Below are 72,089 nucleotides of genomic sequence, written 5' to 3' on the forward strand. Positions count from 1 at the left end.
TAGACAATCCAACACTTAAATGTTATATGGAAAAGACGGCACATAATAGTTTTAAGTTGGGTATTCTTAGCTTTTTATTATGTCTGTCAGTTTCCTCTCACTGCAGTTTTAGCATTCTTGGGATCGCCCATCACAATCCCCATCCCCAGTCTCGATTATCCTTAAACTGTTAATCATTAGATCGTTTTGTTTCACCACATATGCCTGTGCCTGTCTCAGAGGCTTAGGGCAGTATCCTCCTCCTGTGTCTTCATCCTTCTGGTCAGTTGTTCCTCGGACTTCCTTTTCTCCTCATTATTTATCACACTCAGATAGAGACCCCAATTCTCAGTGTCCCCACAGAGCTTCCTTGTCAAAGGCATAGTGGTGTAATCATTAGCCTTCAGGCCGTCTTTTGTCTGCATTCAATAGTTAGCTCCTGAAGGCTGGATTTCAGATCACTTTTGAGTTGGGGAAATTGTCCTGAACTAAACAGCTGCTATGAAGGGGAAGGCACCTTGAAAGCCAGACCTGGGTTAAAGTTATTTACTAACCATTCAGGCTTGTGAAAGTTGTTTAACCTCTGAGCCTTGATTTCTTCATCTGTGAGATGAGATGAAGGATGTAAAGATGTGTAAATATTTCTGCACAGTGTTTAGCTAATGGTCTATGCTGCCAAATGCTTATCCCTACATTCTCCCTAGGCTCTCTATCCACCTCTAATTTTAGATTCCTCTATTTCAACATTACATGATTTGGGGCCTGGTAATTAATTCCCATCTCTGGCATCTAAGTTGTGAATTAAGTGATGTTTAACACCAGCACTGGTCTCTACTTATTATAGGTCAGACATCCTTTCTAACGGTTGTGACAACCACAGTTATTTCTATTTAAACATTCCCTGAGGGATAAAGTAATCTTGAATAGGAACCACTATTCAAGCTATTCAAATTTCAACTTCTCTAATTCATTCTTCAAATTTAGCCTACTTCTGAATTCTCAATCAATCCTGACCAAAACAGAGAGTTTAACTTTTTTAATAGCAGTATCTTATCCATTCCTGGTCTATTCCATTATTGATAGTTGTTGTCAGGTCCCCCCAAATTTGCATAGTATCCTGATATATTTGCAAGGGTCTCCCCTCCCATTTCAACCCCGCTCTATACCTTGTCTATTTGTTTGCATTTATTTTGGGTGTTGGAAATTTGTACAAGGACTTTAAGTATGCTAGGCACATAGTGTACCACTTGGTAACATACCCAGAGAGTTACATATTACAATTTAATAATTTTTCAATATTTGATAAACAAATGGGTTAATATATCTATTTATCTATCTATCATCTATGTATCATCCATCTAAACTTCAATGACAATGTCTGTGTGTAAGAAATGGGTGACTATAGGGTCTGGTTTTGGTTAAGAATGTATTCTACTTTTGAGGACTTAGGTTAGATTTCTGACACCCACATGCCAGTTAACAACCACCCAAAACTCCAGCTTCAGGGGATCTAATGCCCACTTCTGCTCTCCATGGGAACCAGGCCCACACATAGTGCGTAGGTATATTTATATATGAACACCATCACTGGAAGACGCAATGTAAGCTTCCAAGATAGGGAAGCAACCAATAATGCCCAGTTTTGATATCTATAAATGGTAGCACCAACCAATATGGCACAATAGTGCTTAGGATTCAGTAGTTGATGCAGATGGCAGTAACCAGCAATTCCCTAATTGGACTTAAGAGTCACTCAACGAGAGGGATGGAGACCAGAAAATGAAAACGAACCAAAATGCAGAGTTGCGGAGTACAGTCTCAATAGAAACATTTCCAAAATAATTCCCGCACCTAAGGTTTAGGCATTATTGTGGAAGAGGAGGCAGAAAAAAATATTTTAAGAACCAGAAGAACAGGAAGTTTTATATGAAATCACGTGTCTTAGGAACATCAGAAACTAAATTCATCAAGCCTCACCAACATGATCCCCTAAATATGAGCTAAACAAGAACAACAACAATAGACATATTGAAGACAACATGGGAAATTGCAAGACATCCCAACCCCACACAAAATTACAAAAATTAAGGAATCCTGAGAGCAAGAGCAATAGTCTTTCCAAGGGAAGAATACAGGAATTGATTATCCAATATCAAATAGACACACCGAAAAACATATATACAAGTAGCATTATTCAGACTGCAATGGTTATATTTATGTATTTATATTCATGTATATGTATGCAATGAGAATTAGCAAAAAATAGGCTGTGTATTTGAAGAATAAGGGAGTGGTATATAGGAGAGTTTGATGAAAGGCAATGGAAGTGTTAAGTGATGTAATTATATCATAATATCAAAAATAAATATGTAAATGAACAAATAATTTTATATTAGAATATAGCATAGGCTCTGAGTTTGGAGATTCCTAACAAGGGAGACACAGAGTATTTATGACTGGTAAAGTATCTGTATTAATTTTCTGAGGATGCCACAACAAAATACCACAAACTTAGTGGCAATAAACAACATCAATTTATCCCCTCACAGTTCTCGGGGCTAGAGGTCTGAAACTTAGGTGTTTATGTGATTGAGTTCCCTCTGAAGTTTCTAGTGGAGGAAGGATCCCTCTGCTTCTTCCTGCTCTTGGTATCCCAGATGACTTCAGTTGCTGTGTAAGCATTGTTGCAATATTTTCCTCTACTCTTCCATGCTCATCTTCCCTTAAGAGCATATGTGTCTTCTCTTTTCTTAAAAGGGCATCAATCATTACATATTAATGGTCTACTCTACTCTATCACAACTTCATCTTAATTAGTTACATCTGCAAAGACAGCATTTCCAAACATTCTGGTCACATCCTTGGTCAGACTGATTGGAAGGTGGAGAGGGAGGGCCACCTGTATCTGTTGTGTACCACTCAGCAAAGCCGCTTCCCTTTAGTCGTAAGATTCCTCTCAGAAGCAGAAATGAACATATGAATCATTACTTTTTTTAAAAAATAGATTCTTCTCTTATGCATTACACCCCAGCCATAGTTTCCCCTCCCTCCACTTCTCCCAGATCCCCCTATCTCCTCCTCCCCCAGGCTCACTCTTCCTCTGTTTCCCTTCAGAAAAGATCAAGGCCTCCAAGAGATAGAAAAGCAAAAACATCAAAAGCAGATACAATAACACAGACGAAAGCCCTCACTCAAGACTAAAAAAGCTTACCTAAGAGGAGGAAAAGAGTCCCAAGATCAGGCAAAAGAGCTAAAGACACACCTGCTCCCACAGCTAGGAATCCCACAAAAAAACCACCAAGCTAATAGCCACATCATATATGTGGAGGACATAATGCACACCTCTGCATTCCCCGCGATTGCTGCTTTAGTCTTTGTGAGCTCATCTGCATCTTTCTTAGTTGATTCAGTGAGACACATTCTCATAGTATCCTCTGTTTGCTCTGATTCCTACAATTGTTTCTCCCCCTCTGCCACAGGGCTCCCCAAAGCTCCAAGGGAAGGGACCCAATAGAGGCCTTCAATTTAGATTCTCTCTCTGAATAATGTCTGACTGTAGGTCCCTGCACACACTTTCATCTGCTGCTGAAGGAAACCTGTCTGATGACACCTGGACAAGGCATTGATCTGTGGATATAACAGAATCATTTAATTGATGTTTTGTCATTCATTCTTGGTTCTATCCTGGGTCTCTGCACTGCCCATTCTCTGGTTCCTAGCCATCCAGCAGTGCTGGGTATGGATTTTCACTCATGGAATGGGCATCAGGTTAAATTAGACATTGGTTGGACATTCTCACACATTCTGCGATATTATTGCCCCAGCACATCTTGCAAGTAGGACAGCTTGTAGGTCAAAGGTCGTGTGGTTGAGTTGGAGTCCCTGTTTCTCTTTCAGTAGCCTGCATGGCACCCTCTCTAGATGACGAGAACATAGGGACAGGGAGATGGGACGGAAGAAGAGTGTAGGGAGAGGTGGCTGGTATTGGGAGGCATTTGGCGGTGAGGAGGAAGAATAGTGCAGTGGAAACTTCTGGAGTCTACGAGGGTAATTCTAATGAGGACTGCTAGAAACAGAATCTGAACTGGGCTATCTTTTGTAGCCAGGCAAAGCTCACAGTGGTGGGAGTGGGTGGTATTCCAATGAGTTGTTTACTGAAAGGGTCCTCAAATAAGTCAAACAGCTGCTAGAACAAAGGGCAGCACTCTGCTAACTGTCAGTGAGGCCCTATCTCTCAATCAGTGGAGCTAAGGACAACAAGCACACAGTTCAGAGCTTATGCCTTTGTAGTCCATTCTTTCCACTTATGGATTTACTTCCTCTAACCTTGATAAAGCATGTGAGGTTCCGGCACTTCATTGTAGCCCTCCTTTTTTTAAATATATTAAAGTCTGAATTTTAGTGAACCCTTTTATTAGGCAGAGTTCTCTAGCAAAAGAGAGCCAATAAAATAAATATATGTTAAAAATGATTTATTAGATTGGCTTATAAGTTCCAGGAAATTTAGGATACATCACACTGGAGAAGCTTAGAATCTGGTAGCTGCTCCATACATGAGGCTGGATACCCCAGCAGTTCCAATGAGGCCTGGAGAATTCCTAGATCTGTTGATCTTCTGTCAATGAGGGAAGCCTGAAGAAGTAGGCTTCTGACATCAGAGAAGGAATGTAGCAGTAGAAGCAATGCATTAGACCAACTTGTCAGTGAGAAGAAAGGCAAAAGAAGAACTTCCCTCTTCCAGCTCTTATGTGGGCTGCCACTGGAAAATGCTGCTTCAGCTTACGCTAGGTCTTGCCAGTTCAAATAACCCCATCACGAACAACCCTAACATGTCTACCCAGATGCCCGTCCTTTACTTCTTCCAGATCCAGTCATATTGACAAACAATATTTACTGTTGCAAACCCAATTTTGTGTTGAAGACAATGAGAGAACATTAGAAGTTGGAGGCCTTGGGAAGTGATTGTCACGATGACTGTTCTCATCTTACAGAAATGGGAGGACTGAACCTACAGAACAGGCTGGCCAGAGCTTGCTCACCACTTCCACTATATGCGCTAAAAGACTCCACCTGAGACATGGAGAAATGTGCCTTACAGAAACCTACTTCTCACATATATTGATGGTCAACTTCCCAGACGCCAGATTGGTGAACAATATTTCTGTAATGAGCTTTTCTACTTAAGTCATTTTGTCCCAAAGAGTAGTCCTTTGAAATTATACAATTGTGCGTAACTCTTCAAGTTTTTTAAAAGCAAGAGCTAAATGAATTAGACAGAAGTTAGTTTTGAGTGCCGTACTTGGTGGCACATGCCTTTAATCCCAAAAATCAGGAGGCAAAGGCAGGTGAACCTCTGTGAGTTTGGGGCTAGCCTGGTTTACAGAGTGAGTGCCAGGATGACCAGGGCTATACAAAGAAATCCTATTTTAAAAAATGAAAAAACAAAAAGCTAATTTTTAATCTTTATATTCTGAATATTGCACCTCATTGGTGCTAACAATAATGTAATAATTCAAAGAATTCATTCTATGGCTAAAATCAAAAACACCAATGATAGCCTTTGCTGGAGAGCTTGTGGAGGAAGGGGCACACTCATCCATTGCTGGTGGGAATGCAAACGTGTGCAACCACTTTGGAAATCAGTGTGGCAATTTCTCAGGAAATTTGGGATCAACCTACTCCAAGATCCAGTAATACCACTCTTGGGAATATACCCAAGAGATGCCCTATCATATGATAAAAGCATTTGTTCAACTATGTTCATAGCAGCTTGTTTGTAATAGCCAGAACCTGGAAACAACCTAGATGCCCTTTAATGGAAGAATGGATGAAGAAAGTGTGGAATATATACATATTAGAGTACTACTCCAGTAAAAAAACAATGACATCGTGAATTTTACATGCAAATGGATAGAAATAGAAAACACTATCCTGAGTGAGGTATCCCAGACCCAAAAAGATGAACATGGGATGTACTCACTCATAATTGGTTTCTAGCCATAAATATAGGACATTGAGCATATAATTTGTGATCCTAGAGAAGCTAAATAAGAAGGTTATCCCAAAGAAAAACGTATAGTCATCTGCCTAGATAGGGGAAGTAGACAAGATTGCCAGGCAAAAACTGGGAACTTGCAGGTGAAGTGGCATGGGGCTAAGGGGAAATGGGGTGAGAAACCTAAGAAGGGGAGGATTGGGGGAGCTTGGGGGAATAGGATGGTTGGGATATAGGAAGGGTGGATATGGGAGCAGAGAAATATATATCCTAATTAAGGGAGCCAGCTTAGGGTTGGCAAGAGACTTGACTATAGAGGGACTCACAGGTGTCCAGGGAGATGTCCCCAGCTAGTACCTTGGGCAACTGAGGAGAGGGAACCTGAAATGACCCTATCCTATAGCCATACTAATGAATATCTTACATATCACCTTAGAACCTTCATCTGGCGATGGATCGAGATAGAGACAGAGACCCAATTTGGAGCAACAGACTGAGCTCTTAAGGTCCAAATGAGGAGCAGAAGGAGGGAGAACATGAGCAAGGAAGTCAGGACCACAATGGGTGCACCCACCCACTGTGACAGTGGAACTGATCTATTGGGAGCTCATCAAGGCCAGCTGGACTGGTACTGAATAAGCATGGGATGAAACCTGACTCTCTGATCATGGCGGACAATGAAGGCTAATGAGAAGCCAAGGACAATGGCACTAGATTTCGATCCTAATACATGAACTGGCTTTGTGGGAGCCTAGCCTGTTTGGATGCTCACCTTCCTGGACCTAGATAGAAGTGGGAGGGCCTTGGACTTCCTGCAGGGCAGGGAATTTGGACTGCTCTTCAGTACCTAGAGGGAGGAGGAATGGAGTGAGGGGAGGGAGAGAAGAGTGGGGAGAGGGGGTAGAGAGTGGGGGGAGGGGGCGATGTGTGGGAGGAGGGGGAGGGAAATGGGAAACGGGAAGGAAGAGGAAATTTTTATTAAAAAAGAATAAAATAAAGAAAAAAGAATTCATTCTAAACTTCAGTTTTGTAATTGGCTCAGTGTAAATTTTTCTACAGGCCCTGTAATTTAGGGTCTTTTGTGCTATCATTATTTCATTATAATACATTTTAATTAGTATAGACCAATGTTAGGGATTTTTTGTTAGATCTGCCTGGCTCTTCTGTAGTTGCTCATTTAGTTAGAAATAAATTAGAGGGACAAATCTCTACTTCTCTTTTCATTTGCTATCTAGCACACTAAACACTCTGTGGCAACACCCAGTACCTGCGGGTAGATGGGTAACTGGTGAGTTACAGCTATTTCACAAACAAATCAGAATGACTGACCCTCACACTTGTGCATAGCACAAGGAATTCATAAACAGAACCAGACATCACGATCACCTGTATATTCTTGCATTTCTTCTTGCACAGTCTGTTCTTGCATAGTTTCTAATGAGCAAACAAATATATGGGAACAGCATGTGAGGTTAGAATGGACTGACATGGAGAAAAGATATTCTTACACTGGTGCTGTCTTTTCCATGTATTCTTCTTGGGGAAGCAGACTCTGCTGTCTTCTAGAGTATGCCTCGATGATCATGATCATTGCTGAAAAGACAGGGGATGGTGAGGCTGACCCCTGGCCTCTTTAGGGGCTCATTAGACAATAGAACCATCTATTTCTTTAGATTCTTTCTGCTTGGAACTTAGAATTAAAATTCAGAATTGATCATGGTGGCACATAACTGTAACCAGTGGGAAGCTGAGGTAGTTGAAGGTTTGTTTGTAGTCAGTCTGGGCTCATAAGCAAACTGTGGGCTTGAGATGTTGTTCAGTTGTGCAGTGTTTGCAGAGGCCTTGGGTTTAGTTATTAGCACTGGAACAATAACAACACACACACACACACACATGCTTCCCCCAACACACATATGTAGGCATACCTTTCTATCCTGTCACCCAGCTCCCAAACAACCACACAGAGGCTTATAATTATAAATATTTGGCTGATAGCTTAGGTTTGTTTCTGACTATCTCTTATAAGTTAATTTAACCCATTTCTATTAATTTGTTTGTTTCCACGTGATTCATGACTTGTTACCTCATCTTGTAATTGTCCTGCTTTTTCTGCATCTGGCTGGTGACTGCCCTTCTACATCCCAGAGTGATCTTTCCCTGTCTACAAGTCCTGCCTAACCTCGTCCTGCCTAACCTCGTCCTGCCTAACCTCGTCCTGCCTACCTGTTGACCATTTAGCTCTTTATTAAACCCAAAAGAGCAACATATTTTTATAGTGCACAAAAAGATTGTTCCACAACACCACACACACACCACTCACACCACCTCCATCACCACTAAAACAAAAATAACAAAAACACCTAAAAAATAAAGTCAGAGTAAGTAAAGGTATGCTACGTGGGCTGTGAATATACAACAGTCAGGCAAACTGATGAGAGAAAGAGGCAACTCAGATGTGATGAGAGAAACAGTACACGATGAGATGCTCATCTGTCACATGAGCCTTGAGTCTAGCCTAGTACCTAGCACATAGCAGAAGTTCAAATGGCTGCAATTTAACTTTGGTGAGATGGAGAGAAACATTGGGCTATCTCCTCTACACACCTTTTTTCCGTATAGCGCATACTAGTTTTGTTTATTTCCCCATATAAGTGGATCTCTATTTCTTACTCCTAGGTGGTTCAATGCTAAGAAACAAGGCAGCATGAGCACTTAACCTCAGCCCCACCTCCTCTTAACTGGCCCCAAGCTCAGACCTTTAAATGAATAGAGTCAGGTTATATTGAATTCAATGGGCATTCCCTACCATTTGTGGATATGATCCATGTCCTCCAGTTCATATGACCTTTAGAGTTCATAGATGTCTTTAACCCGATCAAATAGAAAGGCAGTCTTCCTTTAGAAGCTTTTTTCAGTTCTGCTTTACCATTCTAGGCTACTCCCTGCTGCCCAGCTAAAAAGCACCCTGAGCCACACTTACATGGCTTCTGATTCTTTCCCCATAAGTCTCAGATCCTTTTCTTTCACAAGACACATTTTATCAATGTTTACATACTTATTGACCAAAGTTGGGTGAGCAATAGTCTATATGATGTGAAAATTAGGTGAGCAAAACAAATGAATTCCTTATGTCTTGGTAATCTATTTACTTCAAGCCTCATATCCACTCTTCACCTTCTCTGCCCTGCTCTGTGCCTGGGAGACAGACAACACCTGCACTATTTTGCTCAATGCATTTCAATTAGTCTTGGCCAATGAGAGACAGTGGAGGAGAAAAGAGAGTGGAGTGGAGAGAGGGTGAAATACTTAGGCTTCTCCATGCTCAAGATTATAACTACAGAAACTCCCTGACAAGTTCTTACCTTGACCTTGCAATCCTTTTGTCTCAGTGTCCTATGTGCTAGGACTCTAGACCTGTACTATTATCCACAGGAGTCAACCGTTTCTCCCAGGAGCAGAGTTGCTGCAAGCCAGCCCCTCCCCTAAGCTCGAGAATTCACTGATGCCAGGGCCTGTATTTCCTTCTTCTCCGTCTAAGCGTGAGCCTAGGTGCAGTGAACTTCTGGGATTTCATCATTTCTAGATATCTCAGCATTTCTCATTGCTTTCTTTACTGAATAATGAAAATAGCATGCAGTCAACTGAGTCCATTTAGTGTTGTTCATATGCACATGTGTTTAGGCCTGACCACTTGGGATTGACTATTCTGTCAGAGAGATCATCTCCTTAGACAGTGGATGCTTCCTGTCTCAAAAGCTATTCATTGCATGTAGCTCTTCCTCCAATGACGGGATCTTATGAAATTTCTATCATCCATGTTTGCATGTCAACTGAGTTTTCATTATGCAGATCTTGTTTAGGGAACCATGTTGTTCAGATTTCATATGTGAAGTTTCCCTGTCGTGGTTAGAAGACGTATGAGCAAGCATCCCCAAGCCCTAAGTGTACTATGTTCACTGTTATTCTACTTACAATAGCTAGGAAATAAAAAGCTTAAATAGCCTTCAATTAGTGGTTGATGATGGAAAAATGATGCATATACACAATGGAATTCTATTTAGCTATAGAAAAATTAAACTGAAAATTTCAGGTAGATGAATGGAACAGGAAAGTATCACCATTTTTCTTAAACCAATCTGGATACTTCTATATATTGTTTTTTAAAAAAAAGGACCAAAAAAAGAGAGACACACATATATATCCATATATATGCATATACACATATATTCCTAAATGTATACATCTTTATCAGTTCATATAAAGTTACTTTTATGTATCTGATTTCAGAACTGACCACTTGGTATTGAGTAACACAATCGGGAAGGGCCGCTGTTCCAATGGGAACTCTCTTTCCTCCACTGCCAGCATTCCTTAGTTATTTGTAGTTTTTTGTCTAAAGTTGAGACCTCTTGATCTTTTCCTATTATGTCTATTGGTGTCATTCTTGTTCAGGTCTTGTGTAGGCAGGCATGTTGAGATTTCCCAGGTTTAACTTCTCTGACATATCTAGGAGACATAATCTCTCAACAAATTTCTTATTCTTCTGGCTCTCACAGTCTTTCTGGCCCCTCTGCTGAGCCTTAGGTGTGGGTGTTGTCCTTGAGATGTGTCCACTGGGACGGGCACTGCATAATCTCCTGTGCTCTGAATTTTGATCAGCTGTGGCTTTCAGTAACAGTCTCCCTCTCCTTCTTTAATGAGGGGTGACAACAAGTGAAATTCATATGGTACCACCTACCTTAAGCTTGCATTTCAGAAGAGATAACTAACAACCGAATACCAACTCTGTTGTTACATAATCATGAATGATACGCAGAAAGACAATGATACAGGGTCACTACAATGACAGAAACCACTGTAGTGTATGTGATCAGGTAAGGTCATCTTGGCAGACATCTGACCCTGAGAGAAGGAACGAGCTGCTGAGACAGATAAACCGAGTCAGGTTCTAATGCAGAACGTTAGGAGTCGGGATGCTCATAAAGGCCAATGGAACAAATAAGGGCTCTGGTAAATGACAGGGAATGAGACTAATTGTTCTTTATACTGCTTGTCTGCTGAACACCACACTGGATCCCTGACTGTAAGGAGGGGGAAGACATGTGATGGTAAGAGGGCAGATTTTGTCAGGTTGCTTACAAATTGAGGTGAAAAATGAATATAAAAGATGCTTAGATAAAATTTGTAAATTCACAGAACTGTGTCTGGGGCAGAGTGGACTGTGTCCCTGTCCCTCGCACTATCATATGGCCTTCCTCGTAGTGCTGAATTAGACCTCAACATGCTGGCCATGGAGACTTAGCAATGCTCCCCATGAAGGCTTTCACGGAGCCCATTATTCATTTATTCATTCACTCAGCAAGGACCATGATAAATTTTATCAAAATCTACATAATACCATCTGGAGGATCTTAAGATGTATTCCCCACATCAGGCTGTAATCTCCACAAGAACCATGCCTCTCGGCATTTTCTTCTTCTTTGTGTATCCAGACTCTAACACGGAGTCTGGTGTTTTGTTCTTCTATGATATCCAGGCTTTCGCATGGAGTCTGGCCTATTATAAGCATTTCAGAGAGTGACTAGGAAACACTGGAAGACTGTCTAATATATCTTCAATAGGATTTAGTCTCATGGAGACTTTCTCTTGGGAAATTCAAATGTCATTTTTAAATATTAGATAGTCAGAATAAACTATATGTAAAACTTCTCATTAAAAAGAAGAAAACCCTGTGAAGGCATGGCTTACTTTGTTATTTTCATCTCTGGCCTTCTAGTGCTTAATATAGTACTTGGTTTAGCGATTAATGTTTGTAAATATTTTCTGAGTGAAAGATAATCTCATAACTGATTTACAACCTAGTGCACATCTGGATGTGTGTTGGAGATAGGGAAGTTATAAAATAGAAATAGAATAATCTTAAACATTTTGTAAAACCACAGCAAGACTTTTAGCTGAAACATGCTTTTTCTTCATCAACCCCCAGGAAGGACACTGGAATGAGGCCTTTGAAGATTCCCTAAGAGAAGAACCATTAGGAAGGAACAACACTGTGACGACTCCATTTTCCTCTTTTACATATGGAAACATTGATGGATGGATGTGAAAGAGACAAAGATGAAGTGATCTGTCTGCCCTAGTTTGACCTTGAAGCCGGTGAGACCCTGGAATGGGATGAAGGTGGGGGGAGGAGGAGGCTGTCATCTTTCCACCTGGTACTGGTTGCCCAGAGAAAACACATTTCCAAGCCAGACAGCAACGGACACCCTGCTGAGAACAAAGCTACATTGGCTGGGGACACCTGGTACTGGTTATCGGGAGAGTGTTTTGCAGAGGCTAAAATGCCTTCTCTTTTTTGGCCCCTATTTCAGAAGGGCTCCTGTCCAGATGGTAGACCCACCTGAACAGCACATGCACAGATGCAGGGGTCCTATGTTCTGTGGGATGCACCTTTCTTTTAACACAAGGGCCAGGTGCTTCAAAGTCAAGGTTCTCTGAGAGCTTATGAAACACTGTGTGTATGTGTTGTTCATTGAAATGTTGTCTTATCAGAATTCCTGGTCAAAGGACCCACACTTTCTAACCTATGAAATAATGCCAGTGTCCTAGACACGTCCACAATTCTAGAGACTCAGCAGATGCAGCTGTCCATTCTGTTGTATCTGTACACCTACACATTATTGTTTCTGAGTAAAGCCCAATTTGGACATTAAAGAAACACATGAAATATCAATTTTTTATTGTTTATCTGGATTCTTACTTGTGCATTTAATATTTTTATTTGTCATATTAGGCACTCCTACCAGATGTCTAGGACGTGCAACTAATATTTGACCAATTGGATATTCCTACCTGGACTGTACATTTAAGTCAGGTGATCTGAGGAAGAAGCAGCAACTTAGATTTTATTCAGTCAGCAGCCTTGTGGCTGTGGCCTTCACGTTGGTTCATGGTAAGGTGGTTTGGGCAGGAGTGGGATGCCGTGGTAGAAGCAGTAGCATCCAGTTTCTATTTTTATCAAGATTTTCAGAAATCCCACAAGTAATCTGTGATGTTCTGCTTTGGATTAGGCCAAACAGAGTTGATTTCTATTCATTATTTGGGATTTATTTGTTTGTGTTCTTGCTAACTATGGATCCTGAATCTTAGGCTGGAGGACTATGGTGACTGTGGACAGGAATGGCTGCAGTCTCTTGCTGTGAGGAGCACAGAGTCCATGACTGTAGCTACAGCCCCTCTGTTTCCCCATTGTAGTGACTCTCAGTGGCTTTCTCTCGCTCTAGAAGAAGTTCCTGGATACCTCGGGTGGAAAGCCCCTACCTGAATATTTGGATAATAGATCTAGAGGAATGTTCTTGGATCTGTGCTGCTGTATTAGGCACTTTCTACCCCCTTATTGCCTTCTTTTTGTCCTTTACAGATGTCAAACCTAACATTATATGAAGGCCCTCTGTACCACGTCCCAATAGCTCCTCCAAATGTTACTCTTTCACATTTAATTTACATTTAATAATCTGCTTCTTGGATGACATCAACTACCATTAGATGATGGAAAATTTCCCTGAAACATCACACATGTACGTAACTTTGGTTCACACAGACTTTCAAATAATTGTATAAGAGAAATGGACATACTGAAACAACCCATACTTTTAGATTGACCCATTTCTTCAACTGTCCTGATGTCCGGGAAGGTGATGTGCAGATATTTTAGGATTGTGTGGCTAGCTTAGTAATGTGTCTGAGGGAATCATCTCCTCCCTTTCCTTTGGTTCTCTGACTCAGGAAACTGCTATGATTTGAGGTGTAATATTATACTCTAAAAGTTTTCTTTATTTTAAAAATAGAATCAATTTCTCATAACTGTCCTGAAGTTGAAATTCAATTTCTGGTCACATTGCCTCCACCCAGGTCATATCTGCTGCCAAAATCTTCACAATATCTGCCATCATGGGAACCTGTTCTTCACTTTATTGAACCTGTGTTAAGTAGAAAATTAAACTGTGCTTTTATATTCTACAATTCTGCATAATGGGAAGCTACAGCTATGACCAAAGGCTTTACAAAGCAGAATTTGCCTTAAGGAGATTATCTGTAGACAGTAGTTACAACTGTAGCCAGCTATGTACTCTAGAATCTTGTACTAATAAACTGAAATATCAAATCCTAGCTGTGGCTGAGCTGAAGACAAAACAATATGAAAATGTGAAAAGCAGAGATGAAAGCAGAGTCCTAGATATTCAATCTCAATTTGTTTATCTCTCTTTCTCCTGCCTCTTGCCTCTCTCTCATATATATATATACATATTTTTTCTTTCCCTTCTCCCTACTCCAGTATGAGCTAAAAGGAGTTACTGAACTGTCTGGAAATTAGTTCAATCAGATATCAAGGACAGAAATACTGATAGTCATACTTTATACATTTTATAGCCACTACTCTTGGATGTCCTAGTAATTCATTCTTCTTAGGAAATCTTCCCAGTGGTCAATACTTGGGAAACTATACTTGGTCTTCCTAGTAATATTACATGGTGGCCTCAAACCAGAACCCCTTAATAGCTATGACTCTTTTTCTCACAGTGTGAATGCCTCTAGCAAGCTTGCCCCTAAATTCCAATACCGTAAGAGCTAGTTTTTGTTTTGATACAGATCCCACCCCTGCTGGACTAGACTATAACACTTGTATTTATTGCAGTAACTCAGTAGCAAGCCAAAAAATAAAAAAATAAGAAGGATCAGGTTAGGCATGTAACTAGAAATGGGGTTTTAGGATCTTCCCCTGAATTACTAACACAGAGTAGTTAGCTGGATTTCCAGTACCAGGTATGGTTTCCGTCTTGTTGGGTAAACCTTAAGTCCAATTACAGAGTTGTTGTTCATTGCCAAATGGTCAGTCCTGAAAACATAGGTACAAGTAACATACAACTAAACAGGTTATATTTACATGTATATGTTTATACATGTATGCATGTAATGACATTTAGTGAAAGGCCATGCATTTGAAGAAGAGCAGGGAGTGGTATAAGGGAGAAAAGGTTAGGTAGTAATGTTGTGGTTGTGTTATAATATCAAAAGTTTAAAAAAAAGCCATGAAGATGCAGCATGAAAACACAGGCAAGGAAATTCCTGTTTTTTTAAAATTGAGACAGAGTCTTACACCTTAGCTCAGGCTGGATCCCAACTCACTGTATCTTCCAGCCAGATTATAACTCAGCAATGTTCCTGCCTTACCTTCTAGAATATTGGGATTACAGATGTGATCCACATTACTTGCATTGGGTAGGGACTCTGGAGTGTTCTGAGAAAACACTGATGCTGAAATGTCTTTTTTCCCCACCTTTGTTCTTCAGAGTTTCTGAGAAGTTAGATGGAGTAAGGAGCATGCCTAGATAACACTTCTTAAAAACGTGCAGAACAAACAGAATAAAGCCTATGCTTTTAAGGCCACATTCTCCCCTCCCCATGACATCATTTATAGAGAGCGAATGAGACAATGTAGGAATGGAAAGTCGAGATATTCTCTTGAATTTCTGAGATCTTCTTGTGAGTTCTGAGGTCTTTTGCTCACTGCTAAATGGGGTGCTTCACTCTTTGACTGTAGTTTTCAGAACCTATGTGTGAGCCACTTCACTAAAGTGCAATGAAGATACTTGCAACATTACTATATATTTTTATTTTGAAAGGTTAGAAGTAGTCTTAAATATTTATAGCAACTTATGGGAAAGAGACAATTATTTCTAATGGCAAGGAGTGAGCACAATTTTCCAAGAATTAAGAACCTCTGACGTTTTCCAGTCAAGGACATCTGACCATCTTCTTAGCGTTAAGATTCATAGCACTCATGCAGTGTTTAGTAGTTTTCAAAGTTTGTTTTTCTCCAATATATGATCCCATTGGTATACATTTGCTTTAACAACTGAAAGAATTAGATCTTGAACTGCACATACACTGTGGTGTCTGGCTGGGTCTACTTCATACTAGAAATGTAAAGAGAGAGAGGACATCTGCAGGTGAGTCTGTCTTCCTGCATTGAAATTGGAGGCAGAATGCTTTCTTCTCTACTTTTCCCCCTGGTGAGGGGACCATGAATCTTGATTAACTAAACTTAAAAAGGTCAACCTGTCTTTTAGACATTGGGTGTCTGGGAAATGGCACAGCTGTGAGCATTTGCAATGGAGAGGTATCTCAGTCTGGAATCACATTTGTAAACATGATGTCAGCCTCAACCAGTTGTCCGATGATGAACATAGTGCCTACCTAGACCTGGTGCTGCTCCTGGAGACCCTTGCCTCCTAGTTGAAGACAGAAAACGTAATGAAAATAACAAAGGAGGGTGAAGATACTTTCATCTACTTATGTGAATGATGGCTCTTTGGTCCTTTTAGGGCAGAATACACTTATTCAAGTCATAGCAACTGTAGCTACAACTCTTTGTTGAACTCACAGGTCATATGTAAAGAATATCCATCCAGCTCAAACCCTTCACTCACACCTTTCTACCAAGGGATATGAAATGGAGGGCAAGGAACTCGGTCTTGTTGACAACTCAGTGGTGACCCTTCTAGGTACTCTCCAAATCACTGGTAAATTCCATCCTTCAGAGTTGAAGAAAAACAATCTTATTCATGATGCTTGGGCATAAAATATACTCTATAACCACTTCTCCTTTGAATCTGATGTCCCATAGTACTGTTTGTGTGCATGTATACATACATACAAATACATACAGCAGTCCATGATTTAGACTAACTTGTGACGCGTATATTAATTAAAAATGAATGAATAAGAATATTTAGTGATTAATGGTCAGTAAGAGACCAGTACTAAATAAGGATTAGTAACAGAACTCTTGCAAATTCTTGACACTGCAAGAGAACTGTCACAAATTCTTGACACTGCATTTTAATATTTCTCACTATGGTAAGCCCTATGAAAGCAGACAAAAGTTGGACTATCTTTTTGATTATTTTAAATATTATGCTTAGATATAGAAATGTATTGCACTCTAAGTAACAGAAAGCATTGCTAATGATTATCTAAATAGATAAGCAATTTTTTACCCCCCCAAAATAAAAAGAAACTTGAGTACAGCCTGCTACAGTGACCGTGGAACTTCTCCTCTCTCTCCTTCCTCACTTCTCTTTTCTCTGTCAGCATTTTCTTTCACTGCTCTTTTTTTATCTTGTTTATAAGGTGGCCAGAATATATCCAGAAGTCACAATCCTAATGGAAGTCATGAAGTAAGAAAAACACAATGGTGACAGCTTTTATTCACCATCTTTGTATGCGGGAGAGAAGACGTTATTCCCGAAAACCTCTTCAGTACTTCACCTAATGGTACCACATGGCTACACTCACAAGGGAGATTGAGCAAATGTATGATTAACATTTCCAGCTTCCTGCAGACATAGAAAGAATATTTATTTTATAAAATGGGTAACCTAAGTATGTACCATAAATCTTATCTTTTACTGTATGGTATGAGACTTGAAACTACAGCGTAAATAACTATGCAAAGAGGGTGACTTAATTCTTCAATAACCATTGGCCCCATAAACTCATAGTCATTAAATCAGGAAGTTACTTTAAGACCACAACAGCCCCAAAGATCTAGGTTCTTAAATCCCATATTCCAGATAGCTTTCTAAATGACTTTCAGGTTGTTTGGGTCCCCAAATAATGTGTTCTGCTAAGTCAAGAGCCAGCAGTGATTCTCTTGTTGGATACATCAGACTTTTTAATTATTATTGCTTTATGCTTTGATATTTTATGACTTATTTTTAGCATATTTTTTCTTTTAAAAATTTTCTGTTTTATAATATTGTTTATATTGTACAACATATTGATTTTAAATATATTTCCTTTTTCTTTTATTTTTAATACAATGTTTTATTAACTTTTGAGAGTTTCATTTACTCTCCACTAGTCCTTCTAACCCCTCTAAAGTCTGTGTCTCATCCCCTACACCCACTCTCAGATTTCTCTCTAACTATAGAGCAGAGTCCAGTCCATATACTCATGGCTGTGGGACTATACACTGCAAGAGGACCAGTTTTCAGAAATTTTGCTCTATAAAATTGAAAATGTACTGTTTGGATTTTCTCCCCAAGACCATGGGATTCTGATACTCTGATTAGCATATCTAAGTTTCATTCCTGCTGATGGTAGATATGTTTCCTTAGGATCCTTTAGACCTAAGCTTTCTACTGCCTTTGCCAGGCACGTGTATTTTCATCAGTTGGAATCTCATGATGTCATAGTTTTCCCTAAGTGAAAACTGTGCGTGCCTACCATACTCATAATGGTTTCTTATCTGTGTTTGGATTTCTTATAAAAATCACTTGTGTGTTTACAGATAATAATGATTTTTTACTTCCAACTTTTATCTCTCTTACATACATTTTCTTTTCCTTCTGATTTACCCAATATATAGCTAACTTTTATAAATTTTGGTATTTGAAAAGTTATATTTATAAATTATTGGGTATATAGCTAAATGTTATATGTAAACTGTTTACATTTTATAGTATTACATTAGACTTAGGAATTTTATAATTTTAGGATATATTGCTACATATAAATTATGTTCATTTTATAGTGTTGTTACATTAGACTTAAGGTTTTATAAAAATTTTTACCTGAATTAATATCTTCTCAGCTTAATAATTAAAATAACTAACACATTTGGATCTATTTTTTTATGTCTCAGAAAGTTCAGGAACAATGTCATAAAATAAGCTTTGTAGCATTAAATAACCAGAAACTACATTAAAAAATACATCTGATAGTATTTCTTTACCATTCCATAACCTTTCATAGAGCTTACGCATCTGACTAAAGAGAACAAAAGGAAGAAAAAGAAAAGGAGAGGAAAGCAACCACCACCACCAAAAGACAGCCAACAGACTGTAGACTAAGACTATATATAGCTCAGAGATCAAGTGTTTACCTAGCATGTATGAAGCTCTGAGTTTGATCTCCAGCACGGAGAGAAAATTAAACACAAACCAAAACAGTTCTACATTGCCTACCACTCTTACAATGTGGTTTTTGTCATATTTTAGCATGTCACATATGTCCTAACTCAAATGTATTATTCAGATGCAAATCTGACAAGCATTTGCTGAGATCCTAGTTTTTCAATCTTACATGTATAATTCATTCTAAATGCCGACTGGTCACTTTAGCCTCTACTATTTGTTAGCAACATGCTGGATGTTGAGAGCATGAATACTGATCTGCCCCAGCTGCCTATAAGCATAGAGTTTCATGTAACAAGCAATGGATAAATGCAGTTGCCCTGAGATCACACAAACTTGTGAGTCCCCACTACTCTGTTGCTTGTTTTCTCTTCTGCAAATTCTGTGGCTGCTTTATTGGTCCTCGCACAGTTGAGTGGCAGTGTTCCCTGGCTAGAACGTTCTTCCCAAGATAATCATGTGACTTATTGCTTTACTTTACCTAGATCTCTCTTAGAACAGAGTGGTGCCTCCCACAACCACTCTAAAGTAACATTTTAACCTGTTCTTCTGTCTTCTACATATTATATGACTTTACATGAACACATATGCAAGTGTATATACATGCTCTATCTTTTCTCTTAATTTGTCTATAATATAAAAATAAATAAGGAAAGAGATACATAGAATATATTTATGTCTGGTAAACATATTCATACATAATTTTCGTTAAATCTAAAATGACGTATGAAATATATATTATTTATTTATTGGCAATAAGATCTGTAAGATATAAAAATGTTGGTGTGATTTTATTCAGGGTGACAGTGAGATAAATTGGTGGATAATGAAGACTCTATCTTCTGAGGCCACTGTCAGTATTTGTTCCAGCGAGCACTAATCCACCCATTACTATCCCAGGTGTCCATGGGGATGTCCCCAGCTAGGTCCTTGGGCAGCAGAGGAGAGGGTGCCTTGTCCCACTATCACACTGATGATTATCTTGAATATCACCATAGACTCTTCATCCCGCGACGGATGGAGATAGAGACAGAGACTTTCATCAGAGCAACGGACTGAGCTCCCAAGGTCCAGTTGAAGAGCAGAAGGAGGGAGAAGACGAGCAAGGAAGTCAAGAACGTGAGGGGTTGGTCCACCCACTGAGACAGTGTGCCTGTTCTAATGGGAGCTCACCAAATCCAGCTGGACCGGGACTGAACGAGCATGTGATCAAACCAGACTCTCTGAATGTGGCTGACAATGGGGGCTGACTGAGAAGCCATTGATAAAGGCACAGGGACTTGTTTCTACTGCATGTACTGGCTTTTTGGGACCCTAGTCTATTTGGATGCAAAGCTTCCTAGGCCTGGATGTAGTGGGGGGAGGACCTTGGACTTCCCACAGTGCAGGGTTCCCTGCCCTGTCTTAAGGAGGAAGTGGGAGGGAAGAGGGTGAGTGGTGGAGCGGGAGGGAAATGGGAGGAGGGGAGGAAGTATAAATTTTTGAATGGAAAAAAAAGAGAAAAAAGAGTTATAAGGTAACCCTAAAAAATTCTTAATTACTATAGATTTTTCCAAATATAGGTCACTCAACCTTTTTTGGGGTGGTACCTTTCTGCTGACTTGCCACAAACCAGCAATGATCCATACCATTCTCTCTGAATAGGATGGTAGAATCTAAATTGTAGAAAAGTACTGTAGAAAACCACAGGGTCCATACAAATCTTGTGTAGCTCTTTCTCACAGGAATTAAACTTAGTAATTTATTGACTTAAAAATAGAAAGAGAAGGTTGCTTTTTATGGACAGCAAAATTCAAGCTTCTGTAGAATCTTCCAAGGGCCCTCCTCTTGCTTTCTCTCTCACTCACTCCTTCCCTTGCTCCCTCTTTCTTTCCCTATCCTTCCCTTTCTCCCCCCCCCCCACCACATCCTCAAGAGACCCATGTCACTTCAAAGTTATTGAGATTTGCAGCACCTCAACAACCTTCTAGTGTGGCTGGTATCCTATCTGGAAAGCTCTGATTGGTCTTGCTTGGGAAGGGACTACCATCACAGGCAAAACTTGGCCCACATGGTTATACCTGGGGCCAGCGTGGGTGAGAATTAGTTTGGTCATATGGAAAAAATTGGAGTGAGAAAAGTCATTGCAGCATTCGAGAGCAGAGCTTCTCTGTAGGAAGGAATGTGTCACAGACCAATGCTTCAAACTCCTCACTGACCTCCTACGCATATGACACCTATTCTTTCAGCAAGCCAACACTTAAGAATGTGTCCTCTGCGCAAAACTCTGGGCTATGACCTGTGTATCATCTTTTTTAATAAATATTTCTGAGTCTTGAAGATACAGATAAAAAAAGAAATAGCAAGATGTAACCATAAATGCAACCACAAATCAAAGTACAGATTGTTCTGGGAACTTGACAGAACTGAAAAATGATGGATGTGGAAGTGACCCCTCCTCCTCACCCTCATTCCTTCACCATTCCTAGTAGCTTTAGAAAGATAAACCCTGTGTAACTCTAGTACATACTAATTACATTCCTTCATACATTTTCATTTATTTCTAAGACTAGCAGCTTTTTAAGTCCTCTCAAACATCTCTGCGAGTTCCCTTCTAGAGTCATGGTTTTGCAGTGTTTTCAGATCTTACTGTAGTCTTCCCTTTCCTTCATGCAATTCCTTCAATGACTTCTACCCTTAGACACTGGGAGCTGTCAGGAGTGGAAAAAGACGAAAAGGAAACTGGAGAGTTAACCATACTAGAGAGTGAAGAAGGGGTTACTTTCAAATTAGATATATTTATTAGCATGATGACTCATAGGATAATAATGCCACTTTGCCAGTGGCCAGGATAGAAAACAAGGCTATAAAGGAAGAGCTGGCTGATCCTTAGAAGCATCCAAGTTGTTATATCTTTAGGAGGTTAAAAAAGTACCTTAGTGTCTGCTTACTCATCCTGGGCCGGATGTTCTAAGCTGGAGAAAAAAAATGAAAAAAAAAAGAACTTTTTTAATCTTCTCAATCTGACTGTCAAGGACACAGGCTCAACCTTTTGCACTAATTAGATTTGTGACCTTGAGAAGTCACTTAACATACATTAATTTTTACTTTCTTATTAAGAAAATGAAGACTAAATTACTACATTTACTTGCATATCTCATACCATACCCAATAAATGTTTCATATGTGTGTGTGTCTGTGTCTGTCTGTCTGTGTGTATGTGTGTATGTGCAGTTTATGATTTATTTGTAAAAGAGAAGGGTAGAAAGAAGAAAGGAAAGGAGAGAGAGAGAAATAAAAGAAAGCCCTAAGGTTCTATTCAGCAATAAAATTCATCAATTCATTTTTGTTTTATTGTTGCCTTCTGCTTCACTTGATCCCAGTCAATCTTTACACAAGGCTGGAAGACTGAGGTGAATGAAACAATTGATAACTAGATACCTTTTTTCCTCTGATATTCATGTGTGTGTGTGTGTGTGTGTGTGTGTGTGTGTGACCATTTCTTTTTATGGTTTCTTACTATGACAAAAATTGTATATTTTCCCAGTTGTTATTTTCTGCTAACAACCGGCTCTTGGGTCAGCAGTTCCCTTATGCCCAGTGTTCTCATCATGCACATGTTTTCTCTACCTTAAATACACATAGAGCACAGCTGGTACTCAGTTCACCTTTGGGCTCTCCCATGTGAACAAGACAGGAGGGAGCCAGGGTCCTTTGGGAAGACAAACGCAGCTGAGCCTCCGGGCAGGCATGGCTCTCGCCATGATCTCCTTGGAGATCAACCCTGGGTCACTTTCCATGTACACATTCACTGCAGTCTTTGCGCTCTTCATCTTTGCTCTCTTGCAGAGGAGGTGATTCAGAGGATGTTGAAACAGAGCATTTCTTCAGAGGAATCCATCCCATCCCATCAGAACATCAACACTGAAATCAGCTCGTGTTTCCTGCCAACTTCTATAGGCAAAGCTTATGTATCATTTTCTAAGGATTTGTAAGAGACTGTTATGGCCAGTAGATTCAGAATCAACACAAAATGTCCTCAGCAATTTTTATCTGCCCCAGCCCCCACCCATTTCTGAAAGATGGTGAGTATTATAATCATTAAGACTTGGTGGCTTGTTGAGAGTCTCACATGAGTTTGTGACGGAGAGAAACAAAGAAACAGCCCCATCTGTCTGCTGATTAATATCTATGTGATTTTTAAACCTAGTGAATGTCTTCCCAATATTTTAATTTGCCATATTAGATGTATTATAGTTATTTATCTGCATTTCAAAGTATAGTAAAGCTCTTTTGAGCTTAGAAAAAAATAAATAACTCTTTCTAGGATCATATATTCAGGAATTAGAAGACAGATAGCCAGACATTTTTGCATTTTTGTGTATACATACTTCATAATTGATGCCAAATTTCATTTCTTATATCAAATTATAATTAAACCAAAAGGCAAACTTTTATGAAAATTGTGGCATGACAAATTAAATACAATAAAGAAATGTGAAATTCATGGCTTTAGACTTATAGTAGATACTGTATTTGATTTATGAAGAACTAGACATGACTTTTAGAAGTAAGTATATCTCAATAAACATATGAACACTTGTTGATGGATTCAGTAGAAGAAAATTTAATATGAATTTTAGTTGATATAATCAGTATCTTTTAAAAAGAATGGCCAAGATAAAAAACACTGACGACAATTTCCGCTGGAGAGGTTGTGAGGTAAAGGGAACACTCCTGCATTGCTGATGGGAGTGCAAGCTGCTACAGCCCCTTTGGCTGTCAGTGTGGTGATTTCTCAAAAAATTAGGAAACAACCTTCCTCAAGACCCAGCAATACCACTTTTGAGTATATATCCAAAGGATGCTCAATTGTGCCACAAGGATATGTGCTCAACTATGTTCATAGCAGATTTGTTTGTCATAGCCAGAACTTGGAAACAACCTAAATGCCCCTCGACCAAAGAATGGATAAGGAAAATATGATACATTTACACAATAGAGTACTACACAGCAGAAAAAAATAATGATATCTTGAATTTTTCAGGAAAATAGATGGATCTAGAAAACGTTTTTTTCTTTATTTATTTATTAAAGATTTCTGCCTTCTCCCCCCCACCGCCTCCCATTTCTTTCCCCCTCCCTTGTCATCCCTAAGAGCAATCAGGGTTCCTGCCCTGTGGGAAGTCCAAGGACTACCCACCTCCATCCAGGTCTAGTAAGGTGAGCATCCAAACTGCCTAGGCTCCCACAAAGCCAGTACGTGCAGTAGGATCAAAAACCCATTGCCATTGTTCTTGAGTTCTCAGTAGTCCTCACTGTCCATTATGTTCAGCGAGTCCGGTTTTATCCCATGCTTTTTCAGACCCAGTCCAGCTGGCCTTGGTGGGTTCCCGATAGAACATCCCCATTGTCTCAGTGTGTGGGTGCACCCCTCTCAGTTCTAAGTTCCTTGCTTGTGCTCTCTCTCCTTCTGCTCCTGATTTGGACCTTGAGATTTCAGTTCGGTGCTCCAATGTGGGTCTCTGTCTCTGTCTCCTTTCATCGCCTGATGAAGGTTAATATTGAGGAGGATGCCTATATGTTTTTCTTTGGGATCACCTTCTTATTTAGCTTCTCTAGGATCACGAATTAAAGGCTCAATGTCCTTTATTTATGGCTAGAAAACAAATATGAGTGAGTACATCCCCTGTTCCTCTTTTTGGGTCTGGCTCACCTCACTCAGGATAGTGTTTTCTATTTCCGTCCATTTGCCTGCAAAACTCAGGAAGTCATTGTTTTTTACTGCTGAGTAGTACTCTAATATGTATATATTCCATACTTTCTTCATCCATTCTTCCATTGAAGGGCATCTAGGTTGTTTCCAGGTTCTGGCTATTACAAACAATGCTGCTATGAACATAGTTGAGCATATACTTTTGTTGTATGATAGGGCATTTCTTGGGTATATTCCCAAGCGTGGTATTGCTGGGTCCAGGGGTAGGTTGATCCTGAAATTCCTGAGAAACCGCCACACTGTTTTCCAAAGTGGTTGCACAAGTTTGCATTCCCACCAGCAATGGATGAGTGTACCCCTTTTTCCACAACCTCTCCAGCAAAGGCTATCATTGGTGTTTTTGATTTTAGCCATTCTGACAGGTGTAAGATGGTATCTTAAAGTTGTCTTGATTTGCATTTCCCTAATTGCTAAGGAAGTTGAGCATGACCTTAAATGTCTTTTGGCCATTTGAACTTCTTCTGTTGAGAATTCTCTGTTCAGCTCAGTGCCCCATTTTTTTAACTGGGTTGATCAGCCCTTTACGGTCTAGTTTCTTGAGTTCTTTATATATTTTGGAGATCAGACCTTTGTCAGTTGTGGGGTTGGTGAAGATCTCCCATTCAGTGGGTTGCCTTTTTGTCTTAGTGACAGTGTCCTTTGCTTTACAGAAGCTTCTCAGTCTCAGGAGGTCCCATTTATTCAATGATGCCTTTAATGTCTGTGCTGCTGGGGTTATACGTAGGAAGTGTTCACCTGTGCTAAAAAATGCTAGACAACTTAGATCAAGGAAAATCTGAACTGAGCTTGCCAAAGTTTCCAACAGAAAAGATTAGGAAAAGAGGATATCATTGTAAAGTGATTTATTATTTTATTTAAATTTTTAGTGAGGATGTGTGAAGGACATACAGAAGAGTGTTAGAATACTTAGTGTGTATAAGGTTGCTGGCTTGATACCAAGTATAACTATCTCAAAAACCCTTTAAATGAAGAGAGACAATTTATACATAAGGGCTTCATGACACATGCCTTTAGTCCTAGCAACTGAGAGGCAGAAGAATGCAGATCTCTGTGAGTTCAAGTCCAGCCTGGCCTTCATAGAGAGTTCTGGGATAGCCAGGGTTAAACAGATGGACCTTATCTCAAAAAATGAAATAATGATGATATAATATCATCTATTTAAATTTCTTTGTAGTGAAAGGTAACAGACCCTTCAAATCCCATGGTCCCCAAGCTGTCTTTGGGGTCACATATCAGATATCATGCATATCAAATGTTTACATTATGATTCCTATCAGTAGCAAAATTACACTTAGCAACAAAACAATTTTACAGTTGGGGGTCACTACAACATGAGGAACTGTATTAAAGAGTCATAGCATTAGGAAGGTTGAGAACACCTTTCTAATTAAACTCAACTTCTTTAGCTCCAAAACTCACTAAGATGGGTGAGGTGGTTCATTCTTACATTTCTAAGGCTGGCTAGTTAAAGTGGGATAATGGACATCTACCATATGCAGAAATTACTGAACTATAAGGTGAGATACTGTCTCAAAAAATAAAATAAAAAATAAAACAAAAACAAAATTCTGTTTCACTTCTTGTGTTCCTATTTTTTTTTTTTTTTGGTTTGCTACATTAATTACAAACCCAAGAGTTATCTTGAATTTTCCTCTTTCTCAATTCTTTTTCAAAACAAATATTTGTTATTAGTAGTCATCTGTGTGTGTGTGTGTGTGTGTTTGTGTGCATGCGTGTGCGTATGTGTGTGTGTGTACACTGCAGTAGAAGTACTGAGATTAGAGTACAACTTTGAGGAGACAGTTCTATCCTTTGACCTTTAGACAGATACTAAAGATCAAACTCAGATTGCCTACCTCCCACCTTTCAGGTTGCCCACCTCTCACCTTGCACAGCAAACCTTTTTACCTACCTGAAGAGCCATTTAATACTTCAGATATATTTTCCAAATCTCCAAAATTACTAAAAAAAATACATTGTCTCCTTTCTAACTCTTATCTTACCCAATTCTTATCTTGTTTCATAAAGTAATGTTCCAGAAGCCTCCTCCTTGACCCTTAAAGCTTCTAGCCCATTCCATTCTAAGTCATTGTCCCTGCTGGTTTTTGTGGAGTTATTCCTTAAAGCAACTGAAAGCCAGATATGATGCCGCATATCTATCATGTCATAACTTGGGAGGCTGTGACAGAAGGGTTGTCTAGAGTAAGCAGCCAGCCTGTGCTACAGAGTGAGAGCCTATCTTTAAATAAATAAATAACCAACATCTGAGCAGATCATTCTTTCCTTTCACCGTATCGTATCAGTAACTCCTAAGGCCAACCCATTCCAATTCCAGAGGGAGAATTTTAGTAGTAGCTATGGGATATTAGACTCAAGAAAGATATGTCCATAGTAGTCCTCCAGTGAATCATTCTTCATGATTTCTCCTTTTTAAGATAATAATAACTGCCGGGCAGTAGTGGCGCACGCCTTTAATCCCAGCACTCGGGAGGCAGAGGCAGGCGGATCTCTGTAAGTTCGAGGCCAGCCTGGTCTACAAAGGGAGTTCCAGGAAAGGCTCCAAAGCTACAGAGAAACCCTGTCTCGAAAAACAAAAAAAAAACAAACAAAACAAAACAAAACAAAAAGATAATAATAACTGAAATTACAGGTTGGAAATATACTGACTACATAATCATTTTTGCAGGTGATTCATTAAAATAAATACATGAATGATAATTTTACAAAATCATGGGGCTAGAGAGATTGCACTGTGGCTAAGAGCACTGGCTACTGATCAAGAGGAGTTAGATTCCAAGTACCTGCAAGGTGGTTTATAACCATTTGTAACTCCAGTTTTAGGGATTTGATACCAGAGGTGGCTTCCATGGACACCAGACATACATAAAGTGCATAGACATACATTCTGGTAGAACACCTAAATACAGAAAATAAAATAAAATCATCTTAGAAGGAGAGTTTGACAATCATGAAGCACTGCATTCTGGACTCCTGCTTAGGTCTTTGGATAATATTAATATCCAATAGAATTTTGTCTTTTATTTATATATTTTTCCATGGGTCTTATATTTTTTTACTGTAATTCTATATATTTACATATTTTAACAATTAGCATAGGTCCTGGTACAAAGTAGAGATTTTATAAATGGCCGGGCGGTGGTGGTGCACACCTTTAATCCCAGCACTTGGGAGGCAGAGGCAGGCGGATCTCTGTGAGTTTGAGACCAGCCTGGTCTACAAGCGCTAGTTCCAGGACAGGCTCAAAAGCCACAGAGAAACCCTGTCTCGAAAAACAAAAAAAAAAAAAGATTTTATAAATGTTCTTTGGCTAAATGAATAAAAGAAATCTGTTTTTCTTACTAGATACTAAGCTTCCTTAAGTCAGAGATTAATGGGTTAGTCATTTTTCTCTTTTTCTCTAGAATGCTGTATACATAATAAATGTTTGTTGAACTGAAGTGTTAGCCAGTGGGTTGATAAAATGCACCATTGGAAATAGAGAAAAATGGGTTCATTAGCATTTTAAAGTCTAGTTTCTTGAGTTCTTTATATATTTTGGTGATCAGACCTTTGTCTGTTGCAGGGTTGGTGAAGATCTTCTCCCAGTCAGTGGGTTGCCTTTTTGTCTTAGTGACAGTGTCCTTTGCTTTACAGAAGCTACTCAGTTTCAGGAGGTCCCATTTATTCAATGTTGTCCTTAATGTCTGTGCTGCTGGGGATAAACGTAGGAAGTGATCTCCTGTACCCATATGTTGTAGAGTACTTCCCACTTTGTCTTCTATCAGGTTCAGTGTGTTCAGACTAATATGAGGTCTTTAATCCATTTGGACTTGAGTTTTGTGCATGGTGATAGATATGGATCTATTTTCATTCTTCTACACGTTGACAAACAGATCTGCCAGCACCATTTGTTGAAGATGCTCTCTTTTTTCCATTGAATACTTTTAGCTCCTTTATCAAAAATTAGGTGTTCATAAGTTTGTGGGTTAAAATCAGGGTCTTCTACTCGGTTCCATTGATCGACTTCTCTGTTTTTATGCCAATACCAAGCTGTTTTCAATACTGAGGCTCTGTAATAGAGTTTGAGGTCAGGGATGGTAATGCCTCCAGATGATCCTTTGTTATATAAGATTGTTTTGGCTATCCTGGGTTTTTTGTTTCTCCATATAAAGTTGATTATTGTCCTCTCAAGATCTGTGAAGAATTTTGATGGGATTTTAATGGGGATTGCATTGAATCTATAAATTGCCCTTGGTAGAATTGCCATTTTTACTATGTTGATCCTCCCAATCCAAGAGCAAGGGAGATCCTTCCATTTTCTGGTATCCTCCTCAATTTCTTTCTTCATTGACTTAAAATTCTTGGCACTGATCTGAACAGAGAATTCTCAACAGAAGAAATTCAAATGGCCAAAAGACACTTAAGGTCACGCTCAACCTCCTTAGCGATAAGGGAAATGCAAATTAAAACAACTTTGAGATACCATCTTACACCTGTCAGAATGGCTAAAATCAAAAACACCAATGATAGCCTTTGCTGGCGAGGTTGTGGAGAAAGAGGCACACTCATTCATTGCTGGTGGGAATGCAAACTTGTGCAACCACTTTGGAAATCAGTGTGGCGATTTCTCAGGAAATTTGGGATCAACCTACCCCAAGATCCAGTAATACCACTATTGGGAATATACCCAAGAGATACCCCATCAAATGACAAAAGTATCTGTTCAACTATGTTCATAGCAGCATTGTTTGTAATAGCCAAAACCTGGAAACAACCTAGATGCCCTTCAATGGAGGAATGGATGAAGAAAGTGTGGAATATATACATATTAGAGTACTACTCAGCAGTAAAAAACAATGACTTCTCGAATTTTGCGTGCAAATGGATGGAAATAGAAAACACTATCCTGAGTGAGGTATCCCAGACCCAAAAAGAGGAACATGGGATGTACTCACTCATAATCGGTTTCTAGCCATAAATAAAAGACATTAAGCATATAATTTGTGATCCTAGAGAAGTTAAATAAGAAAGTGAACCCAAAGAAAATCATATAGTCATCCGCATGGAGAGGGGAAGTAGACAAGATTGCAGGGCATAAACTGGGAACTTGCGGGTGAGGTGGCATGGGGCAAAGGGGAAATGGGATGAGAAACATGAGAAGGGGAGGATGGCAGGAGCTCGGGGGATTGGGATGGTTGGGATATAGGAAGGGAGGATACGGGAGCAGCGAAGTATATATCCTATCTAAGGGAGCCATCTTAGGGTTGGCAAGAGACTTGACTCTTGAGGGGTTCGCAGGTGTCCAGGAATATGTCCCCAGCTGGTACCTTGGGCAACTAAGGAGAGGAAACCTGAAATGACCCTATCCTATACTGATGAATATCTTGCATATCACCTTAGAACCTTCATCTGGCGATGGATCGAGGTAGAGACAGAGTCTCAATTTGGAGCAACGGTCTGAGCTCTTAAGGTCCAAATGAGGAGCAGAAGGAGGGAGAACATGAGCAAAAAATCAGGACCACGAGGGATGCACCCACCCACTGTGACAGTGGAACTGATTTATTGGGAGCCCACCAAGGCCAGCTGGTCTGGGACTGAATAAGCATGGGTTGATTCTGGACTCTCTGAGCATGGCGGACAATGAAGGCAGATGAGAAGCCAAGGACAATGGCACTAGGTTTCGATCCTAATACATGAACTGGCTTTGTGGGAGCTTAGCCTGTTTAGACGCTCACCTTCCTGGACATAGATAGAAGACCTTCGTCTTCCCGCAGGGCAGAGAATTTGGACTGCTCTTCAGTATCGAGAGGGAGGGGGAATGGTGTGGGGTGAGGAGAAGAGGAGTGGGGATAGGGGGAGGGGAGTGGGGGGAGGGGGAAATATTTGGGAGGAGGAGAGGGAAATGGGAAACGGGGAGCAGGTGGAAATTTTAATTAAAAAAGAATAAAAAAAAAAGGAAATAGAGAAAAATGACCAATCAGTAGAGGCCAATGTAGTAAAGGAAAGTGATACATTAGGCAGGTGTTGAACTCAGGGTGAAGAGAGAAGAAATGGGTAACGTTAGGTAATGAATAAATACAGCTCAAGATAGACTAGGTCTTGGTAGACATAGCCGAAAAGTGATATGAGACTTTATGACTAACTTTTTATCTAGTAATGAATTTTTCTCTGCTCACAATGTGATTTCTTGGTTTTTGGAAGATAATTTCTATGAAGTGGGAGTGCTGTGCTTGGTGGGGTCTATGTGCAACAATGAATAGTCTAATAATCTTACTTGGAGTGTAATCAGATACCATTAAAGGATACTAGGTCTTTGTTTTGCATTACACAGTATCAATCTACCTCCAAGGGAGCAAGAGGCTGAGATTGGCCATGGATGCATTTTTTCCCACTTATACAGTACAATAATTGAATACTAGATACTGAGGTCCAGGTACTGACTAAACTAGTTGATGACACTGTGGGTATTGCCACATCATTTCTGGAATAATAACAGCAACAACAACAGTAATACCTCAAGGCTACAGGGAGATGGCAATATCAAGTTTCATAGTTGAAATCATTCTGGGTTCTTTCCTATGTGCCCGCCACCTTGCTGATTTACACTGTATTCCTGACCTGAAGAAAATGGTTACTCTGACTATAACTTCTTCCAGAATGTTCTGTGCAATGTTCTAGATTTTTATCCTGGGGTTTGTTCTTGAGAACCCTCAACCACAGTTATGGTCAGAATGAAGCAAATCTTTTAGAGCATCTTTCAGAAAATTCTGTCGTTAGCTGACTTTTCTACTTTTAAGCTCATTTTAGATACAACTCATTTTTAAAAGAAACATTTTGCAGAATACCAATATATTGAACAAATGTAAAAGGACTTTTAATAGCATTAAAGCCACAGACACAAGACATCCTATGACTGTTTTGTTTTACTAGCCCAATACTCATTAAGCCCTTTTACAAAAAATCCAAGACTCTACAGAAAACCCTTCATGAGATTATATGCCGTGTTGAAGGGAGGAAAATGAAATAACAATTTAGAATACCCGCTCTATGTGGCATGGAGCTATTTTATTTCATCCCACAATCATTATTCTAAGTAGGTATTTGCCCCTTTTACTGTGTAGAAAATAGGTTTAGAATAATTAAGAGTTAGCCCCAGGTCATGCTGTGGGTGTAAGGAGAAACTGGGATTAGAAAGTCAATAGAAGTTCAACTTGATCCTTCAACAATAGGGAGATAACTCGGGGGCTCGCAGGGCACAGATTCCATAAAGGAAGCTGTGTAGGAAGGCGGGGTCAAGGTGGAACAAACTGAAGAGTGGAGATGCGGAGCTGTTAATGGAGAAGAGAGCTCTGGGCGGCTGGACTCCCGCTTGTCTGCCAGATACACGGTGTGGATACAATTTAACTTCAGAGAGCCCTGGCCTTTTAGGTCAGCATAGAAGAAAAGAACCTCCTGGAGCATCGCACTGTGCCACACCTCTAAGTGTCAAGAAAAAGAAACATCCTTCTGTGTTTAAATGGGAAAGAAATTATTTTAAGTCACTCCTGATCTCAGAATTTCAGTTGTCAAAGGACACAGACTTTTTAGACCTGGGGAGGAAAACCAGTAAAGCTTAGACAAGACCAATTTAGAGATCTAACGGATGAAAGCGTTTCTGTAGTATTCACGGGAAGAGAGAAGATGGGCGGGGAGAGAATGCATCCTGGTGACCTCCATCAAACTGGAGTCAGACAGGGTACAATTTACTTTCATGGATTAAATTTCTTGATTTGAAATACTTTACACAAAAAGTGGTGACTGGAATGTCATGTAGGGAACGGGGAGGCTGAGTTGGTATTGTAATATGAGTGTGAAATACTCTGTGTGTTCATTTACACAATAATCCCATTAGGTCCATTTGGGAGGCAAGTGTGCTAAACACCAGATAGCTAGTATAGCCTAATTGTAATAAATCATTCACCTGTAATTTACCATTGGTATTTATCTTCTCTGGAATATAAGTTCGATGCCATTTCATGTCTGTCCTGCTGTATTCATCACTGAATTCTCTAAGCTTCCAAGATCTTGTATTTATTTGGTGCTTGCTAACTATTCTGAGAGTTAGCATTTAATGTATATTTTTCACTCTAACATTTAAACATAAGTTGTCTTGCTCTCATGCTTTAGACAAGCCACTGTCGCCTTGGGGTGTGCATCCAGATGTATACAGATTGGCTTCTTGATAAACCTCCCTGTTCATGGTATTTTTACTTACTTGCTATCAGAGTTTTGAGTCTATGTAGAGAACTACTTGGGATTAATGACTCCTAAGGTTCCATGAATATTTGCAAGATGAGCATTTTACAAAACAACAAAAAAAATTTCAGTAGTTGACATTTAGGTGAATTCATCTGTGAAGGAAGTAAGGATAAGGATAAGAATATTGGGCATATTAACAGATGTTGCTTATATGAGATGCCAGTCAGACAGGCTGGTTCCTGTGGTGAGAGTGATTGTTACACAAGACTATGACCAGTTCAAGGCTTCAATACCAGAACCTATAGTGAAAGGACAGAATAAACTCTCAAGTTTGTGCTTAAACTGCCACACATATACTGTGGCACTATGATGGAGGAATTACTTTCATTTAATAAAGAAACTGCCTTGGCCCATTTATAGGCCAGCCCTTAGGTGGGTGGAGTAAACAGACAGAATGCTGGGAGAAAGAAGCCGAGTCAGGAGTCGCCATAATTCTCCCACTCCAGAGAGACGCAGGTTAAGATCTTTCCTGGTAAGCCAACTCGTGGTACTACACAGAATATTAGAAATGGGTTAGATCAATATGTAAGAGCTAGCCAATAAGAGGCCGGAACTAATGGGCCAGGCAGTGATTAAAAGAATACAGTTTCTGTATAATTATTTCGGGGAATAAGCTAGCCATGTGGGCGGCCGGGTGCCAGAGACGCAGCCCCGCCGCTCATATTACAACAGCACTAATGCTCACATACATACACATGCAAGTACATGTCACACAAACACACATGCATACTAATAAAAATGGTTAGAAAAATGCTGCTTCTTGTGTTATAAGGCCTTTCTTTCTTCCTGGACAAGTAGAACCCCCACAAAATCTTATAAAATTAACAAATTGTTCCCACTGATGAGATTTACTGGAAATAACCTGGCTTGATGTTGAGGTTCTGCGATTACATAATAATTTTGGATGTCATTAGTGTTCAAGTTCTCCATCTGTCAACTATGATAAGTAATAAAGTCTAAGAGTTACGAGGTAGCAGATGCTGTGTGGCCACTTTTTTTAAAAATTGACTATTTTCTTAAGCATTTCTATAAACCAGCCTTTTGTGTCCTCAAATAATTATGTAAATAGAAATTTCTACATAATGAGACCCAAACTTATATCATAGGAGCGCTGGGCAATGGAACTGAAATAGATATCTCTGCTTGAAACACAAGAGCTTTAGTCATTATATTTATACCCTTTGAGGTAAGCAACATTTTTTTTGAAGTGATTACATCTCTCAAAAACCTCATGAAAGTTCTCGAGTTGTTTCCCAAGAAAAACGATGTAGGATTATGTCATATGGCATTTTGTAGTAAGTGTCTGAAATTATAGTGGCCCCAGAATTAAAGGAGTTGACTAGATTATCTCAATTAGACAGCTCTCAATCCCTTAAGTTAGATTCAAAAAGAAACTTCAAGAATGGATTTTCAGAGACCTATGAATAAAAACTCTTAAAACATAAAGAATCTTGTCTCTCACCAAAAATCTTTGGATTCAACTTAGCAACTGAGGGTCAAATACTTTCTTTGTCCATAAGCTGGCATCTTTCACCTAAGCTGCTGGTGGCCACCATTGTCATGAGTTTCCACATCTCCAGGTTCTTAGAATTCTGTCTCTTAAGTTTAACTTGTCCAGGACACTGCAGGAAGAGAATCGTGGGGGCATGATTAAAAGCATATGGCATATGAGATGGAGGGGAGCAGTGAGCACAGCAGGAGGGAGGAGGATTGCTAAATTGAGTCTTTCTAATAAAGGAGAGTGGGAGAGTATTTTCTGCTTTGACTAAGGCTAAATTATACTGTGTAATCCTCCTTTATCCTCCTTCTAGCCTGGAGTATAACACAGAAAAAAGAGAAAGTAAAAGAACAATTGTGTCCAGTTGCTAAGTGCCTGACTGTCATACCTTGTTGGCATTAGGTAATATGTAAATTCACTCTAGAGTGCACATTACCCTGTATACATAAATATGTGTATACATATATTTATGAATATATATGGGGGTTGCTCTTCAACACACAGAAGGCCAACGGTAACATTGGAACTCCCTTGGAAATGTTTTTCAAACAGAAATGGGCTTACTCCACATTTATTACATTAGACTGTCTAGTGGAGTTACTATTTGCTTCTGAATATATCAATCCTCTCTTTGCTGTTGACTACACCCAGGATACATAGTTATTCCTTTATAACATAATACAATCTAAGTGGTCTGTCCCAATGTTGATATCCAATCAAGTAGAATTCTGTGGATTTTTACTGTCAAACTCTGTTCCTTCTAAAGCAGTAGCCATGCTTCATTATGGAGAGGGTTTTCTTCTCCAGAACATTCAGATGCAACAGAAATTGTAGTGAGCTCTTCTTCCTTCTGATAATCAGGGAGAGCAAGAAGCCAGGAAGTTTGTCTGTCTTATAGGTCTAGACTTCATATGAAGAGGAAGCGATGTTCATTTGTTCTGAATGGACATCCTGGTCAGGGTGAGGGGTATTCCTGCTTTTGTAGCCCTCAGAATTTCTAAGCTCCTTTCTCGGCTTGGTTTTCCAGTTTTTCTTTGAATCCTGTGAGCAACTTAATCCTGCCAATACTTTCCTTTTTTTGAGATAGGGTGATATTTTATACCCAGGCTGGCCTCTAACTTACTATAGGCCATGTTGATTTCAAATTCACTGTGTAGCCAGGTTGGCTTTGAAATTGTGACAACCTTCTGTCAACTTCCCAAACTCACAAGGCTGAGATTATAAGTGGGAGCCACTGTTTTTGTCTCTAATAAACTTCTACAATGAATTTAGCTAAGTTCTCTTTAGCCATTTATCACAGCTACCTATATATATTTATATATCTATATATATGCACACACACTCATATCTATATCTATAATTTTCTATTTTACATCCCATCAACAGTTTCCTCTTCCAGCCTTTTTCTTAGTCCCTGCTCCCATCACCCACTCTATCTGTTCCCACAACAACCCCCAATCCTCTCTTCCTCTGATTATGTTTAGGAAAGTGCAGTTCTTCCATAAATATCAACAAAACTTGATATGTCAACTTGCAGTAAGACTAAACCTCACCCCATGTATTAAGACAGGGCAACGCGATCCAGTGTGAGGAGTAGGGCCCCAAAAGCCAGTCATAGCGTCAGCGACAGCCCTTGATTCCACTGTTAGGAGTCCCACTGAAAGTGACTACTGGAATCGGGGGAGGCATTTCAGGGTCAGGTAAAAACCTGGGGCAAGGGAATCTCCCGCAATTCTACAAGGATGAACCGAGCTATTACTTCTAGCAATGGTAAATTTTCAGCCTCAACTGACCACTCATGTGACTAAGCAAGACTTCAAGTGGAGGAACTAGGAAAGCAACACAGCTACCTAACCTTTGACCTATTATCTTCCCTGTCTATGGGATGTGATAGGTTAAGGGTGGGCTAGAGATTGAGGGAGTGGTTACCCAATGACCAGTCTAACCTAAAACTCACAGCTACCTTTTAATCTATGACCATTATTCCAGAAGGAGGAACAAACCCACAGAACCTAAGTGATCACTCTCAGGAGATATTGTAGTGGATGGTGACATTGGGCTTGGCTTAGACCTCTTGTTCTAAGGGAGCAGAGTGCTGGCTTACTTTTTCTTTTTATCAAACACACACTCCTCAATTTTTGGTGTGATCTGTGTACTCTACAGGCCTTTGACTGTTGAGTCTTTCTTAGCAAGAAATAGCTCATTCTCTATCAGTGTTGCATTTATAAATACAATTTTAATCAGTTGTCAAAATATTTCACATAGAAGAGGGCCCTGGCCCTGACCTGGTTCACTGCCTCTGGCAGGTGCCTATTTTAGAACCTTCCCTGGCAGGGAACCTGGCAAAGTGTTGTAGAACCTTGAGGGGAGAGAAAGACTTTTCTGACCCAAGCCAGGGGTCCTTGATGGATTGAAGATGGATGGGTCACAGGGGTGAGTTTGACATGCTATTTTAATGATAACTTTTCCTCTAGAAGACACTACATCCAGAAGCAGTACTTTTATTAGTTTAATCTCTTTTGAGTTGGAGCCTGAACCAATGTATTAGTTTGTACTTGAGGAGAAATTGAGGATATAGAGAGCAGATGTTGGGAGAAGTACCTGAGATACATTCTCCCTGAACATCATCATTCCCCCTTTTATTTTCATGTTATCCAGCTGTATTAATAATGTACCAGTATGAAGTCACTCATCATGAGTCTTTCTAGTTGTTTTATTTATATTGCAGCATGAATTTTATTTGCATTGTGTAAGATTTAACTTCCCATAACGAAGCAATATAAGCTCCTTTGAATTGAGGGATACTTTCAGACAGGTTAGTAACACAACTAAGTTACTTTACCCTAGGGGCGTTGGTACCTTGGCTTATGTGCTTGCTGCCTCTTTTGTACTTCATTGTTATCATCTTGTGGCAGTGCTTTCAGAGAGGACAAAAGGAATAACAAAAGAAATGGTTTCCGGTTGGATGTGTGTTTTCTGACTATGAAGAAAATCAGTCTCCTCTGTGCCTCTACCAGTCACTAGGACTCATCACAAGGGATTTGGGAACTTTTCATCAATTAATTCACCAAAACTTCTCACTCTCTTACTATGTGCCTCCACTTTCCTGAAGAATAAACAGAGAACTCACGGACAAAGAATCTTTTCTCTAGTAATTGGTTCTATTGCAAAAATGAAGGAACTGTTGTAGACAGTCAGCACATGCTAATTGTGTACGTCATTTCAGACAATACCCCTTACACTTTTACAGTCTAACTACCATGTAGCTCTATAAGAGGACTGGATGTATTCACAGATTCATAAATTTACATCTCTAAAATGTTTAACAATATACATAGTACTTAAGAAATATTTGATAATATTACTTATTAAATAATTAGCAAACACCAGTATGGTAATCTTATAACCTCTGTTTTAAAAAGTCAGATTGTGCACCATAGTCTCCTAGATGCTCCGCGAACTCACATGTACTGCTGAAAGGTTTCATAACCTGACCCCAAACAACTCACTACTCTTGATATTTTACATTCTAATTTTATAATTTAGTGAAAAGTCTTTTTATTTGTTAAAATAGATTAATTCAACCGGGTGGTGGCGGCACACACCTTTAATCCCAGCACTTGGGAGGCAGAGGCTGGCAGATTTCTGAGAGTTCAAGGCCTGCCTGGTCTACTAGAGCTAGTTCCAGGACAGGAACCAAAGCTACAGAGAAACCCTGTCTTGAAAAAACCAACCAACAAACAAAAAAGGTTAATTCCTATTAATCACTAAGTGTTCACCTCAAAGTGTATCTCCTTCTAGATGGCTTCTCTGTGTTTCCTTCTATGAGTTTGTTTTCCTCTTTTGTTCTGTAGCAAGTTCCACTTTAACACCTTGACAAACATAATTATGTATTTTCTACCTCTTTCTCAATGTACATGAATATTTCATCACAAAGACTTAGCATGAAGTTACAGGTATACCCCTCTTTTGGATAGGAAATTTCTAACCTTTTATTTTAAAAAATAGATGTAAGCACATGTATTTTACAGGGAAAATAAGTTGTGAGTCTATACATTTTCTTCATCACTCATATTCTCTTTCTCTTTCTTCTTCCTTTCCTTTCTTCATACCTATCCCTTCTGTCTCTGAAAAAAAATCTTTGCAATCATTTGCAATAATACAAACTCTTTCTCAAATAAAAGTGGGTAGGCCATAATACTTCCAAGCTTCACTGGCAATTGTGAAATATTTTCTAAGTTTCTTGCCAGGTGTTCACAATGAATCTCCTACAGTTAGCCTTCCTGGGTATTTGTTGAACAATGTCATAGTTCACCATTTTAAATCAATATTAATTGATGTCATGCTACGCATTATTTGAGATAGTTTAGGATAAAACTGAGGTAGAATTTTTGTTCTATGAGACAAGTGGTCCACCTGGGAAGCATTTACAATCATATATATATTGAGGTGTTTTGACTGAAACACATAGAAGTCAGTTTGATATAGTCAGAGTTTAAGAGGAAGCATTTAATACAAGAAGCAAAGATTGTCTTACTGAGATTAAATGCAAGAATAGAGAAGATATTAGAGGGAGTAGACAAGAGTCTAGATGAATCTAAAAACGCATCAAGCCTTTCTATCTCCAGTTTTTCTCCTTCTTATTGTTTGCTGCTTTTGTTCTTCCTGGACACAGGTACCCATGATCCTTTCGTATCTGTAATAGATGTAGTCCTTCCATCTCCTTTTGACTGAATGTCACAGATGAATTCTTTACTGAGCTTCTGACTTGCTAGCACTCAACATCTCTATCATTCAAATGATCCACCCTGCCTTTGCCCATCTTCCTTGCTTCTATTTTAAAATTCTTCCAAAAACTCTGCTTGACTCACCTCACCAGGTAGTTATCTTTGAGCCAAAAATCTGTAGATACAGATAAGTTACATCATACAGAGTGAATTTGATAAGGTCACTGCATATCCATTGCTCTCCAATATGTTGGTCATCATATTAGGTATTGGGATGACAAGCCAACAGGTATTCTCTAAGCAATTAGGCACACTAGGTAAATGATATGATAGAAATGGGGAAAATAACTCAGCTCATCCTAATTCTGCTTTTAAGGTAGAAGGCATAAAGATATTGCTAATAACAACTCCACGGAGAAGGGCAACATTTTGTTTAGTTCTTTTTTTATTTCAATCATTCATTTGCTTATTAATTCAGTACATTTTCTAAGTATATGATTCAAAGCTACATGGTAGCAAAGGTAAGTAGAAAGATACCAGTGCAGTGCTCAAATTACTCATTCTATTAACTGGGATAGATAAAGAACAGTGGCATGACATTTAGACCCAATACTTACTGAGTGTGTGTTGTGTATCTTGTAATAAGCACTAACACATGTTTTTTTATTTAAATTTCACAGTAATCCTAGTAGGCACACCCTTACTCTCTCTATTAACAAGAGCCCACCTAAACATAGAGATGTCACTAACTTACCCACATAGTAAAGTCAGGATTCAAAATCAAACCTGATAGATTTCTGATTTAGTCAAGGTTATTATTGCTCTGATGAAACACCATAACCAAAAACATCTTGATGAGCAATGGATTTATTTGGCTTATACTTCCACATCACTGTCCATCAAAGAAGGAAGTCAGGATGTAGGAGTTGATGCCAAAGCCATGGTTTGGTTCTTTAAGAGGAATGAAGCATAGCAATCTCTGAGTCTAAAATACCGAGTAAGTAAAATGTCATACCATACAACCAAAGCACTCACTACTTGCAATTTTGAGCAGAGTTTTCTTTAGAGGAAATGCATACTATAACTATCGCAGATATGCATAAAAACTAATACTACCTATCAAAAGCTAAGTGGGAGAGAGTTTATTGTGTACCCGAGAGACAGTATCATTTTTCTTCTGCCTGGATCTGTTATTGAAAGTGTTAAACATATTACTAGCCCAGCTCTTGATTTTAGAAATGATCCATGAGCCATAGCATAAAAGTAGGAGAGAGCTCACTGGTGCTATGACCACTCTCAGATATTAAAATGTCATTGACATTCATAACTACCATTGTATAAAAATAACAAATGCTAATGAAATGGCCTGAGTGCTGAGAGCTGGCCCTTGTCAACCTCTTACTTCACGAAATATATAGGTCACTTCGCCTCCCCGGCTTACGTCAGACAGCCCAAAGCATGGACAAATAATTATTCCTCTGCTGTTTATCAAACCTCCTGTGACCAAAACAGATTAGGATGAAGCTGTACTCTCTTTTCATCTTTTTTCAGGCTTGAAAGTTGAGTAAATAGAGTGAGGATTTTTAACTTGGTTAAGGAAGTCTTATTATGCTAATTGGATTTCTTAATAAATAATGTTCTTACATGCAGACCACCAGTGATATACTCTAAAGTAAGGTACAAGCTTGGCATTTTCATTAATATATACACGGAAACCATATACTAACTATGCATCTACTTACCTACGGATCATATATTTTTTCAAGATTTATTTTATTTTCAAGTGTGTGTGTGTGTGTGCATGTGTGTGTGTGTGTGTCCTGAGTGTTGGGAATTACGTTAGGGTTCTTGGCAAGAGTATTACATACTCAAGACTGCTGAGCCTTCTCTCCAGTCCTATGTATTTTATCTGAACATAAATAAATTGAAGTTGTAGAAAACATCATTTGAATAGTAACCATGAAATCTTTTGTTTTTTTGAGGTATTTAGTAAATGTGGGCTTTACACAGAGCTTTGTTTCAGGTACTGAGAACTGTCAGACAGTTAGGTTGCTTGGTCTTCTTGTGGAACTCCTAACAGTAGGAACAGGGGCTGTCTTTGACTTTTTCACTGTCTTTTGGGACCATATTCCTCATACTGGGTTGCTTTGCCTAGCTTTAGCACAAGGGAAGGTGCTTAGTCTTACTGCAACTTGATATGCCGTGTTTTGTTGATATCCATGAGAGGCCTTCCCTTTTCTGAACAGAAATAGAGGAGAAGAGGGTTGTGGGTGAGGAGCAGAGTGGAGGCAGGGGAATGACTGAGATAAGAGGAAGGTGGGAAAACTGTGATCTGGATAGAAAATAAATAAATTGAAAAAAAAGCTGTCAGGAATAAAAACTATGGGATTATGGGTAACATTCTTGTTTATGTAGAGGAAGAGACATGTTTGGGTTCAGTGACATGAGGAAAGCTTGTATGCAATGGATCAGATCTTGTCAAAACTAAGAAACTACAAACTGAGGACTTAGTACCAAGAAAAAGTAGTACCAAAGTGCTTAATATCCGAACAGCCTCATAAGCAAAACCCAGAGACACAAAATAGTGGTTTGATTTACAGTAGACAGCAAATGCAGACCAAACTGATAATACCAATACCATCATCCTTTCTGGTGCACAGGCAGCCTCTCTCTTTCTTTTTAAAGAAGACAGTATCTCATGCAGGCCTGGCTGTTCTGCACTTCAGGGAGTTCTTTTGGCAGTGCGTAACAAGCATCTTCAAATATTCACACCCTCTGACTCTGGCAATTCAAGTTCTGGGAACCTTTCACTTGAAGAAATCCTAATTCTGAGTAACAATAACAAAAAGGCTTTCTCACAAAGAAGAGCACAGAAGTCCTTCTTTAACAGTGGAAAAAAATGGAAATAATGTAAATTCCTGAAACTGTGGAATGGATGAATAAATTACAGTAAGTCTACTTAAGTGCTAACATTTATTGAGTACGCAGTCCATGCCAGGCAGTCTCCTAGATACTTCTGGTATCTGAGTGCATTTAATTTTTGTAATACTTTGCACCATCCCAACTTTGCAGACCGGGAAACTGAGGCACAGAAAGGATGCTAATAACTTACTTAGGGTCAGCCACCCAGCACACAGCAAGGCAAGGATTCCAATGTTTGGATGCTTTAGAATGAGGACATAGTTTACAGGTGTTTGAGGACGCGTTTACAAAGCAGACTAGGTATGTGAAAATGCTTGTGGGAATATTAAAATAGCTCAATACAATGAAAGACTATGATTCAAAAATCTGTTTAAAGCCAAGTATCTGAATACAGATGTCACACGTTTGAAATGTGCCAGCCTTCCATTTCTTGGGATTCTGCGTCATTTTCTAACCCCCACTGCTTCATTGCTTATTACTTTTCCTCAAGACTGAGGCCCTCTTGTTTCTTCAACCCCTCTGGTTTTCTTCCTTGCCACATACATCATGTAAATTATAAACAGTTTCTCATCCTGATTATGTTATCTCCCATCTTCATCTTTTTGTAGATGTTTTCCAAAGGCCAGCAATGCTGTACCTCTTCCAAATCTAATCATGTTCCAACTTTTCTTGACTGGTCAGTTCTGTGATATCCACTGCCTTGTAGAAGCGCTCATGTCTCACCACTGTATCTCACAAACAAAATCCTCTTGGCTCTGTGTTTATTTGTGTTCTATCAGCTGGTCTATCACTCTCTATGTGGAGAATATTTACTTAATATATGCCATATGACAAGTTTTCTGAAAACTGAGCCGAGAAAGCTTAAATAGGTCAACTGAAATAAATTTTAAGCACAATAACAAAGCATTTTTAAAGATTTGATTTTTATCGGTTTTGTCTAAATTAACAGGGTTTTAATTCAAATGCGAAGAATCATGAAAGAGAAAAATCAAACTTGGTTCCCTATAATGGAAAAATTCCAATGCAAAAAGATCCGGGTCATGCAATTGAACACAACATTGGACCAGTGAAGATGAAAATGAGACCCCGAGAATTATAATAGTTACCTTAAATCCTGTAGGAGTAGACTGAAGACTAGAATTCAGAGTGGCATTCTCCAGGTAAGGTTCGCAGTAGACTGGATGACAGCGACTCTTTACACTTCAATGCCTCATCCCAGTTTCTTGGGTTGTACCTCACACCTCCCTAGTTATTTTTAGAGAGCAAAAGAGAGACCTAATAGCCAAGTCCTCCTGGGTATGTGAGAGTCCTGCAGTAGTCTTGCCCCCACCCCCAGGAGAGACAGAGAAAGGTCTACTGAATGTCTCTTTTCCCTGATCCCCTAAGCCAGTCCTAATTTTCCGCTCCCCTGGCACAGACTGCCCTGCGTGTCTAGGAAGAGTCAATCTCTGCCAGATTTGGGTTTCAAGAGCTTTAGGTTTTATTAGAAAGAGCTGACCAAAGCACATCAAGCACTCTGACATCTAACCACATGGCCAACTGGGAGCCTTTGAACCCAAAATTTGAAACTTGTTTTAATTTTTAAAATTTCATTAATCTTCATTAAGCATCCTGCTCATGATCCTTGTCAATAATGGCATTTCTACATCCTGCTATGTCCTTTAGAAAAACTAAATACGATCCTTTCTCCAATCACTTTACTGAAGAAATGCACACGCTTCCAAGAAGCATAGTTCCTAAATGATGTTTACTATAGCAACATATGGTAGAAAATTAAAAAGGCCTGCGGTAGTCACTAGGTGAGCTGGTCAGCAGCCCCTCCCTGATAACGCCTCCTCGTGGTCTTCTGTGGTCAAACTGTAACTCATTGTAGCTCACGTTACCTCCAGCTCAGGAGAGGATGCTCTGAGAACTGATTGAATGTGACTTTTCATGCTTCCTTGTGGTGTGCTAATGGAACCTTGCATGATGATGCAGAAGGCAGCTTGCATTGCAACACATTGTGATCTGGCGAGAATTAAATAAGCTTAAATAACAAATGCTCAGATCGTGGTTACTAATTAAGAGCGATGCCAGAATGCCTATAAGTTTTACATATGTTCCTCATTTGGCTGAAATTTTGACAATGAGTAATGCAACACAGAACTAGTCACCTGACTTTCAGGCAGATGACGTGTTGGGTAGCAAGAGGCTAAGATGCTGGTAAAAATCTTGCAATTGTGAGTCAAACTCTAACACAAACTTAATTGACCCTGAGTGATCAGTCCAGTAGAGAGAGAAAGAGAGAGAGACAGAGACAGAGAGACAAAGAGAGAGAGATAGAGAGAGAGACAGAGAGAGAGAGAGAGAAAGAGAGAGAGTTTGTGTGTGTGTGTGTGAGAGAGAGTTGCCTTATAAGAGCTCAGAACAGATGCTAAAACCAAATGGAAGGCTGGGTAAAATAATTAGCATAATCCTTCATCTACTAGCAGCCAAATATATTTTTGAGTGTCTTGCAAATATTTTTCACTCAGGACACAAGGGAATCCAAAATAAAATTTCACACAGCATGCGACCACCATTTCTCTGGTAATTGATTTGGAAGATTTTTGTTAAGCCAAACTCTTTATGTGAGTAAAACTATCCTACAACTTTAAGAAACAACAATTCCAGTCTAGCCAAAGTTCTTAACTAGGAAGATATAGACCCTTCTCCAACTTTGCTCATTTTCTTTGCCATAAACCCGGTCTACTCGAAACTGACTCTGAGTTCTGTTTTTTTTTAATTGATTTTTATTGAGCTCTACATTTTTCTCTGTTCTCCCCTTCATGTTTCTCCCCTGCCCTTCAACTCTCCCCCAAAGTCCCCATACTCCCAATTTACTGAGGAGATCTTGTCTTTTTATACTTCCCATGTAGATTAGATGTATTTCTCAGTGATCTCATTGTTGTCTAAGATCTCTGGGATTGTGGTTTGTAGGCTGTTTTGTTTTGTTTTGTTTTGTTTTGTTTTTTGTTTTTTTTTGCTTTCTGTTTAAAAACCACTTATGAGTGAGTACATGTGATAATTGTCTTTCTGAGTCTGGGTTACCTCACTCAAAATGATGTTTTCTAGCTCCATTCATTTTCCTGCAAAATTCAAGATGTTGTATTTTTTCTGCTGTGTAGTACTCCATTGCGTAAATGTATCACATTTTCTTTATCTATTTTTTGGTCGAGGGGCACTTAAGTTGTTTCCAGGTTCTGGCTATGACAAACAATTCTGCTATTAACATAGTTGAGCACATATCCTTGTGGCACGATTGAACATCCTTTGGATATATACCCAAAAGTGGTATTACTGGGTCTTGAGGAAGGTTGTTTCCTAATTTTCTGAGAAATCACCACACTGACATTCAAAGGGGCTGTACCAGCTTGCATTCCCACCAGCAATGCAGGAGTGTTCCCTTTACCTCATAACCTCACCAGCATAAGTTGTCATCAGAGTTTTTGATCTTGGCTATTCTTACAGGTATAAGATGGAATCTCCGAGTTGTTTTGATTTGCATTTTTCTGATGACTAAGGATGTTGAACATTTCCTTAAGGTTGTTTCAGTCATTTTAGTTTTTTCTGTTGAGAGTTCTCTGTTTAGGCCTGTACTCCATTTTTAATTGAATTACTTGTTCTTCTGATGACCAGTTTCTTAGGTTCTTTGTATAGCCAAGACCTTAATTCTGCTTTTTTAAGGTTGGTGATTTCAGGCAGATAAGAGACCTCTTGTATTTCGTCTTGGGACCTTGTTCTAAGATCTACTCCAACACACAATGGGAACATGATGTAGCCTTGTGTGAGGCTTTCTTCTTTTCTACTAGTTCTGACTTTGCTAAAATGGAACCTCATTACACCTCTAATACCAAGAAAATGCCAATTACAATGAAAAAATCTTTTTTGACCCTTTAGGGGCAACAATGAGAAATCTCTCCCCTAGCCCTCAGGCTTCCTACCACTGCTTCATGTGAATAGCTATGTAGGACCTTGCCTAGAAAGACATTTTGCCCATTTTGTTACTCTGAGTGGTGGTAGTGAACATAGGCCTTATATAAAATAGAATTGTGCTCTAATTTTGGATTCTCTTGTTTCAGAACAGATGACTTTATCAGAATTTCAATTCATCTTCTAGAAAATGTAGACAATAAAATCTCTTGTATAGGCTATTTTGGAAATTAAAAGAAATAATGTATATACCACATCTAGCACAAGACCTATTACAGTCTGTCAGCAAATAGAAGCCACGAATACTATTAACATTTCTTTTTCTCTAGTCATCTTCTTTTTGATATATGGTTTGAATAAACTGTATTAGGTGATAGAGAACACAAGGAATGTTTCAAGTAAGTATTCTTGAAGATTTTAAAACTTCTCCAGGACTATACATGTGATGCATAGTTTTAGTTCCTCACACAGTTTGGGGTTTTGATTAAAAATTAAAATACACCAGCAATTGGATAATTTATTTCTCATTTTGGATTAAACTAAAGTAATAAATAAACAAGCAAAAACTCAGAAAATCTATTTCACATAATCAAAGCAGAACCAACATGACAAAATTTTAAAATGTAATCATTGTTGTATTGAGGACTTGAAAATTCCGAGAAAAAAATCAGGGACTCCAGGCTCTGAGTAGTAGGTTAGACAGCTGTAGAAGTCTTCAGCATGCCTTCCCCATGTTGCTGTTGATGAACCACTGCAGGAAGCTTTGACTATAGAGAAAATCCACCAAGGTCTCCAGTAAGGAGTTGTACTATGTGAATGGAGTGAGTGTTAATTGTAGCCTGTGGAGTTGAGCTCTGTAACATAGCACCCTTGTCACCAGCAGGGCCAAGCTTTGTCATGGTGGCTCTACTTCTTTGTAACCTTAGTGGTTTGGCATCAGAGTCTTGCCTTTCAGTATATTAAATATTTACCAACAACCTATTGGCCATATGTCATTACGGTGTGTGCAGCGATAGCCTCATTACTTAGTACCTTTGCAAGTGAATTCTGCAGGTCCTTCAGGGCTCTGTGGGCTCAGAGATCCTTGTTAATAATCAGACCTTTTGTTCTTTTGTCTTCTTGCTTCATGAACTGGTGTACATATTGGGGGTAAGGTTCTGAGGGAGGGAAGACATGCAGTTGCTGCCGCACCTATATTCTTTCTCTCCAGGGTACCAACAATGACTTTAACATCTCTTACTCAAGGCAGCATTTGCTTTAAGTAGCAAACTGAAGTTAAGGCATATTTCCTTAAATGAAATTATTTTGAGGCTTGAATTCTGCTTACATTGCTTATTTGCCAATGGGTTGTGATCATTTTATGCTGTTTTAAGGAAAACTTACTTGAAATCATAAACTTCAGATTTATTTTGTTGGATTTTCAAATTGAAAGCAATTTCCGAGAAAGAGAGAGAGCGAGAGCGAGAGAGAGAGAGAGAGAGAGAGAGAGAGAGAGAGAGAGAGAGAGAGGAGAGAGAGAGAGAGGGAAAGGCTGAACACAACACAGAAAACTGCTTGAGAAATATTTTTGAAATAAATTAATGTGTGATTGAAATTAATTAAATCAGTGAGAAATCATATATCCTTTCTTATAATAGCTCAGTTCTCTATTCAGAAGCTGTATAGGAAGGACCTGCTATGTACATCTTCCAATGAGAGATCTAAAGCAAACAAATATATTGTTTCTGCTCAAGGGTTAAGAAGATGATTCACTAATCTATTGAAATTAGTATTGTAAAGGTAAGTCATACCTTGACTTTTACACAATACCAACACATTTATTTCTAAAGAAGCTTAAGTAAACAAAACAGCTCAATTGAAGAGTTTTATCAGTTATAACATGAATTTTATTCTCTCATTCTTTACAGTATACAATATTTATGGTTTTAACTATACTAGGCCTACATTGAAAGGATTAATGTTGGCATATGGTTTGCTAAGGAACATGGTTTACAATACTTCCCAATTTGTACAGTTAAACACACATTGTCAACAACACTATTAATTCAGAGTTTCAACCTATGTCAAACTTGAGCATCAAAGCATTGGAAACCTAACAGAGTTAAGTGTGGATTTTAATTTAGCCATGACCAGAGTTTCCACTTTGTTCAAAATCTTCTACTAGAATAATAGATTGATAGTTCTATGAAGACTTGGATAGGTAGCTCTAGATTTAGAAGTAAATATCCTGTGTTATTAAGAAATTATTTCAATAATATGAATATTCTGACCAGTGCAAATGATATTGAGTAATATGACCAGAAAAGGTGATGAGTTATAGCCAGTCACATCAATTAAGGTTACGATGTACCAACGATATGGTATGCATAACAGTGGTGGTTATTTTGTCTTCCAGCCTGAAACAGTCAAAATAAAAATCCACACATTTTTCAATGTTAGTAAAATGATAGATTCTGGTTGTATTATGGTATGTCACATTATGCTGTAACTAGATTCATATTAAATAATGTTTAAGTGATGACGAAATGAAGGTTTCCATTTATTTGCAAGCTCTAGCTGAAGTACTGTTTTTTGTTTTTGTTTTTGTTTTGTTTGTTTTTGTTTTTTGTTTTTCGAGACAGGGTTTCTCTGTGGTTTTGGAGCCTGTCCTGGAACTAGCTCTTGTAGACCAGGCTGGTCTCGAACTCACAGAGATCTACCTGCCTCTGCCTCCCAATTGCTGGAATTAAAGGTGTGAGCCACCACGGCCCGGCTTGAAGTACTAAGTTAAAAGCCTCTAGTGCTGCTTTTATTGCTCAGTTTTAAAGTCTCAAATGTCTCCTTTGTATGTGTGATAGATTAAGATTAAAGAGTTGTTCAGATATCACTGATTTTAAAACAACTGTTTAAGAACAATTAGCAATAATCATAGCTGAAATTTCTGTTGCATTTATTGTGGGTGAGATACTTTCTAAGTATTCCTTCTGTATTTACCTATAGCAATATGCACAGATACTATATTATTCCATTCTACAGCTGAGAAATATGAGGCTCAGGTTTAAATAATTACATACAGCTTTAGGACATGTAAGGAAAATTCAAAATTTCAAAACACCATGAGTATATGTCACTGGTTCATCAGCATTTTGTCTAGTTAAACAGTATTTTCCAAGATCTTGCTATGGACTAAAAGCAGTAAACCACATTGACTAACATTAGGTACATGATCTTTGATCATAAAAGATCATAGTCAAGTGAAAGAAGAAAACAAGAAAGCTAATAATCATATTTTAGGCTAGAATGGAATGCTAAGAAGCAGAACACAAGAGTACATAACCTGAGTTTTAGTCTCTCTCTCTCTCACTTGGCGTGTGTGTTGTAGTAGTAGTAATGGTATTGTAAAACTTGAGAGAAAGGCTGAAACAAAGCTCAGTTAGTAGTAAGAGTCCACATTTGATTGCAGAACCACATAACAAACTAGGTGTTGGTGGTATGTACTTATGATCCCAGCACTGTAGAGGTAGAGATAGTTTAATCTTTGGGGCTCTCTGACCAATTAGGCTAGTCTAATTAGTGAGCCCTAGGTTCCCGTGAAAGACACTGTCACCAAATACATGGTGGATGGTTCCAGAGGAAGATTTGAGGTTGACTTTTGATTCTTACATGCACATGAACACTCTCACACATAAACACACACATTTCCCCATCACATAAAACCTTAAGGGAAAAGGATGCAATATAAAGTACCTCGCAACTAACAGGTAGTATTGGAAATTTATTTCTACAGTAGTGAAAGTATTTATTTTGATTGCCACACATGGATATCTCAATATGAGTTTAGTGATTGAGAGATGAGATGAATCTTTGTGAGCCTCAAGTAGTCTATAAAATACCAGGACTTTTATCTTAATCTGCATGGAGGAATTTGGATTATAACTTAAGAGCCTGCTCCATGCCTTTATCATTTTCATTATCAAGCTATGTATAATTTTTCAGAATCCATCTCAGTACAGCTTTCTAAATAGTTCCTAAAAATTAATAGAAGTTGCCAATGGTGCTAAGTTGATAATTTTCCTCCTGATGTCATCCTGGTCCTTCATTGTATTCCTGTTTTGTAGATGAGGACAGTGCGGTTCACTAGAAAACAGGTACCGTTTCTTACACTTAGACCAAAGTTAATCATAACGTGACAACAATTCTTTGAATTTCAGTTTCAGATGGGGATGGGGGCAAGCTATAGCCATGGGAAATGGAAGCTGCCATGTGAAACTCCATTCTGGTGTCTGTTCTCAACAAACTCAACCTTATAATTTCATTGTCATTTCCTCATTGTTAGTTTCTAAGGACAAATATTTCCTTCCCAACTTGGTGAATAGAACTTGTAGTCTTCAGTGGAGCTTCGAGTTTCACTGACCTGGGTTTGGATATTAATGATTATACTGGAGACTTGGGGGGCATATCTGATCTACATAGCTTCCTCCTTCCCCTTCAACATCTGGTTCTGCTCTCCAACTTGATCAATAGAATTTGCATGAGCTTAAAGAGACCTAGCTTCATAACATCAAAGGTATATATTCAGGACTGATTGAAAGATAACTTCTATGTTTCAAATGCCATTCAATTCTTCCACAAATGACGAGGTTGTGATGTGAAATCCTTGTTACTAAACGTGGTAAAATAACATCCAATTAAAGCTACATAAATAAAGAAATTATAGCTTGGATATCCATCAATTTATGCACAGTCTTATAGCTAAGAAATCATGGCCACAAATTGAACATTTGCCCTAATGACTCTAAGCCTTGTGTTCTAGCCCTAGTACAGGGTGGCTGCTAGAATACAATTATTATCTCTTAGAAATGAGACACTATTTTTAGCTATGATCATTATAGTATTACAGAAGGCATCATGGACATGAGCCAGGCTCTGTGACCAGAATGGCTTGACTTTGAATCTCAGCCTTGCTATTTATATGCACTGTGATCATAAGATAGTTTCTTGACCACTCAAACTCAGTTTTCTTACCTATGTACTATACTGTTTATCATGTTTATTTTATAAGAAAAATTGCATTGCATCTATGGTTTTCTTATTTAATATTAACTAACTCTCCTGGAAGCTTTTTAAAAACATACTTTTTGTACCATTCAAGGGCTCTTTAAGGTAAAGGATGGAGCCTAAATCTTTAAATTCCTTACAAGTCACAAGGTCTGTAACAGGAGGGCCCACTTTTTTGTCCAGGCCCCCTAGCTAGCTTAGCCCCAAAATAACCACACAGAAATTGTATTAATTAAAACATCCATTAGCTCTAGCTTCTTATTGGCTAAACTCATATTATTTTACCCCATTTCTAGTAATCTGTGTATCTCCAAGTAGCAATGGCTTATCATGTAAAATTTCCAGCATCTGTCTCCGGTGGATCCATGGTGTCTCTCTGACTCTGCCCTTCTTTCTCCCAGCATACAGCCTAGCTTTCCCCACCTAGTTCTGTTCCTCCCTGCTGTAGGCTCAAAGCAGTTCTTTATTAACCAATGAAAGCAACACATAGACAGAAGGACCTCGTACATCAAAGGTGAATCAAGTACTTTTGATCTTTGGACTGAGCTTTATAAAGCTTTGAATTAGGTAACATGAACTTACCTTATAATTATCCCACTTGTTTATAATAAACCCTCAAACTGTGAGCAAGTATTTCTATCTTATGACTCCTTAAACTGGTACTCAAATAATTTTACTTAAGGACAAACACATAGTCACTGAAGATTGAGAACTTAGATCCTAAAAAATTCATATTTTTCCCTCTGTGCTTATTTTTTCTGTCTCCCTTCTCAAAGCATTTTGTTCAACCTCTGAGGCAAGACACTAACCACACAAGCAGAGACCATTGTGTTCTGAATGCAGTCTAAATCCCACACATCTCTTGTACTTTAGGGCTCCAACAGATCTAGATGTCATCCTGTTATCCAGTCCTGGGCATGGGACTGCTCCCCTTTGTACAGTCCAGGCAGCGCTCACCCCTGAGCAGCACTGGGATTTTCCGGGATCTGCTGGGCCGGCTTTCTCGCCTTTCCATAACACTCACTCTTTGAGGATGTACGCGCAGCTTTTCCTTTGCATTATTTAAGAGATGGTTTCCAGTAAGGGAAACAGTTGAATTCTAAGTCTCTCTGTGATGCTGGGTGTAGGATTTTCTAACTTAAAAATAAAATTGCCTTGCTTCCCTCTTCCACTTGCTTATTTGCTGAAATGCCAGTAAATGATAGCAGTGCTTTCCACGCACTAAGGGCACTACTGTGAAACTGTGAGAAACCATACTCCAAGGGATCAGATACCTTGTTTAACATCCCCTGCAAAAAAAATATAAGTCCTAAGCTGGTATCTCAAAGTTGGCTTGGTAACTGAAGATTAATTGATGTTTAGATTCCTTGGATACCTGGCAAGGTAGTGAATAAAACTCATCTCTAATCTTAGGGTAAATATTGTCTTGAAGGGGCAGAATCCACCATCATGTATTTCATATAAAGTCTTAAAGGGGAACCCCTTCTGCTACTGAATCCTTCACTGGACGAGTAGACCATTCAATTTCTGAGAACAATAATTATGCTTCATTCAGCATATATGATTGTTACAAGGGAAATTTGTGTCTGCCATGATGCCAAGACCTAGGAATACAAATTCAAGATCTTTTCTCTGACTTAGAATTCAATAGATGAAGGGTTAGTGATCTAAAATCCTCAGGTGGACTCAAGTTATCTGGACAGGAAAGTTGACTTCATTGATGAGTCCTGTGGGTTTTTAGGAACCAGGAAGCCTCCCTCTCCTGGGTTCCACCACTCTGAGATTGCACAAAAGCTGATGTACACATGGAATCTTGCATCTCACCCCCTTTCTGCCCATATTAGCCCTATATCCTCACGCCATGTGCACACAGCCTTTACTTATGGGAGAAACCAAGTCCCTTAAGTTGTTAAAGGAACAATCTTCTTCCTTCAGAAAGATGTCTGTCTGTGTTCCTTTATTTCCAAGTTGCCTCCGTCAATCCTGATTTAACAGTAGAACCATGGAACTGTTCTGGATCAAGCGGGCCTCTTAGGTTGAGTTTTCATTGCACTTAGTTTTCTCGTGTCTTGTGCTATGGTGTTTGCTATAGCAATGGAAGTTTGCACAAGTGTGAAGGAAAGTTAAACAACAAAAGTAAGCAAAACATGTTATGAAAGAGATTGTAAAGCTCTGGATTTATACACACTCCACATATTTTTAGACAGCCTGCAGTCAAGGTTTCCCCTCTATAATTTTCTACATCCCAGTGTATAATATTCTTGTGCTCCTTCTTGTAGCATTGCAAGGAAGATGTTGGGCTCAGCATTCTCTGTTCTGCAGTTTGGGTTCCAATCTTGGCACTGTGTCTGCATCATGGGCTTGGAGTGTTTGTCCTCTTTCAATCAGAACTGACTAGTGCTGCCCTCAGACTTGCTGGATGCAGTGAACTTGGTTATCTGTATGAATGCTTAGTCTGATGCCTGGTTTAGAATAAGAATTCAAGAGCTGACTTTTGCCAATAAACATGCTGTTTATTAATGAGCTAGTTATTGACATATTCTCATTCATTCAACATGTCTTTACTGAGTACATCTTAAATACTGTTTTAGAGTCTGGAATCCTCATTATACAATGGAGTTCTCCTACTTCCTAAGGAACCCTAGTCTGTGTATCTCCCAAAAAACATCTATACACTGAGAGTTTGGGAGTAAATTTAGGCAGAGTCTTATGTATGAAACTGGAACCTATCCAAACAGATTCTATTCAATTGTTATATTTTTATCAAGGAGATTTTAATCTGTGATACTTTCATTTCCATATGCTCTTGAGACCCTTGAGAATATAAATCTTATAATCATATTTTCAAATACAACTCAAGACCAGTCATCTGGCAATCACAAAAATGAAACATCTTCACTCACAAACTTTACTATTAAATATTAACAGTGTTAGCAGCACTGTTAATTTATTGGCTTGACCAATAAATTTTGTAGGCAATAACTCAACAATAGAATGAAATATTTGAAAGTCTATTTGTATGGCCAGACCTTTGCCTATCTTTTCCTATCTGTATGACTTTGGGGGTAAATTCTTTAATTTCTGTCAATCCAGATCTTTAAAGGAAAATATTAAGACTAGAAAACATTCGGAGGATTATTGTGGAGATTAAATGAAATAAACCACAGAAGTTCGCTTATGACTAGAACTGAATAAGAACAAGAAATGTTATCATTTGGCCCTTGCATTCCTTGATCGGGCTTAGTAATTTGATTTTGAGTAAGGACATTACACTGTGCTGGGACAAGCCATGAACTTTCTGCACTCTGGAGTAAGCCACTTGATTCTCTAAGTGGAGACAAGTTTAACAGTGGCCGAGTTGAAATATTTCTCCTAGTCTTTTTCCAAGTATTTCTTAGCTCAGTAAATTGGCCATACTGGCAAAATCTTAAAGAAAGGCACTTTGGAGGAAATAAGCATTTTGACAGAGAAATGCTGTTTATGGTGGCCAGTTAGGGTCCTTTGATGGTGTTAGTTTCTGATAGCCTCTCTTTAGGGGCTGAAGGACGGAATCATTCAGCAACCTGGGAAGAGACTCTTGTTCTATGATGAGAGCACACATTTGCCTATGTAGGAGAAGGGGATTTTGTAGACCTTCCCCAATTCAAATACCCCACATCTGAAGTGTTCCCAAACCAGAAACAGTGTTAGCATTTCTCAGCAGACTAAGTCCACTTTCTGAAACTTCATTTCATGTGTAAAATTACTAAACATATTATTAAAAATTGCCTTTAGCCTATGTATATAAGGCATACATGATAACAAATAAGGTTTATATTTGAATTTGGAATCCAATCTCAAAATAGTTAATTATGTATGTGAAATATATTAAAATCCAAAATAAATCAAAATCTGAGAGACTTTTGGTTTTAGGTATTTTGGTATTTGAATTATCAAAAATTATGACTTTAAAACCTGTTTTGAAAATAGTAAGGATTTTCTAAGTTTTCAATGAAATTGAATTCTCCTGTAATATTGTTTTTGGTTTAATGAACTCTTGAGGGGTCAATTTATTATACATAATATAATACATAATATATTTATTGGGATACAATTCCATATTAAAGGTGTATCTCCAAGATACACCTTGTTACATAAATAAGTAGATAAATTATTAATACTTATTATACTCAATGTTAAGGTATTTTCTTTCACATGTGTACCTGGAAGAGAAAAAACAAACCCAAAGAAAACAAAGGTGTTGGTTTGATTGTCTGATTTGATTGACTGCTTTTAGTAACAAAGTCTCACCAGCATGTGAGAAAGGCTTCATTATAACAAAGACAAACCTTGGCTATATGACACATGTTTGTGCTATAGAAAACACTTGAATTTCAGGACCCATATTTTGTTCCTGCATGACTATCAAATTTTAGTACATTACATGTAGCAGGGAGGTCCATGTTTGGTGAGACTAAAATAATGTCAAGGAGGACTTTGTGCTAACAAATTTTACATAATTCTTTGTTTTCTAGACCAGTTGTTTCAAGTGTGATGTTATCTGTAGTCTCTTTGCAAGTGATTCAACACAATTACTAAAAATTTATCAATTTTTTTCTATGCTTAAATAAGTGTAAGTTGATTATTTTTTCTTCTTTCAGATTTATTTAGTTCACTGACCTAAATCTACTAATTGGTTGTTTCAATATGGGTGATATCTGAATTTGAATTCTGCTGAAAGGTGATGCAAGCAATCAGTCGTGAAGACGAGGGGAGGGGGATGAGGAAGAGTCAGTTAATGGGGTGATACCTAAACCTGCTGAGCAGATGTAAGTCATCCATGTGTAGAAAGGAGGCCAATACTCAAACCCAGAACCACTCTGTGTAACTTCATAGATATTAACTCTGCATTTCTAATTTTCATACTGTACTAGATGGATTTGTGTTCCCCCAGAGTAAACTGCTAGGCAGAGCTGAAGATAGAATGTTTTGAGAAGGTAGTGGGTCTCCCATCTCTTGAAGCTAGTTACTACACTTGCAACCGAAACCACAGGTAGGCTGTGGAATGGGAAAAGTGGAACACTGACATCTTTGAGGGCCCATATGGCCTTTCCTCTCTAGACAACACATGTATAGTCTTTCTCTGAGTAGGCACCAGACCAAACTCAAACCTTTAAAGAAACATCTTCGTTGGCTTTCAATAAACACTCCTATATTCTCAGAAGTGGATATGAAGGTTCAAAGAAAAGAATTGCTGTAAAAATGCATTTCTAGAAGCATGAATAATTCAATATGTCTCCATCAAGGGACATTTATATCACCTCAGCTTCTCTAAAAAAAGGACTGGAGAAAGAATAAGTGTTTGTCCATGCTGAAGAAGTAGGAAGTATATTTTTATAACTGATGCAATGGCCACAAAAGGAACTTTGAGGCCCTCTTCAGAATGAGATGGCACACAAGTGAGACCGACTTCCTTTCTCTAGAGCAAAAAAGTTTGGGGACACAGACAACCCCCACTGTGGCCAACTTTCACTTAATCCCTTCTCCCCACTGAGGACATCTGTACACCTGGGTATTGACTAGAGATCTGAAGAAAAGATAGCCTCGGTGCCCCCTCCAATGGAGCAAGGTCCCCTGTGGCGAAGAGTGGATGGCAGACAAAGTTTAATGCTCGCTACCCTCTGATGACAGAGGGATCAGGGCTTGGCCTACCTGAAGGCAGGAGCAACGTTTTCTCTTTATGCTTTCATTGACATGAAAGCCTGAGTTGTCTGAAGTTCTTTTTGCAAATGGTTTCAAAGATTGGAGAGCCCAGAGAAAAAGTTCCATAGCAAATGATCACAGGTTTGACATAGCAGAACTCTTGTGAGTGGCCCTGATAGACTCACCATTAGGCTTCTGAGAAGAGGTGGTATGACTCACAGCCCTGGAGACTGAAGGTTAAAGGGCACTCAGACACATGTATGCTGCAGGTCTGCTTAGTCCTTATAATACCAGAAATAGTCTATATGGAGCAGGGGAAAGCCCCCACATAATGATAAATGACTACTGATTGAGGGATTTCAGCTCAGCCTTCCTTGAGATCCCAAATCAACAATGATTTCACACTGTTAACCCTATCCAAGATAAAAGCGTTTTTTGCCATACTTTCCCCTGGATTTTTGTTGTTTTATTGTGTTTCTTCTGGGTAAACTAGACCATAATCTTCAAGCCTGGGATCCTTGCCCTAAGCTATTTGTCCTAACTACCCAATGCTTTCTAGGTGTTTGATAAATATTTCTTGAAAAATTAAGTAACTGTGGTGTAGTATTAAGGCAACTGGTTCAGGGCAAGGTTGAAGTAATATAGTATTCACCAAGATTCTGTGACTTTCTTGCTATTCATTTATCTAGAAAATAAAGCACTAACTGAACCTTTCTAGTAATCGAAGTTTACTTAGATGAAGATGGTAAGTTGTAGTCACTGCCTTAAGAAAGTTTGAAAATATCCAAGTGAGACACATGTGGACAATATACTAATGATGATCCCTAGCTTTAAAGGCAGTTTACTGTGGGTTCCAGATTAAAATCTGCCACCCAGAAAACGAACACAATAGTAGACAATTAAAACTTAATTTTCAGTTGTGGTTAGTGCATGTCATGTGAGGCCTTCCTTCTTAACAGGATTACAGATACATTTCTTTAAGGTTATGAAATGGCGTGCCAGTGGATTCTCACCTCTACAATACCTAAGAACCTTAGTTTCTCAATTTTGTAAACTGTGGGGCCTTATATAAGTGACATCATATAGCATTTTCCTTTTTATGACTAACTTAATTGCTTTTTGAGTAATCATGGATAGTATTCCTAAATATATACCCCGTATTTCTTCTACCTGCTTATCACTTTATCAATATTTGGGGTCTTTTTATATATTTTATATACATCATAAGTGGTGATGCAATGAACAAGAGTATACAGTTTTTGCAAAAATAAAAGGTTGCATATAAAACACATCACAGTAGACAATAAGGAATGATAAACAAACTCCTATAACAAAATTTCTAACAAGTCCTTCTCAAATGACTGAGTAGTGAAGGGGGCTTTATAGTAATGTTGTCAATAAAGTGAGGGAAGGTATTTAGGAGAGGGTTTAGAGTCTCCTTTGATTTAACTCACTGAACATGAGAATTATTTCAGTGGAGAACTGGAAATGGTAAAATGCCTGTCTAGAAGGACCAAGACAAAAATACAAAATAAGGGATAAAGCAGAAGCACCACTAATTTGCTCTGGTTGGAAAAGAAACTTGGTGTTACTTGAGCAGGAGATTCTTTACAAGTAACCCTTACATTGTACCATCTTTTACTTCCATGGGAACACAGAGACTACTGATGTCCTTGTGTGTATTACATTAGCTACTTCTTTGATTTAACTTTCCTCTTTCCCTAGCTTTAACTCTAGGGCTCCTTTTTTTTAAAAAAAAAATTATAGGTGTCACTATTCCCAGTTAAAAATGCCCTCTTGCTCTGATTTCTTGCAGAGAGAGCTTAGCTATATGACTCCACTCTAGCCAATGAAGTTCTAGTAAAATCCTGATGAGAGTTGGGAGGCTTCTGAGCAAGTAATTATATTCTTGCAAAAAAGGGATACAGTTTGATCTGGCCAGCAGATTTCATCCTTACTCCTGCCCAGCTTCCTTCCCAACCTATCTTTCTCTAAATCCAGCATCAACAGAAACAACCACATTGAATAATGAGTACCAAAATTACACACTATGGATGTTGGGGGGAGATTCTGGAACAAGTTTCAGGCTTTGGAGGAATCTTTGAAGAACAGCACCTAGGTTATGCTTAGGTAGCTTCCTAATATTTCTATTCACAAGAGAGAAAGTAAATGAGCAAACAAACAAAACCAGCAGCTATATACTCTGCATTTGAACAACTATAACAAATTCTGTTACATCCAACCAAATGACATCTTAGTTGATGCATTAGCTGTCAAGTGTAGTTGATGTGTCTTTTCCTGCACAACAAGCTCATAACAACACTAAAGGAGAATGTATATGACAACTTGTTTCCTTACTGGTTATGTCTTAATTTGGACTTTTTTTGATTCCTTTAGTCCCCTAGGAAAATTAAGGAGTAGTCAATTTTTTAAAAAATATTATTAATTTTTCTCTCATATAATAATCCTAATTTCAGCTTCCTTTTCCTTTACTTCTCACCACTTTCTTCCTCATCCCTTATCCCCAAAATTCACTCCCATGTCATCTTCCCCCAGAAAAGAGCTGGCCTCCCAGGAACATCAATTGAATATGCACAAGATACAATAAGACAGGCACAGACCTTCACATCAAGGCTGGGCAAGGGAACACAGCAGGAGGAACAGAGTCCCAAGAGAAGATAGAAGAATCAGAGACAACTCCTATTGTCAGGAGTCCTCCCAAATCACCAAGGCACAACTACAACATATATGCAGAGGACCTAGCACAGACTCATGCAGACTCATCAAATGCTGCTACAACCTCTGTGAGTCTTTATGGACCCTGTTTAATTGATTTTGCAGGTTGTACTCTCCCAGTGTCCTTGACCCCTCTGGCTCCCACAATTCCTGTTCTCTCTCTTCCATGGGGTTGCCTGAGCTCGAAGAAGAGGAACCCAATAGAGACCTCCCAACCTGGGCTCTCTCCCTACCTATGTTTGGCTGTGGGTCTCTGCCTCGGCTCCTATCAGTTGCCAGTGGAAGTCTCCCTGATGACAACCAGAAAAGGCAACAATCTATGAATATAGCAGAAAAGCATTAGGGATCATTTCAAAAATTTCTTTTTGGTTCTCCCTTAGGTCCCTAGGCTATCCAGCCTCTGGTTCCTGGTCACCCAGGCAAAGCTATGGCATAGGTACACTCTCAAGGCATAGGCATTAGATCAGTCATTGGTTCATCACTCCCAAAAGTTCTGAGTGACCATTTCCCAGTGCATCTTGCAGACAGGACAGATTGTACATGGGAGGTTTTGTACCTAGATTGATGTATTAGTTCCACCACTGAAAGTCTTGTCTGATTGCAGAAGATGGACTATTCAGGCTCTGTATCCTTCACTACTAGGTATCCTCACTAGGGTCATCCTTGTAGATCCCAGGAAGTTTCTGCTGCATTGGGTTTCTACATTGTTCCCTGAATGTCCACCTTTTCCAGTCTCTCATACTCTGTCCCTCCTTTTCCCTTTTAACTTGATCCCTATAATTTTCATCCCCACCCATTCCCAATTCTCTTTCAGAATCTGTTCTATTTCCTCTTCCCAGGGAGATCCATGTGTCTCTTTAGAATCCTAGTTACTTGGTCTCTTTGGATCTGTGGATTGTAGCATGATTATGATTTAACAGCTAATATCTATCTATTTATATTTAACATGAGTAGTCGCCCATGTTTGTCTTTCTGGGTCTGGGGTACCTCTCTCAGAATGATCTTTATCTAGTTCTACTCATTTATCTTCAATTTTCATGTTGTCATCTTCTTAACAGATGAATAATACTCCTTTGTGTAAATGTGCCACATTTTCTTTACCTATTCTTCATTTGAGGGACATCTAGGTGTTTTCCAGTTTCTGGTTATTATGAATAAAGCTGCTATGAACATATTTGAACAAGTGTTCTTATGGTAGGATGGAGTGTCCTTTGTCCTTTATGTGTATGTGCAAGAGTAATATAGCTGGTTCTTGAGGCAAATCAGTTCCCTATTTTCTGAGGAACCACCATATTGATTTCCATAGTGGCTATACAAGTTTGCACTTCCAACATCAATGGACTCCCACCAGCAAAGGCGGAGTGTTCCCCTTGCTCTACATCCCCTCTTGCGTGAGTTGTCACTTGTGTTATTGATTTTAGCCATTCTAACAGGTGCAAGATAGTATCTCAGATTTTGACTTGCTTTTTCCTAGTAGCTCAGTATGTTAAGCATTTCTTTTTTTTTTTACTTATTTATTTTTATTCTTTTTTAATTAAAATTTCCACCTGCTCCCCATTTCCCATTTCCCTCCCCTTCTCCCAAATATTGCCCTCCCCCCACTTCCCTCCCCCTATCCCCACTCCTCTTCTCCTCCCCCCACTCCATTCCCCCTCCCTCTCGATACTGAAGAGCAGTCCAAATTCCCTGCCCTGCGGGAAGACCAAGGTCCTTCTATCTACGTCCAGAAAGGTGAGCGTCCAAACAGGCTAAGCTCCCACAAAGCCAGTTCATGTATTAGGATCGAAACCTAGTGCCATTGTCCTTGGCTTCTCATCAGTCTTCATTGACCGCCATGCTCAGAGAGTCCGGAATCAACCCATGCTTATTCAGTCCCAGACCAGCTGGCCTTGGTGGGCTCCCAATAAATCAGTTCCACTGTCACAGTGGGTGGGTGCATCCCTCGTGGTCCTGATTTTTTGCTCATGTTCTCCCTCCTTCTGCTCCTCATTTGGACCTTAAGAGCTCAGACCGTTGCTCCAAATTGAGACTCTGTCTCTACCTCGATCCATCGCCAGATGAAGGTTCTAAGGTGATATGCAAGATATTCATCAGTATAGGATAGGGTCATTTCAGGTTCCCTCTCCTTAGTTGCCCAAGGTACCAGCTGGGGACATATTCCTGGACACCTGCGAACCCCTCAAGAGTCAAGTCTCTTGCCAACCCTAAGATGGCTCCCTTAGATAGGATATATACTTCGCTGCTCCCGTATCCATCCTTCCTATATCCCAACCATCCCAATCCTCCGAGCTCCTCCCATCCTCCCCTTCTCATATTTCTCATCCCATTTCCCCTTTGCCCCATGCCACCTCACCCGCAAGTTCCCAGTTTTTGCCCTGGAATCTTATCTACTTCCCCCTCTCCATGCGGATGACTATATGATTTTCTTTGGGTTCACTTTCTTATTTAGCTTCTATAGGATCACACATTATATGCTTAATGTCTTTTATTTTATGGCTAGAAACCGATTATGAGTGAGTACATCCCATGTTCCTCTTTTTGAGTCTGGGATACCTCACTCAGGATAGTGTTTTCTATTTCCATCCATTTGCACGCAAAATTTGAGAAGTCATTGTTTTTTACTGCTGAGTAGTACTCTAATATGTATATATTCCACACTTTCTTCATCCATTCCTCCATTGAAGGGCATCTAGGTTGTTTCCAGGTTTTGGCTATTACAAACAATGCTGCTATGAACATAGTTGAACAGATACTTTTGCCATTTGATGTGGCATCTCTTGGGTATATTCCCAATAGTGGTATTACTGGATCTTGGGGTAGGTTGATCCCAAATTTCCTGAGAAATCGCCACACTGATTTCCAAAGTGGTTGCACAAGTTTGCATTCCCACCAGCAATGAATGAGTGTGCCCCTTTCTCCACAACCTCTCCAGCAAAGGCTATCATTGGTGTTCTTGATTTTAGCCATTCTGACAGGTGTAAGATGGTATCTCAAAGTTGTTTTAATTTGCATTTCCCTTATCGCTAAGGAGGTTGAGCATGACCTTAGGTGTCTTTTGGGCATTTGAATTTCTTCTGTTGAGAATTCTCTGTTCAGATCAGTGCCCCATTTTTTTATTGGGTTCATTAGCATTTTAAAGTTTAGTTTCTTGAGTTCTTTATATATTTTGGTGATCAGACCTTTGTCTGTTGCAGGGTTGGTGAAGATCTTCTCCCAGTCAGTGGGTTGCCTTTTTGTCTTAGTGACAGTGTCCTTTGCTTTACAGAAGCTACTCAGTTTCAGGAGGTCCCATTTATTCAATGTTGCCCTTAATGTCTGTGCTGCTGGGGATAAACGTAGGAAGTGATCTCCTGTACCCATATGTTGTAGAGTACTTCCAACTTTTTCTTCTATCAGGTTCAGTGTGTTCAGACTAATATTGAGGTCTTTAATCCATTTGGACTTGAGTTTTGTGCATGGTGATAGATATGGATCTATTTTCATTCTTCTACACATTGACAACCAGTTCTGCCAGCACCATTTGTTGAAGATGCTCTCTTTTTTCCATTGAATACTTTTAGCTCCTTTATCAAAAATTAGGTGTTCATATGTTTGTGGGTTAAAATCAGGGTCTTCTACTCGGTTCCATTGGTCGACTTCTCTGTTTTTATGCCAATACCAAACTGTTTTCAATACTGAGGCTCTGTAATAGAGTTTGAGGTCAGGGATGGTAATGCCTCCAGACGATCCTTTATTATATAAGATTGTTTTGGCTATCCTGGGTTTTTTGTTTCTCCATATAAAGTTGATTATTGTCCTCTCAAGATCTGTGAAGAATTTTGATGGGATTTTAATGGGGATTGCATTGAATCTATAAATTGCCCTTGGTAGAATTGCCATTTTTACTATGTTGATCCTCCCTATCCAAGAGCAAGGGAGATCCTTCCATTTTCTGGTATCCTCCTCAATTTCTTTCTTCATTGACTTAAAGTTCTTGTCAAATAGATCCTTTACTTCCTTGGTTAGGGTTACCCCAAGATATTTTATGCTATTTGTGGCTATCGTGAAGGGTGATGCTTCTCTGATTTCCATCTCTGTGTTAAGCATTTCTTTAAGTGTTTCTCAGACACTTGAGATTCCCTTATTGAGAAGTCTTTTTAAATCTGTATCCTATTTTTAATTGGATTATTTGATTTGTTGATGTCTAGTTTCTTGAGTTCTTTATATATTTTGGATATTAACCCTGTATCATATGTGGAGTTGAAAAAAAAAACTTCCCCCATTCTGAAAGCTGCTGTTTTGTATTATTGGCAATGTTTTTTATCTTTCAAAAGATTTTCATTTTCACGAGGTCCCATTTATTGGTGTCCTATACAGGAAGCTGTCTCCTGTGCCAATATGTATTCAAGGCTGTTCCCAACTTTCTCTTTTAGTAAGTTCATTGTGTTTGGTTTTATGTTGAAGTCTTTGGTACTTTTGGATTTGAGTTTTGGGCAGGGTGATAAATATGTATCTATTTGCATTCTTTAACTGCAGAAATCCAGTTAGACTAACAGCATTTGTTGAAGATGATATCTTTTTTTTCTATTGTGTATTTCTGGCTTATTTGTCAAAAATAACATGTCCATCTATATGTGGATTTATGTCTGGGACTTCAATTTCAATGATCAACATATCTGTTTTTATGCCAAACCATGTGGTGTTTCTTACTAGAGCTTTGTCGTACTGTTTGAAATCAGGGATGATGATACCTCTAGCAGTTCTAGTATTGCTCAGGGTTTTTTTTTTTTCAGTTTACCTGTGGGTTTTTGTTCATATGAAGTTGGGTATTGATATTTCAAGGTCTGTAAAAAAATTGTGTTGGAATTTTGTGGGTATTGTGTTGAATCTGTATATTGCTTTTGGTAAGATGGGGATTTTTTACTATGATAATCCTACTGTTTCATAAGCATGGGAGATCATTCTATCTTCTGATATCTTCTTCAATTTCTTTCTTCAGAGTCTTGAAGCTTTTTTGTTTTGTTTTGTTTGTTTATTTTTGTAATATGCCTTTTACTTGCTTGGCTTGAGTTACCCCAAGATATATTCTATTATTTGTGGCTATTGTGAAAGTCTTGTCTCCCTTATTTTTTCTCAGTTAATTTGACATTAACTGAGACATTAATCAGTAGTAAGACTACTGATTTCTTTTTTAATCTTGTATCCAGTATAACCAGACTATCTTCTGAGAAGTCAGCTAGCACTTCATGGGATGCAATGATGTCTGTTAAAAACACTATTAATGTTTATGCTAAAATGATACAATATTGGCAATAGGATTGGGAGTCATGTATTGATAAAATGTGCATTTTAAGTCTCTGTACTAAATAATGAATAAAGCATCTCTTATCCATTAAATTACATTTAAATTTTTTAACTTTATGCATTTACTCTATTCCATGTCACATGACACATTTGTGTTTGTGATACAAAGTCCCCTATATTAAGGCTACCTGGGGGCTAGTATAAAGAGGTAATTACAGTAGCTTACTATAGGGATTATAATCATAGGGAATCTGTGGTTTTTTTTTTTTTTCTGCCCATCAAAATCAAAGAATTCTGCCAGAAGAGGGGACAGTTAAACAGGTCTTTGATATAAGCAAAGTATTTTCTACTGTGTGCCAAATGCAATTCTGTGATGTGTTGACACCGAATGTAAATGAGGGAGGAAAGCTAGGAGAGAGGAAGGCCTCTGGTAGCCTTGGAGTGTTGTTATATCCCGTGTAACGTGTGAACAAGGGGAGATGAGACAAGTTGAAGATTTATTTGGAACATTTTCAAATTCCCTCCCGACTCTGCTCCTTTCCCACAACTGCCTAAATCTTTTATGACCACGACGTTTAGGCTTTCGTAATTTCAGGAAACTAAATGAAGGCAATTTATCATGGCCAATCCACAACTGACAACCCGCCCTAAAGTTATTTGTTTTTAACATCTCTGTCTTGTGCTCTTACTGGAATAGCTGACATCTTAACCATGCACCGGTTCACTTTACAAAACATCTCCACAGAGCTCGAAAGGACTGTGGTGCTGTGCGAGGCATAAAAACGGGAACAATGATAGATTAAAAACATGTATCCATTGTTTTCCTGAATATTTGACATTGTTTCCCTTCTTCCCAGAGCCCTAAAACCCTACCAGCATTGAACTGTGTAGTGTTTACTATTTGTTGGGTTAGATGAATGGAGACAAAAATCATCACAGGCTTTTTTTAGAATGGAATTTTTTTTTTTTTTGTATTCATCCTGTTGTAGCTGAATAGGGAGCTGAATGGTGAATGGCTTCACAGAAGATAATTTGAAGTGATTCACCTCTGAGCTCAGATGAATCCTAGACACCTTTAGGTAAGAAGGACTTATTGTTGAAGAGACCATAGAGAAACTGAGAAAAAAACTTGGAAGCCAAGCATGTCTTTCTGTTTTCCCTAAAAGAGCATCCCCCCCCAGTTTGTCTGTCTGTCTGTCTCCCTCTCCTTCCCCCTTCCCTTTTTTTGTCTTTTCTTTCTTTCTGTTCCCTCTAACATTCTGCCTCCTAGTAAAACACACACACACACACACACACACACACTTCTATATACACAGATTCAGCTCAATGAAACATCATCAAGCATTGATATCAGCCTATGCATTACAATTTTATAGAAAAAGGAGTTATCAGGAAATCAGAAATTTTCATTCTTCAGATTTACTAATTTTTATGCAAAGCCTAACTGCTGTTAGTGAAAAATGTTTCAAAAATGTTCGGCATGCTTCTGAGTCCTCTTAAATCAAATGAGATAAGCGTGTTTGACCTTTCTAGTTCTACCACTAACTGATTGCTACACTGGAGCCCACCCTTAGACTCTGATTTTTGTTTTCTTGTTTTCTCCACTGCATTGTCTGGAATGGGATAGTGTTCTGGGATTCCCAAATCTCCACCCATCCTTCATTCAAGAGTGCACCCTAAACTTCCAGCCTCTACTGCTATTTGCTGCCCCCTGCTGGTAGCTGGTGGAGGCACCTTTCTACTTTTGTTTTGAGTGGGGTGGGGTGTATTCTTTGTATTAGTTCTACATTTGTAAGAAAACGTGTTCTTGAAAATACAGAGGAAATAGTCCTGTTAATTTGCAGTAAATTCCAAGGTTACTTATTAAAGTCTTGGTTTATAAGGTCTTAAGCACAACTAGTGATTGTGTGAACTAATGAGTCCCTGAAAACACATGAAATGTATTAACCCCACTAACCCCATATCCTTTTAGGTGAGAATTCCTACTCTGGATTAGTGGAAGGCTGCAAGTGTTCATCTCATTGGTTTACATGGAATGTGAACTTGCTATGACCTCTCTCCTGTTCTTTATTGCGTTTCTGTTCTTTTTTTCTTCACGGTGAAACACAGGTGTGATGAGCAGAAGACTCAGCCACATAAATGCTCAGATGAACAGATCTGAGCCTCTTGAGGCTAAAGGTATTTTATTGGCATTTTTGTGTGCCTCTAACATGTATCTTGCTGGATGGTCTATTTATGCTAAAATTATTAAATATTAGTAAGCAGTAAGATGATTTTAGATAATATACTTTATCTCTTGCTTTATTTCTTATTATAATATGAAGAACTTGATGACTCAGAGCTCTGAAATATTGGCACGAAGATGTAAAATTTTTTATAAAATTGTAGCTTAGATATTATCCTGTAAGAATGAACTAGAAGCTTCATGTCTACATGATATTTTAGAGGCTCTTTCACAATATTTATGTCTTTAGTTGGTCATTGTATAAATTACTTTCTTATTGCTGTGAGAAACTAACCTGACAAAAGCAATTAAGAGAGGAAGGAGTTTATTTTGGCTTATAGTTCATGAGGGAAAAGGTCCAGCATGGTGGGAAAGCCAAGACTTCAAGAGAAGGCATGCTGAGATGACTAGGAGGCTAGCTGACCGCATTGCATCCACATTCTTAAAGCAATGTGGACTGGAAATGGGGCCTAGCTACAGAACCTCAAGGCAGGGACCCCAGGGCCCCAGCTGAGGTGCCACTTCCTAAAGGTTTTTCAGTCTTTCCTAACAGTGCCATCAATGAGCGATCACATGTGCAAATGTGGGGAGCATGTCACTTTCAAGTCATGTCAGTCATTCACCCCTTCCTTTTCTGATGTATTCAGTAGGCTTTTAGCTCTTCATTCTCACCTCTGTAGTACAAGTTACGATCCTGCCACTTTCTGTTCTTGCTAAACTTCTGACGTGGGATACCAATCTGTGGGTAGTTATACCAAACAAAAATTTTTAAGAGACAGACACCCTCTCGTCCACTCTGTAGTCCACTTCTTCATGTGTCAGAAAGCACATGGACTTGATGAGAATTAGTTCTGCCCCACCCCCACTACCTCCACAACATCTGCTTTGTGGATCAACTTCAGATCAGTTGCCAAAAATCTCATCTTTAAGGAAGTGGTGGGCATTGCAACACAATCAATGGGCAACATCCTTTTATTTCTACATACAGTAAAATCTGCCTACATATGTTAACAGATTTGTGAGTTCATAATAATGTAACTCAGGAAAGCAATATTTAGACAAAATTTCCCATCATTGTAAGAAGGCTGTTCATTATGGACATTTAAAAGAATGAAAAACAGTCTTCAAACTGAGGAATCTCAGACATATGCAACAACATAGCAGAAAGATACTTATCGCAGACATTAGAACATTAGAAGTCCCCTGTCTCAAAAAACAAAAAGCAAAAAACAAAAAAAAAAAAAAAAGAAAGAAAGAAAGAAAGAAAGTCAGAGAGAAACTAACGGTAGCAGTCAAGCGCATAGCACAGAGACTCAGTACCTATAAAATCTACAGGGGCAGAACTAGTCCGGAAATTTCCAGAAAAGTCTGCTGAGTTGATAGGTTCTGATTGAGGGCTCTGCCTTCCTGTTAAAAGAGATATGACTATTGTCTTAATTTTTAGAGACTCATTTTAACTGTTATTTATATCACTTCTTCTCTGAGAATGTTTGACACACTGTTGTGACTTGTTTCCTTTTTTTTTTTTTTTTTTTTTAAAACTGTGCCAAGAGGCTTCAGGGTTTCAGATCTTTCCATTTGATGCTTTGCCTTTTCTTTATGTGGATATTTGGTCTGTCTAGAAGTGAGGGACGCATTTCCTCTAGTCATCTAAAAATAGACACATTTTCTAAGAAATATAACCTGGTGGTTTTATGACCATCGTATTTATTAAGTTCCCAAAAAGGATAGAACAGGTGGGAGGAGGAACTTGGGCTCAAAATCAGATAAGCTCGACTGTGAGTTGTGCTACACCATTCTTGGTTGTGATATGCTTATTGTTGGCCCTTGGGAGCTCTATAAGCCTGCTTTCATCACATCCAATGAAAGATAAAAAGAAACTGAGCTTAAGTAGAATGACTTCAGCAAAATCAGTACAATAAAGCAGTGGGGGAAGAGAAGTGTTGGTGGAAAGGTCTGAGAAGAAACAAATGTCCCAAAATGAGAAGACAAGGCTAAATTAGGCTCTCCACTGAATAGTCCAGAAAAATAATTGGTTTTCAAATAGAAATTGATCTGGCGCATGGCACTAGAGTGAGCCCACCCCTGACACTGCCTGGAGTGCCAAGAACCACAAGCTAGATGGCCCAGAGACCCAAGACAGAACCAAAAAATGTAAATGTAATGGTGCTTAAAGTTCTACTGCTATACTCATAGATTGGTGCCTAGCCCAATTGCCACCAGAGAGGCTTCATATAGCAACTCATAGAAACAGATGTAAAGATCTACAGCCATGCATTAAGCCAAGCTCGGAGAATCCTGCTGAGCAGTGTTGGGTTGTAGAAACCAGAAGAGTCAATGACATCACAAGAAAACCCACAAAATCAACTAACCTGGGCATATAGGAGCTCACAGAGACAACCGGGGAGCCTGAATGGGACTGATCTAAGCCCTCTGAACATCTGTTACAGTTCTATAGCATGGTCTTTTGGGATTTCTAACAATGGAGCAGGGACTATTTCTTATTCTTTTGCTGGCTTCTGGGACCCTGTTCTTCATATGGTGCTGCCTTACCCAGCCTTAGTATAAGGGTAGAAGCTTAGACTTTCTGCAACTTCATATGCCATGTTTAGTTGGTAATCATGGGTGACCTTCCCTTTTCTGAATGGAAATTAAGGAGGAATGGATTGGGAGGGGTGGAGCTGAGAAACTGGGAGGAGTGGGGGTCAACTTCAGTTGTAAAGTAAAATAAAGAAAGGAAGGAAGCAAGGAAAGAAAGAAAGAAGAAAGAAAAAAAGAAGAAAGAAAGAAAAAGAAAGAAAAAAAGAAAGAAAAAGAAAAAGAAGAAAGAAAGAAATTGGTCTGAAAAGATAATAAGTATATGTTAATTAAAACAAAAAAAACTGCTTGGTGTAGATGTTCTTACTAAAAGTCACTAAAGGAAGGAGCAGAAAGACAGGATTCTGAAACTGTATAAAGAGAGAGAGAGGGATTGTCTTTATCATTCTAGAACCTCACACAATGTGTGACTCCTATCGATAATCATTTGATAAAGGCATTTGATGAATAAATACACATCACACCCTAACTCTAGCAAATCCTAGTTTAGTGAGACCTGGGTATGAATACTGATAGTCTGATTAGTGCTTATGCCAGATGTGACACTGTCCTGGCATGAGTGACTTGACTTAATGGTATATTTGGAAGAGGAGAGCTATGAGTCAGGTGATCTCAAAGAATAATAGACTTTTATTTACTAGTTTTGCTGAGTAAGTTATTTACTTCTTTTAGCATCTGTCTTGCTTTCTTTAAGGTGAGATACATTTCACTTCACCTTAAACTTTAAAAATGTGTTGCAAAGAATATTGATAAGGCTTACAAAATGATTAGCATACAGCCTAACACATCATATTATAAAAGCTAATATTTAGATATTATTTTGTGGTTCTTAATAATGTAATGATCCTAGCCATTTAACCAGAGCTAAATAAATAACAAGTGTTAGATACCTTTGTTCATGAGTTTCATGATACAAATGGATCTGGCCCAGAGCAAAGCTCATGAAATACTTCAACCAAATACCTGGATCCTGAACATAAGATTTATCAACGATGCTTCTATCTAGATGGGGACTTAACAAAGAGCTGTTTTTCCCTTCTGTGGGATATTCTTTCACCCTCTTACGAGGAGAGCTCATGATTAACAGAGTACAAGGCTTCCTTCCCTGTTAATGCAGTCAATTAATATGCGGCTGAACATGTGGCCTTCTCCTCCCTTCTCCATCTGTGACGCTCTGGCAAATGCCATTGGCCTAGCACTTAGGGAACTGTGTATAACACACATGCCTCCCTTACCAGGATCTCAGTTACATTAGCCCATGGAAATGTTGTAAATGAAATAGTATCTATAGAACTTAGTAGCTTATACATTCTTAGCCTCTGAAGGCTAGCTACCATACCTCATGCTCTAGTTCCTTTAAACTATGTGTCACTGCTTTACAACTTCCTACCACGTGTTTCTCTGTAAGGGGATTGACTTCTTGACTTCTGTGGAGCCAGTTGGCTAAGTCCCAACCAGTAGCTTGCTTAGGGCTTCCAGAGCCCAGCTGCTTGGGATGCTCACAAGTATATCCTTGGTACAAAAGGCAACATACTACAGAAGACCCAGTGTGGGGAATCTCAGTTCGATGCTGAAGTCTCTCACTGCCTTTATTTCTGACCTGGGCCAGTCCTCAGAATCTCAGTTTGCTCAGATATAAAATAAGGGAGGTAGACTAGATACTCTCCAAAGCCCCTCTGATCTTTAGCCCCTGGTACAGCAAACTTCCTATTATCAGAGCTCTGAGCAGAGGCCTAAGTCAGACTGAAAGTGCTGGCCACTGTCTTCTTGGCTTGCCACAGTCCTCATTCCTTCCGTTTCCCCTCGAGTCCCTGTGGTATTTTGGCATAGGGTGAGTCATCAGCTGGCTGTGGCATATATCCGGAAATGGACTGCCATCCTCTTTCCTGGCACAGAGAAGGAGGGCCGTGACTTTTTATATCTCCACCTATTGATTAATGGCACCTACTACAGAAGAATTAGAATGGCCTTGGTCTCATCGAGCTGAATCTATGAATACAAATCCTTTGCGTCTCTGCAACCCCAGATGAGTTTCACTCTGAAAAGGCTTTGGGAACATTGTAGAAAACTCTTACCATGAAAGGTTCACAACTACTGTTTTCCTCCTCTGACTCATCTTTGAATCAGTAAATTAAATATGTATAACTTGTGAGGATTTCATTTTTATTAAAGCAAGGTGCTTTGCTGAGAAAATTCAAGAGTTAGAAATGGTCCGCTCTCCTCTCCTCTCTTCTCAGTGATTTCCTGTGGCTTGTAGGAGAGCTCTCAGTGAGCAGCTCCATCTCTGTGGTTCTGATGTCTCTTCTGGGTAGCAGGCTGACAGTGAGGCTGTCATCTGTTCTCCTGAGCTTCTGTCAACACCTGAGGATGCAGAGGTCATCTATGAAGTAAGTGATGTCTTTTTGTCTTTTGGGATCAGGGAAG

Source organism: Chionomys nivalis, chromosome 9, assembly GCF_950005125.1.
Source record: "Chionomys nivalis chromosome 9, mChiNiv1.1, whole genome shotgun sequence".
NCBI lineage: Eukaryota > Metazoa > Chordata > Mammalia > Rodentia > Cricetidae > Chionomys > Chionomys nivalis.